At 37.7% G+C, this 71,733-nt stretch overlaps 6 protein-coding genes across 8 annotated transcripts; 2 read left to right on the top strand and 4 right to left on the bottom strand.

The window, feature by feature from the left end:
• Window positions 1-30,035: 30,035 nt before the first annotated feature.
• LOC104228250 (E3 ubiquitin-protein ligase MPSR1-like) lies at window positions 30,036-30,431 on the bottom strand. The gene has a single exon (XM_009780689.1). The coding sequence runs from the start codon at window positions 30,429-30,431 to the stop codon at window positions 30,036-30,038; it is 396 nt and encodes a 131-aa protein (XP_009778991.1).
• A 4,349-nt stretch (window positions 30,432-34,780) lies between these two features.
• Window positions 34,781-35,149, top strand: LOC138882325 (uncharacterized mitochondrial protein AtMg00810-like). The gene has a single exon (XM_070162954.1). It carries the CDS (start codon window positions 34,781-34,783, stop codon window positions 35,147-35,149), a length of 369 nt encoding a protein of 122 aa, XP_070019055.1.
• Window positions 35,150-39,551: 4,402 nt separating this feature from the next.
• Window positions 39,552-40,007, bottom strand: LOC104228243 (E3 ubiquitin-protein ligase SIRP1-like). Its single transcript, XM_009780681.2, has one exon. It carries the CDS (start codon window positions 40,005-40,007, stop codon window positions 39,552-39,554), a length of 456 nt encoding a protein of 151 aa, XP_009778983.1.
• A 2,436-nt stretch (window positions 40,008-42,443) lies between these two features.
• LOC104228244 (defective in cullin neddylation protein AAR3) lies at window positions 42,444-48,993 on the top strand. 2 transcript variants are annotated; one of them, XM_009780682.2, is made up of 10 exons: window positions 42,444-42,771; window positions 43,103-43,220; window positions 44,072-44,123; window positions 44,415-44,490; window positions 44,605-44,687; window positions 45,675-45,771; window positions 47,206-47,251; window positions 47,836-47,918; window positions 48,001-48,317; window positions 48,596-48,993. In XM_009780682.2, the coding sequence occupies exons 1-9, from the start codon at window positions 42,714-42,716 to the stop codon at window positions 48,315-48,317; spliced, it is 930 nt and encodes a 309-aa protein (XP_009778984.1). In that variant the 5' UTR covers window positions 42,444-42,713; the 3' UTR covers window positions 48,596-48,993. The 2 variants fall into 2 exon arrangements, with proteins under 2 accessions (XP_009778984.1, XP_070023767.1); XM_070167666.1 differs by having other exon boundaries at window positions 43,103-43,231; window positions 44,056-44,123; window positions 48,596-48,726.
• Window positions 48,994-49,615: 622 nt separating this feature from the next.
• Window positions 49,616-56,945, bottom strand: LOC104228246 (granule-bound starch synthase 2, chloroplastic/amyloplastic). The gene is made up of 8 exons (XM_009780684.2): window positions 56,429-56,945; window positions 55,191-55,848; window positions 53,618-53,682; window positions 53,182-53,259; window positions 52,970-53,080; window positions 52,461-52,505; window positions 51,970-52,143; window positions 49,616-50,928 (listed from the first exon to the last, which is right to left on the bottom strand). The coding sequence occupies exons 1-8, from the start codon at window positions 56,726-56,728 to the stop codon at window positions 49,972-49,974; spliced, it is 2,388 nt and encodes a 795-aa protein (XP_009778986.1). The 5' UTR covers window positions 56,729-56,945; the 3' UTR covers window positions 49,616-49,971.
• Window positions 56,946-58,554: 1,609 nt separating this feature from the next.
• Window positions 58,555-66,596, bottom strand: LOC104228247 (uncharacterized). Of its 2 annotated transcripts, none has more exons than XM_009780685.2 (4): window positions 65,583-66,596; window positions 64,788-65,177; window positions 59,750-59,970; window positions 58,555-59,080 (listed from the first exon to the last, which is right to left on the bottom strand). In XM_009780685.2, the coding sequence occupies exons 1-4, from the start codon at window positions 66,535-66,537 to the stop codon at window positions 58,817-58,819; spliced, it is 1,830 nt and encodes a 609-aa protein (XP_009778987.1). In that variant the 5' UTR covers window positions 66,538-66,596; the 3' UTR covers window positions 58,555-58,816. The 2 variants fall into 2 exon arrangements, with proteins under 2 accessions (XP_009778987.1, XP_009778988.1); XM_009780686.2 differs by having other exon boundaries at window positions 64,788-65,114.
• Between the last annotated feature and the right edge of the window lie 5,137 nt (window positions 66,597-71,733).

Here is a 71,733-nt window from a genome sequence, read left to right as displayed (position 1 = left end):
AAATCACCCAATGCATCTTGTAATAACCCGATCAGTTGTTTTGAGAATTTGCACTTTGCTCCGTAGATTACGGGCATGAGTAGCTCCGTATGATGTATTATGACTTATATGAATCGTCGATTTTGGTTTTCAGGTTATTCGGAATTGATTTTGGAAGAATGGTTCTCAATTAAGAAGCTTTAAATTTGAAAGAATTGTAAGTTTGACTTTTTAATAGTTGACCTCTAATTGGATTTTTGATGGTTCCTTTAGCTCCGTTGGGTGATTTTTGACTTAAGAGCGTGTCCGGATTATGATTGGAGGTCCGTAGTAGAATTAGGCTTGAAATGACAAAAGTTGAAATTTTGAAAAGTTTGATCGGGTGTGGACTTTTTGATATCGGGGTCGGATTCTGATTTTGGAAGTTGGAGCAGGTCCATAATGGAAAATGTGACTTGTTTGCAAAATTTGAGGTCAATCGGACGTGATTTGATAGGTTTCGGCATCGGTTGTAGAAGTTTCAAGTTTCAAAGTTCATTCATTTCGAGTTGAGGTGTGATTCGTCGTTTCTATGTTGTTATATATGTTTTGAGGCCTCGAGTAGGTTCGTATTATGTCATGGGACTTGTTGGGATGTTTGGATGTGGTCCCGAGGGTCTTGGCGTGTTTCGAGTTGATTTTGGGCTATTTTTTCCTTCATTTTTCACTGTTATGTTCAGCTGATATCTGGTGTCACATTTCTTCATCGCGTTCGCGTGGCAAGTGTTGCTAACACGTATGTATTTTGATGACATCAGCAATCATTCTTCGTGATCAAGTCTCGTATTCGTGAAGAGTTGGGGCAAGATCTTTTTTGCGTTTGCACAATGAGGCTGTGTTCGCATCGTGTTGAGCTGGGCAGCTGGGAATTTGGAATTTGTTATACGCTTTCGCGAAGCTTGGTCGCCTGTGTGCTTCGCGTTTGCATGAGTACGTTCGCGATCGCATAGAGTCGTTTGGAGGTAGTGTATTTTTGTTCATCTCGAACGCGATGGCTTTCCCGCGTTCGCATAAGAGGATGCTTGGGCAGATTATAAAGTACTCTATTTCGAGGGTTTTAGTTATTTTTACATTTTTGGAGCTAGAGAGCTCGGATTGAGGCGATTCTTGAAACAATTTTCATCATATGAATTGGGGTAAGTATTCTCTACTCGTTTTTGGTTATATTTCATGAATTATCTTCTATTTTAGCTTTTGGTTGATGAATTTTAAAGAGGAAATTGAGGGTTTGGTCCTAAAGTTTCATAATATGAATTTTTGAGTTTTGAACACCGATTTGGAGTCGGATTTGAGTGAAACTAGTATGGTTGGACTCGTAATTGAATGAGTTGTCGTATTTTCTTAGTTTTGTTGCGTTCCGAGGTGCGAGCCTAGATGTGATTTTTGGCTGGTTTTGGGTTTTGATTAAGGATTCGATCTTTATCATTTGGAATTATTTTCTTGCACTTTATTTGATATATTTGAGTTGCTTTTGGCTAGTTTTGATCCGCTCGGAGATCTCTACGCGCATGATGATATATTTGGAGCATAACTTGGCTTGCTCGGTAATGGAATTGGCTTGTTCGAGGTAAGTAACTCTTCTAAACTTAGCGCTGAGGGTATGAAACCCCGAATTACATGTTGTATGATTGGTATTGAGGTGACACACATGCTAGGTGACGAGCGTGTGGGCGTGCACCCTGTGAATTGTGACTCCATTGTTTCCATGGCACTATATAGTGGTCCTATTATGTTTAGGCTTTATGCAGATATTGTTGGGACCCATAATGATCGTTTCTTGCTGTCATCTCACTGATTTCATTGATATTTCGTACTCAGTCATATTCATACATCATATCATATCTCAGTACTCAGTTGTTATTTATCGATACATCATATCATTATTGTAGGGCTAGTTTCATGACATTGTGAGCTCATGAATGAGACTTGAGAGATTGATGACTGAGTGAGCCGAGAGCCTGATTATGAGTGATAGTTATGGGATCAGGTTGCACGCGACAACTGTTATATTGATTTTTATGATAGCATTTGGGCTGTAAGAGCCCCTCCGGAGTCTGTACACACCCCCAATGAGCGCGATTAATTATATTGAGGGATGAATCTTCCCTGTACATGGATCTTGTTCGAAGCATTATATACCTGGAGATGGATCTTCTTCAAGGGCTGGATCGGCCCTACTCAGTACTAAGTGACTGTTGGTCAATTGATGTATATATTTCGAGATGGATCTTCCCTGGGCCGGAATGTCCATATACGGTACTGAGTGATTGGGCACGATGAGAAAAAAGTGTGAGACAGTGAGATTGAGTACTCTAAGAGTGTGAGTACATGATTCATCTCTAAGATACATGGAATGGACATGCACACATGACATACATGCATAGAGATACATTTTTTCTCATGCTATATGGTATCACGTCATTCATGACTTCTCACACATATTAAAATATGAGCACAAAGAGATATTTTACACTTGCTATCTAGAAAGAAAAAAAATGAAACATCTTATTCATTGTTGAAAAGATTTTTGGGAAAAATCATAGTTTTCAAACTTACTTGTATTTCGATGATTTTGGTAAAGGATTTGAGTTTTTCACTGATATACTTGAAAAGCGAAACTATCTTTCGGAAAAACTATGAGAAAGTTGAGTATTTTATCTCTGAGTTGCTTCTTTAATTACTTGATTTACGTTGTATGAATTGTTGTTAGCTATTTGTGGTGGAACTGACCTTTGTTCCAACTCATCACTACTTTCAACCTAAGGTTAAATTTGTTACTATTTAGTATATGGGGTCAGTTGTACTCATACTTGCGTGCAAATGTTGACCGATGATATTGTTGTTATCCACGGGAGTTGGGATTGAAGATGTACCTGCGTTCCGATTGTAGCTGCCTCTTGTTTAGGGTAGCCTTAGATTTATAAAACTCCATTTATGTACTTTTCAAACAGATGATGTATTTACTTCATTTCAGCTTTGTAACCTCTATTCTTAGAAGCTCATGATTTGTTCTACCAGTCCTTGGGGAATGCATAAGATTCAGATAATTTCTTTTGTTTAATTGTCTTATTAAAGATTATTGGAATTGGATAGTTATTAGTTGGCTACCTAGCGGGTTGGGTTAGGTGCCATCACGACTAGTGGATTTTGGGTCGTGACACATCTTCCCCAGCCACAATACTTGCGATGTTTTGAATATTCTGCCTACACAACTCCAATTGTGCCCACAGTTACAGCCCACTCATGAAGTTGTGCAATTTGTCTTCTTCTGACATATTGCTTATAATCGGCATCAAAGAAATGAACTCTTTGACATATGCTCTCACTAATCCGGTTTGTCTCAACTTTTTCAATTTGTCCTTAGCAATCCAATACGTATTGCTAGGGAGGAATTGATCCTTCAACTTCTTTTTAAGCTACTCCCATGACTCAATCTTTGGCTTGCCCAGACTTTCATCTTCAACCACACAAGTGCCCCACCACAATTTAGCACTTTCACTCAAATACATGCTAGTCAAGATTACTTTTCCTTCTAGTCTTGCACATGAATATTATGAAAGTACTGCTTCATATCCCAAAAAAAATTCTCCAATTCACGTTCACTCCTTGCACCATCAAATGCCTTAGGTTCAGGAATTTTTACCTTGAGATGATCAGCACCACGTTGAGGGGCATCCTCGCCCACAGCATGTCGCAGTACCACTGTCTCACTTTTCAAATCCGCATTATCTTGGCTTAGCCTTGCCAATTCTACCTCAAGGTAGGCAAGCCTTATCATGAGGGTCTGAAATTCGTCACCTTTACGGACATTTCCAATCAATGCATCCAGTTTCGTTAGCCTTTCTCGCAGTTCGTTGGTACCACCAACCATGTTCTCGAACAAGACCACGAAATCAGCTACTACTCATCGTGTCTCCGTTATGAACCTACTTCGCTCTTATACCAGTTGTCACGGGGCAAATTTTTGTCCGTCAAAACCTTCCTGTGCGGTAGCCAAGCCTCACACCCAACTTCAACCTTCTCACAACACTTAGCCAAAATTACGACAACTTTGAACTTAGAATATTTTTATGCAGCTTTCAACGTAGTAAGTTTAGAAATAATTTAGGTAACGAATTGAAGTGAAGGCAATAGAGAACAAGAAGAGAAGGCACAATATTTAGGAAACTCTTTTCCCAACTTTGTATTTAATTCGAGCATACAAAGAAACTCAAACTCAAAGTACAATGCTGTGTACAAGAAGATCACTCTTGACCCTCATATTTTCTCACAAGATTGCTCTTAGCCTTTGGCGTTTTCACTCTTCAAAACAGACTTAGGAACTCTTTCCTAACTCAAACATGCACCCCACACGTATTTCTGTCTATCACAAGCATAAGGGTGTTGCACATTTATAAAACATGTGACAACCCTTTGCCTTTACACTTGTCACACTTAGGCTTAGTCGCTTGTCCTATACAACCCACCATGTTAACCTAGTTTAGTTGACATCCTCCAACTACTAGAATCATGTAGATCATGCTAATATAATGGAAACATGGTTACAAAAATGTTCTAGCAATTGCCTGCCAAATTTGAACAAAGCCAACTATTGCCCATGTGCACAGCATATGCCTTGTAACCGCCATTTACTTGGTCATACTAAAGCTTGTTACCCATGTGCGTGCCTTGTATTGAATCAGGCGCCAATGCCTTACTCTCAGTTGCATTGCAGCCGCATTTAGCCCATGTCACGAGGAAAATATTTTCCAAAACATTTAAGTTAACCAAACATGAGAAAGATTGGAACTTCTTACCAAACAAACCCAAAAAGTAAAAAGACACTTGGCGTGTATGACGTGTGTTACTTCATGAACCATAAACCATTCATGTGAAAGAACTTTAATACTCAAAACTCCAAATTTTTGCCATTTCCATAATCAATTCTCAGCTACATAACTTTCAATCTTCTAACTTAATCTGATTGAATTCTACATATTGGACAATCAAGAACCAAATCGACTGCCCCTCCAAATTCCAATAGCCACTGACAGTTTCTAATCTCTTTATTGAATTTAAGAAGATGGGTCGATCTGAATTTCTCAATCTTTATTAACCTGGTTTTAATTTTCATTAAATATTTAGTCTTTTTATATTCCCAGTTACAGTCTTGAATTTTCAACCGAAATGGTCTGTTTACATAGCTTAATTCCTCCAGCAGACACAAAATTAACCAGGGCTAAATTCAAGAATTCAACTGTCCCTTTTTTAAATTGAGGCGAATGAATCAGTTGCACAGGAGAAAGAACAACATGCCACCAAGTGATTGTCAACAGTCTCACTCTGCTATCATTGATGTAGTGATTTCAATTGCTGTAGTTGTTGCATGTAGGGTTTTATTATATCCTTACATAAATCTTTTGGTACATAAATAGTTGAATTTTATGGAGCATTCACTTATGTGGTGAAAGATGAAATTTTTAGAGCTCCAATGGTGTTTATTTGTCTAGGACTTAGCATTTTATTTGCAGCAATAGCTCTTTTAGCAATTACAGTATGTACAACAAGTAGAGGATGTGGGAAACCAGGTTGTCGTAGGCTTAAGAAAGCTGCTGAATTTGATATATAGTTAGACACAGGAGATTGTCTTAAGTCAAATTTTGCTTCAGCAAAAAAAGGTGTTAATAAGAAGGGAATGATCAAGTTACCTAGAGATCATTATCTAGAATTGGAAGCTGAACTTAAAAGAATGGCTCCACCTAATGGAAGAGCTATTCTTAATTTTGAGGCAGGTGCGGTTGCTCTGTAGGTACAATGGAAGTTCTTGGACCAACGAAGACTGGAAAGTTTAAGAAACAATGATAGGAAATATATTTTGGATACTGTAATAGTAATAGGAAATATCTTGCGAACTTATGTTTGTTGTTACTATTGTGTTCTCTTTGCTTGCAAATCAGGTTTAAAGAAATAGTGAGAAGTTTAGCAATCAGACTTCAGTGTGTAGTGTACTTTCTGAAGTTGTTTCAAAATTTTCATTGGATACTATTTGTCATCTCAGATGATCATAAATACTGCTGAAGTTACTTGGATCTGCTAGGTCCCTCAACTGATACAATTAGAGGTCGTTTGGTAGCTGGTTAGAAGAAAGGTTATTCATGTATAAGGGGTAACATAACTTAAACCATGTTTAGTTGACATTTTTCAATTATGCATAAATAATACATGTATAAGTTATGACTCAATCTGTGTATTATTTTATGCGGGGTAGAAGATGGAGTAACTAATACATGTATTAGTAATACATGAATAAAATACTGAAATGACAAATTTACCCCGATCACTTTACACATAAGGTTTCCTTAGATATATCAATCTGTATCAAACTTTTGGATAGCAAGAATGGACCTCACTGCTAGGCTCTTCCCCTTCTCAATCTATTAAGAGACAAAATCAGTAAATTGACATATATTTCTCTGATCTAGCGCCTACAGATTGTTCTCTCATTTAGGTAAGAAGTTTTTGAAACCCTAAACTTTTCTTTTCTTATTTCTTCTCCTTTTATTTTTTCCTCTTGTGAATCTGCTGAGAGACGAATTTCTGGAAGAAACTTTAATTTTTTCAATATTTTCTAGTAAAGTTTAAGTTTTGAGTACACCCAAATTTGATACGGGTTCTGTTTGTTTGTTAAAAGCAAAAAAAAATTCTTTCCAATAAAAGGGGGTTCTTGTATAATCAGTTTCTTTAGCTTCAGAAATTGCAAGATGAGAGCAACCTTGACTTTGTGTTTGAAGTATTGTTATTTCTTTGAAGATTTAGAAACATCGAAGGTCTAAAACATGATGATTAATTAAATAACAAAAAAATGATACTCTAATAAGGCTACTTTTGGTTGATAAGACTCCAGAAACATTTGTTTTTGTGTAGCAATTGTGAAATTTATATGTTTAGGAGAAGAAAATAAGAACTTGAAAAAAGTTTCTTTCATATACAATGTATGTTTCACTATATATGCTCAGTTTAACAATGATTTTGCATCTTTTAGTGCAAATAGGTGTTTATGGATCCTCAACAATTATGCGATGTCGAATGCTTTATCATCCTTGAGGAGATTGTGGTGCAATCTTATATTGTCCTTATTTGTCTTTTTATGGCTATTTACAGCATGTTCTTAAGAACACAAAGTAGAAATAAACGGGTTAGATATTGCATGAGCGCTAGAATTCCTAAAATCCTGTCTCATCTAAATTTTATTATCCGTGACAATGATACTGTATGTATTGATAAGCTTAGGATGGATAGAAGTGCCTTTCACATATTAGCTACCTTAGCCAAGGACGTTGGAGGGTTGACGGATAGTACAAATATGTCCAGTAGTGAAAAGTTAGCAATGTTTTTAAATATTTTGGCTCATCACAAGAAGAACAAGTCTATCAAGGTTGATTATATTAGATCAGGGTGGAGTGTAAGTCAAGCCTTCAATGAATGTTTAAGAGCTATTCTCAAACTAATTCCATTGTTAATTGTTAAACCTAAGCCGGTGCTAGAAGATGAGACTGATGACCGATGAAGATGGTTTAAGGTTGGTAAATTTCAGTCTAGCATTTGATTAACTATAGAAAGATTTAAATATTATTACTAAAGTATTTTATTGATAACTCTATTTTAGTATTTAGACTAATTTATTTTATAGGGTTGTCTAGGTGCGTTGGATGATACTTACATTCCCATTAGAGTTCCATCTCTACATAAATCAAGATACAGGACCCGGAAAAGAGATATAGCAACTAATGTATTGGGGGTTTGTGATAAAAATCTCAATTTTATCTATGTACTGCCTGGTTGGGAGGGATCGACTGCTGATGGTCGTGTACTGCGAGATGCAGTTGTACGAAGGAATGGTTTGAAAGTACCTAAGGGTATGCTATATACACACACCTATCTATTCCAATTAAGAAAATAGATTAATATTTCTAAGTAATTATATCCTTTTTTATACTTTTTAGGTAATCATTATTTATGCGACGGAGGATATACAAATGGAAATGATTTTCTTTCACCCTACCGAGGATATAGATACTGGCTAAAGGATTGGCAAGGTGACAATCCACCATCTCGATGCCGAGAGGATCTCTTTAATATGAAGCATGTTAGAACGCGTAATGTTATTGAAAGAGCATTTGGTATATTGAAAGGACGTTGGGGAAATCTTAGAAGTCCTTCATGGTACTCAGTTAATGTCCATAATAGAATTATTATTGCTTGTTGTTTGATACACAATTTCATTCGAAGAGAGATGAATGTCGACCCCTTAGACGTGGAAATGGAAAACCATATGGAGCATCAACATGAAAATGAAAATATTAATATTGTTGAACCATCTGATGAGTGGACCACTTGGAGGGATGCGTTAGCTAAATCTATGTGGAATGAAAGATCTGGAAATTAATCCTTGTAATTCTTAGATTACCTTTGTAAATAGTAGTAGCTTCATTATTCTGTGAAGAAAAATAGTGAATCTTTTTGTATGTCCCACATTATTGTTTGTGGAGACAAATAGTGAATCTTAATGTATCTTTGACAACATCTTTTTGAAGACAAGTAGTAAGTCATTATGTATGCCTCACATTATTTTTTGGCAAATAGTAAATCTTTATGTATTTTTATAGATTGAAATGACTAGTTTCACATCAACACCATCTAATGAAGCTTCAAAAAGGACAAGAAAAATAACACCTAAGCCTCGAAGGGTATGGACTCTAGAAGAGGAACTCACTTTTGTAGATTCATTAAAAGAATTGTGTACTAATGGTTGGAGAGGAGATAATGAAACTTTTAAGAACGGACATTTAATGGAGTTGGAACGCTACATGCATGCTCGTCATCCTAATTCCGGATTGAAATCTCAACATCGATTCTAAAAATAGAGCATGGAAGATGAGTTATTCAAGCATATCGTTACTAAAGAGTCGAAGTGGCTTTGGATTCCAATATAGCGATGGAACTATCTTAGTTGACTATCCAAAAGCTTGAGATGCCTTTATAAAGGTGAATTACATCTTTTTAAATCATGAGTGAAATATTGCTAGTTACTTATGCTTTTTCTTGGTAAATATGATCTATATATTTGGAATATTGCTAATTATTCTTGTATTTCTTTTTGTTTCATCAGATTGATCCACTTGCAAAGTCAATGAACTCGAAGAAATGGCCATTGTTTGCTGATTGGAAAGAGATATTTGGCAAGGATAGAGCAACTGGAGAGTTTGCTGAGGGTCCAGAAGATGCCTTTGAAGAAATAGAAAGAACTGAAGCTCAGAAAACTCCTAATGACATGTGTTAGGGATTTCCTCTCGTTGTGGTTGATAAAGATGATGATGGGGATGCTCCAGCCACAGGAGGAGATCAACCTGCTCAAGAGGAACCCAATATACCAACTGGAGCAGCACAAAGTCCATTTACTGATCAAGAGGAACCTAATATATCAACTGGAGCAGCACAAAGTTCATTCACCGGAACAACTCAGAGTGGTGAAACCCAACAAACTCAGAAACAAGGTAATAATTCTAAGGCATCATCTTCTAATGCTAATGAAAAAGGTAAATGCAAAAGAAGAAGAAGAACAATTGAGGATGAGAATGAGACTGTTCTTAAAGTTCTAGTGGATGTGATGAAACAATTTACTGAAAGTCATGATAAAAGAATGGGTGCTTTAATTGACAAGTTAGGGGAGCGTGACTTATCTGATATTTGTGGTAAGATCTTCTCTATCCTTGGATCCCCAACATTTGAGTTATACAACTCGGATCATCGAGTCAGGGCAACAATGGAAATTACTCAAGATGTAAAAAGAATGGAATTCTTTTTAAGCGTGGGTGAACTTGATCGTCAGACCATGGTGTGGATGATTATTAATGACAAGCTTTAAAGATTTCGATGGTTTTTTTTTTTGCTACTTTGTGATATCTAAATGTTGTATTTTGTTACCTCGTCAATATCCACAAATGTAAATATATGTGGATGTTCTAGCCTTAAAGTAGGTTATTTTTGTATAACAAATGCACATAGAAATTTGCTATATTTTGACGTTAGTGTTTTGTGAAGTAGCCAATAGTAATTTGGTATTATTTTCAGCTGGTGTTTACTTTGGTGGACAGAGTAGTTCTCCTTTGGGTTCTTTTTGTTGAATATATCTTTTATTAATTTGCTTATTGTTTGTCTTGGTTTTGGATGTTTGTCAAACTACAGGACATCAAACAGTAATATGATATAGTAATGGTGACAAAAAGTGCAATCCATTTTAAATTTTAATGTTGTTCAGTTGTAAAAGAAAAATTCTTCGGTAGCTGAGTGATTTAGATTTCTTATGTTTCTTTCTGAAGAGGGGATTAAAGTTCTACTGTCAACCTTGTTAGTTGGTGCATGATAATTATTGATTGTTTCTTGTTTATTCTTTGTTCTTCCAAATTGTGTTGTGATTTATAGGATTTTGTTTCTACATCCTACCTCCTTGCTATAACTGTATATGTAGGGGTAGAGCCATAAGGTGAGGTTCAGGTTCGGCCAAACAGAGGAACTTTAGTCCAAATCGAGTAAGTTCAGTCTGAGTTGGTTCACTTTGGTAGTCACTCTACTATGTGCCCAGTTTCATTAATTTAACGATATGGATTGTGTAAGTTGCGAATATAAATAATAGAATACTAGTCTTGTCTAAATTGTTGCATCATATGACTTTTGATAGTGTAAATTGCATTTTACGGATTTAATTCCATTGCTTTCACTTGCCAACTATATACCTTGTCTTGTCTCCTTTTTAAAGAACAAACTACCAAAATCAAACTAGAGAAGCCACTAGAAAATGAAAATACCAAAACTAAGAAGTGAAAATCAAATATGTCTAAACTTCACATAGTTCAGTAGTATGACGAAAAAGTGAAAGTAACAACCAAAGTTCCTAACTAAATTGTTGCCTAAATGAATGGAAAGAGAGAAAAAACAATGCAAAAGAAGGCCAGGGGTATAGTTGTAAACAAGCATTTTACTTTAAAATTTATATAAAGTATATCAATTTCTAATACAACAAACCAAACATTCAGAAAAATAATCTCTGCATAACTAATACCCGCATAACTAATCCTTGCATTACTTATCCCTGCATAACTAATCCCTGCATAACTAATACCTGCATAACTAATACGTGTATAACTAATACCTGCATAACTCTAACCGTCAACCAAACGACCTCTTAGGGAATGAGGGAAATTTTCTATGCGTACATAATTGATGATCTTTCGTTGAAGTCCTAATTTCTCATAGTGGAAGTTTAGCTCAATTGTTTCAACATATCTAGTACAGTTGATTGTGTCGTGAAAATTCTATTAAAGCTTGGAAAACAAACTGTTTACCTTGAAAATGGTAACTGCAATTATATTTGATTTTATGGTTCTAAAAATACGTGATTTATCTTGACGCTAGTTGTTAGGCAATAGATGTTAAGTGTGAGTAAAGAAAATAAGAAATACAAACCAATAGGATTCCAAGGCTGGACCTCGAGCTAGCTGGAACAGGGCCTCGAGGTCTAGACGAGGCTAATAGCTATGAACGATCGATGAAGATCAATGACAATGATGACCTTTTATGACTAATAATGAGCAATAAACGAAGAACAATAAATGAACAATGAAAGAATAAGCAATAAATGTAGAGAACAATAATATTAGTAAAGAGAGCAGAGAGTGTTGTATTTTATTCAATGTGTTGCGTAATAAAAAATCGTCCCCCCATTTTACAAGGTGATAAGGATCCCCCTTATATAGGAGGGGAGATCCTTATATAGTACATGTCTAATCATGATGGGAAAATTCTATTGGTACAACTATATAACGGTTCAATGTGGATCTAGTACTATTCTTTGCAGACTCTGTCAGTCCTCATCATGTGCCCTCAGGGGTCTTCCGTCTTTTCCTAACGGTCGTCGATTTCCACGATGCCTTAAGGTGCGTCATAACGAGTCTTCGATGTGACCTGCCGAGGTGAGTGCTTTGAGGATGAGCCTTGGGTTGTGTGTTGATCCTACCGAGGCCGGGCTTTAAGACACCGTGGAAACCGTAAAATCGGCCTTCCCCGATTTTAACCGCATACAGATAGTCCCCACGTTCCTTGAAATAAAATAACAAGGAACTATTTGAATTTTTCAATTCTTTAATGCATCCATCAATATGTTAGTTACACTACGTGATCGGTTGATGTGACAAAAAGAGACGTTCAAAAGCCACGTTCACATGGTTCCCGAAAAGCCTCGAACTGATTACGACGGTTGGCCGCCCGTTAGGTTTCCCCAGTGCGCAATACTGGTCTTTATAAATACCTCAATCGTTTACTCATTTTTCTTTATCATACCTTTGAACTTTCAACAGCTTTCCTCACTTCTTTCATGCGCTTGTTTGTTGCCTAGTTTTTCTATTTTCCTTTGAAATCTTTCAGTAGAGATGGCGAAGACCTCTAGAACTGTCCCTCAAGGTGATGAAGCTTCTTCATCTTCACGCTCATCTAAGGTCAAAATCATAACGCCCCTAGTCTTGAAGAATGCACGCTTGGATTTTGTTAGACATCCTCCGATTTTTCAGTTGACAAGCCTTCTTCAAAATCGGAGCGGTGCGAACCCATATCCCGACTGATCACTGATATTGGGAGGGTGAAAACTAACTACCGCTGGGGAGAGGCGGTGCAAGTGGAGGTGCCCTATCAGAAGGAAGATATAACTACACACAAACCTGGTTTCCTTAGTGTATATACATATCCTTTTACCTTGGGTCCGATAGAACTATCCTCGTCATCGATAGAGCCCGTAATCCTTGATTTCTATGGAAAATACTGGGTGATGCTCGGCCAAATTCATCCATAATTTTGGCGTGTTGTCTACATGATTAGGCATTTTATAAACATGGCCGAGGGGATACCTTTTACCCTTGATTATCTGGTTAGAATGTATAACCCCCGGCTGTATCGAGGCGGCTTGATTAAGCTTCAACGTCAGGCTCCGAAGGCTTTCTTCGCCTATACCGACGAAGGTAAAGATAAATGATGGATGAGTCCTTTTGTCCGAGTTAGGACTTTGGATCTAATTCCTGTTGAAAGGATGCCATTCCCCAAGGAATGGAACATGAACCATGCGTGAATACTTCGATTAGGTACTTTTTCTTTTCTTTGGACCGTTTTCCCTCTAGAACTAACTTCCTTTATTGCTACAGCTGCAGAGTGGTACCCTGGTGCAGTGAAGGATCTTTCGGGCTTGGTTCGCTAGCTCGATTCGACTTACGCATATGTTAAGCGCATATGGCGTGATCTGGCCAAGGGCCGATGGGAAGCTAAAAACCACGGTGAGGTTTCTCCTCGGCCGTACTTGAAATCGTCTTAGAAGGTACTCCTTAACCGTATTCTTAACTTTCGTAACTGCATTTCGCATTTTTGCAGGCCTGGGAGAGGCTTCTTTGATGAAGGAAGGTTCCTCCGGGGAGGCGAATATTTCAAGTCTTGCCAAGGAGAAGAAGAGAAAAAGAAAATCGCCAACTAAATCCACGAAATCGAAGAAGGCAAAAGTTCAAAAGCCCGAGGTTGATTTAGCGGCCATAACTTTGGAAGCAGCAGAGAGCCCCCGAGTTGAGGGCGGAGAGAAAGATGACTCCATGCTAGCGCCCAGGGAAGGAGAAAGCATGAGCGCTTCGGATCTTTCTGAGCCAATGACTATTGAGGCGTCGACAGATAAATTAAAAGTTGCAGATGTTATCCCATCTGGATCCGATAAGGCTCTCGAGGATGGGTCAGACGATGTTCCTGGGTCGTTTGATGGTCAAAATATTTCTCGAGCTGAGGGGCATTTGGTAGATGAGTAAAGGGAGCCTAGCTCTAAAGTTCCCCGGAGGCAAGGGAAAGCCACGATCGATCCAGCTGGATTTATCAATGTTGGTGACTCCCCACCGGGCCCGACACTCCCTCTGAGAGGGATTCGAGACGCCGACAATAAAGAAATTTCCGATGCATGGGCATCCCTCGGGGGAAATAACTTGTTTGAAGGACTCTATACTGGGGTCGGAGAAAGCCCCGATCTTAACGCCTTGCTCATTTTTTAGGAAGATGAGAGGCTCTGCAAACAGGTAATCATTCGTCGACTATGCTCTGAGCTCTGACCTCGTCTTCCTAATTTTGTTCTTTTATGCTTTCAGGTGATAGTGTTTTACAATCAGGCCTTTGCTAAGTCCCAGGCCGAGCTGGCCCACCATGAGGAAGAGTGCAGGAGGCTCTCATCAGAGGTTGACAAGTTCAGAGCTCTTTCTACCAATAAGGAGGAAGAACTTTGCGACATTCGGGCTCGTTTGGAGATGATGTCTCAAGAGCGGACCGATCTTGCCAAGTAGGTAATACAGTCTTCGCATGTCTCTATTTTTGCACTTCCCCAACTTTAGCGTTTAACACCTAAGGTGGATTTTTGTAGCTTGAGAAGAAATATGCCCTGATGGAAGAGGGGCTCAGAGCCAAGGATGCTGAGATTCTCGATCTTAGGCAGCATGTGGATGAGATGGACTCCGAGAGAGATACCCTCTAAGTATACGGATCTCCATGCTGAATCGGTTGCTGCGCTATCCTCAGCCAAGTGTGGGGCCGAAGCGCTCATGGCCACGTACCAGAAACATGTCGCTGCTGCAAATGCTCGGGCTAGGAAGGTTTTTGAGGATGCCGAGTTTGAACTGGCTCGAGCTTGGAAGCGTGCCCGGTAAGAGTCTCAGAAGCAAGCTCTCGAGGATATATATGCAGGGGACATTGATTTTGCTGCTGAGATCGAGAAGGTGAAGGCCTTAATGGAAGAGTTGGCGGCCTCACTTACTTCTGATGAGGATTCAACTAGTGGCTCGGAGAGTGGCAGAGATGAAGGAGAAGTCCCCGAGGGGGAAGAAGCCATTGATGACCAGGGTGCTGAGGGTCGAGCAGTTAAGGACATAGCTCTTGAGGGAACTCCATTCGACCAAGTGACTCTGGCCGAGAATTAGGCTTTCTTTTTGCTCTTGTGTATGGTTCCCTCGTGGGCTTTGTAAACATCTTTCTTCAATATAAGAATTTCTTAATTTTGCCTTCGATTTGTGCTGAGCCCCATTCTGCCTTCTTTTGCAAAGACTCCTAATGTATGACTCTAACGATTAGTCCGAACACTAGGCCCGGAACAACACAAACCCTTAGGTTATTAATTGATTGATACGATGCTTCTTAAAGTCCTTTATTACCTTTCTGGCTAAGCTTGGATCGATTAGATGTGAGCTTAGGTCATTGGGACATTTGAGTCCGAATTGGGTGGGAGATGGATCTCGTTGATAGTTCTTGATTAAGAGTTTTCTCGAAATATCCTTTGGGCTTCACTGCCGGGGGTGTTCATTTGATCATGTAAAAATAAGGATAGCCTTTAGGCTTTCACAAATAGTCCCCGAGCAGGGACTTACTCGAACTCGGGCAACCTTAGGGCTTAATAGTCGAGCAAGCGTTCGCTCGTACTTGAATAAGGATATCCCCAGGGCATTATGAATAGTCCCCGGGTGAGAACTGGCTCAAATTCTGGTAGCCATTGGGCTCAATAGTCGAGAGAGGGTTCGCTCGAACTCGAAGTAAAGGTAGCCTTGGGGCTTTATAAATAGTCCCTGAGTGAGAACTAGCTCAAATGCGAGTAGACCATGGGCTTAATAGTCGAGTGAGCGTTTGTTTGAACTCGAAGTAAAGATAGCCTTGAGGCTTTATGAGTAGTCCCTGAGTGAAAACTGGCTCAAACTCAGGTAGCCCTTGGGCATTAATAAACGAGCAAGCGTTCGCTCGAACTCGAAGTAAAGATAGCCTTGAGTCTTTATGAGTAGTCCCTGAGTGAGAACTGGCTCGAACTCGAGTATCTCTTAGGCTTTAATAGTCGAGCGAGCGTTCGCTCGAACTCGAAGTAAAGATAGCCTGGAGGCTTTATAGGCTGGCCCTTAGACGCTTTTTAGATTGGGTCAATGCGACCTCTGATATGGCTATAGTTTTCCCCATTTCGGCTGAAGTTTTGATTATGACTTGGCATGTTTTTGTTTGTCCGATTCTTCGACGGCTCAAATAAGAACCTCGATTATGAATCGATATATGACGATAATTAAGTACCTCGAGAGGTTCCCATGAAGGCTGATTTTTCGAAGCCTTTTGTTGAAGGCTAATTGTCTCGAAGCCTTGTCATTGTTTGGAGCTGATATGATCGAAGCTCTTTTGCTTATGCAAGGGTAGCCTGATTAACCAGTTCTTTTCGAAGTATTTTTGAAGTATTTAGATTCCTTCAGTTTTACGGCGACAGTCGGACGTCTCCGAGCCGCGTTAGTTTGGCTGGAGCCTTTTGATATGGCCATAGTCGATAGTCCCCGGGTGAGATAACAACGACATCTATATCGAGGGTATGCCTTTTTAGGCGTCTTATAAATTCGATATATAGCCTTGGTCTTAATATCAGGGTTATGCCTTTTTAAGGTCTTATAAGTTTGGTATGCCTTGCTGAGGTCTTACAAATTTAGGGTTGCCTTAATGAGGGCTTACGAGCTTGAAGTTGCTTGATCGAGGTCTTACGAATTCGAGTTTTTGATGGCTCGATAAGCTAACTACTGATGACAGTCCCCAAGTGTTTGAGAATTTTTTGGCGTGTGAGCCGTTTTGGGTGAAAGTATTGAATTTCTTTGAGTGTTTTGATAAGCAAAAGAGGCTTCCTCAATTATTTGATGTATGCGTACACGTTTTTTGCCTTTGGAGGCCCGGTTGTTCTACATGGACACGGTTCATTTGACCGTTTGTCCTACTACATCATTCGCCTATCGAGGTCCTCCTAGGCGTAGTTTGAGTTCTTTGAAAAGGCGACCTCCCGGGGTGATGCCCCCTAGTATTTGAGGTTGATCGAAGAGAAGCCTCGAGTACTTGATGAGTTATCCTTGAGTAGCATATGGATGTTGCCTCATTAAAAACCTCTCCGGTAAAACCCGTTCGGGACAAAATCCAGTTTAAGGAAAAAAGAGCGTAGTGCATGCTTTAAAAACCCAAGTTTTTCGAGCCGAAGGATTCTTCGGCGTCTTTTGTAGAACACTTGTAAGAAATTGGTGTGAGTCATAGAGTGAAAAAAGGGAAGGGGATTATACCTTAGAAATAATAGCGTTTGAGCATTGATATATTCCAATTGCTTGGGAGTTATACTCCTTCCATGGTACCAAGTTTGTAGGACCCCTTGCCCACAATACCGAGGACGCGGTAAGGTCCTTCCCAGCTTAGGCCTAACTTCCCTTCATTTGGGTTTCGAGTGTTGAGGGTGACTTTCCTTAGGACTAAGTCACCGACCCCGAAGTATCAAAGGTTTGTTCTCCTGTTATAATATCTCTCGATCCTCTGTTTTTGGGCGTCCATTGGGACTAGTGCAGCCTCTCGCCTTTCATCTAGTAGTTCGAGGGCTATAGTCATGGCCTCGTTGTTTGAGTCCTTAGTGGCATGCCGAAATCTAGCACTTGGCTCTCTGACCTCGACCGGTATCAGAGCCTCGGACCTGTATACCAAAGAGAAAGGTGTTTCTCCTATGCTGAACTTTGAGGTTGTTCGGTACGCCCATAGCACTTTGGGCAATACCTCTTTCCATTTTCCTTTCGCATTCTCTAGCTTATTTTTTAAGTTTTGGATGATGGTCTTGTTTGTGGAATCGGCCTGTACATTCGCACACAGGTGATAGGGCGTTGACAGGATTCTCTTGATCTTATGATCCTCGAGTTCCGTCACCTTGTTGCCTATGAATTGCTTCCCATTATCACATGCAATCTCGGAAAGGATCCCGAATCGGCATATGATGTGATCCCAGATGAAGTTGATGACTTCTTTTTCTCTTGTTTTCTCAAAGGCCTGTGCTTCCACCCATTTCTAGAAATAGTTAGTCATAAATAGAATAAATCTGGCTTTACCTGGTGCCGTTGGTAAGGGGCCGACGATGTCCATTCCCCATTTCATGAACGGCCATAGTGATAAGACTGAATGTAGCTGTTCACCAGGTTGGTGAATCAATGTCGCAAACCTTTAGCATTTGTCACATCTTCGAACGAATTCTTTGATGTCCCTCTCCATGTTGTCCCAATAGTAGCCTGCCCTGATCACCTTTCAAACAAAAGAATCGGTGCCGAAATGATTCCTACAAGTGCCCTCGTGGATTTCTTGAAGCACATAATCGGTACCTCCCGGCCCCAAACATACTGCTAGAGGTCCGTCGAAGGTCCTTCTATATAGTGTCCCACTCTCTTCGAGTGAAAATCGAGCTGCTTTGGTTCGGAGGGCCCTCGACTCTTTTGGATCTGTGGGCAACTTCCCGCTTTTCAAATAGTCGATATATTTATTCCTCCAATCCCATGTTAGACTTGTTGAGTTGATCTCGGCATGGCCTTCTTCGATCACTGATTTGGACAATTGAACAACAACCCCTGGGAGTACGTCATCTTCTTCAACGGACGAACCCAGGTTCGCGAGTGCATCGACCTCACTGTTTTGATCTCGGGGAATGTGTATCAGAGTACACTCTTTGAAACAATGCAATATGACCTGATGTTTGTCTAGGTATCTCTGCATCCTTTATTCTCGAACCTCGAAGCTCCCATTCACTTGGTTAACCACTAAGAGGGAGTCACATTTTGCTTTGATGACTTATGCTCCTAGGCTCTTTTCCAGCTCGAGACCTGCAATCATAGCCTCATATTTGGCCTCGTTGTTAGTGAATTTTAGAGTTTTTATAGATTGTCTAATCATGCCGCCAATAGGAGGTTTCAGAATGATGTCGAGCCCGGACCTTTTTACGTTCGAGGCACCGTCGGTAAAGAGGGTCCACACCCCCGATGATGTGCCCGTTTCTAGCAAAAGTTCCTTTTGTACCTCGGGTACGAGGGCGGGCATAAAATTAGCCACGAAGTCCGCCAAAATTTGGGACCTTAAAATCAACCATCCCCGATTTTGACCGCATACACTCACATTTAGCATCTATTACCTAATCACTAGCATCAAGATAAATCACGTATTTTTAGAGCCATAAAATCAAATATATTTGTAGTTACCATTTTCCTGGTAAATAGTTTGGTGCCCACCGTGGGGCTAAAAATAATAGTGATTGTTTTGGTGCTGGTTTTCTGAAAACACAAGTTACTCTTCACTCTTTTCTTGTCCAAGGATCTTTGATTTCAGACCAAAATGCCAAACTCAACAAATGCACATGAAAATAACGGTGTTGGGCTTCATGTAAAGAACGGACCAGAAGAACCTTAACACATTATTCACATGATCATTGGAGGAACCGATATCCCACAGGGACCCATGTCTAAACGGGCTAGAGTGTCCATCGTAGCAGAAAGACAAACTCGGAGCTGTATACCTGAGGACGCCCTTATATTTAGAGAAGAAGACATCAAGGCGTTACCACAACCACATGATGATGCGTTGATAATCTCTTTTATTTGGAATAACGTTCAAATCAAATGTGTGCTCGTGGATCTAGGTAGCTCGGCCAACATAATCAGATCGAAGGTGGTGGAACAGCTAGGATTGCTCGACCAAATCGCGCCCACCTCTCGAATCCTCAATGGATTCAACATGGTAAGCGAGACAACGAAAGGGGAAGTCACCCTCCTAGTCACCGTGCCCGGTACAGTTCAGGACACCAAGTTTCATATCATCGAAGGTGACATGGGGTGGAAGATCGTGGATACACAAATGAGGGCGGTACCATCAACTCTTCACCATATGATGAAATTGCCAACGAAAGATGGTATAAAATAGTGTACGGAGAACAACGTACAGTAAAGGAGATGTTTGCGGTAAACGACATGGCACCCATATCGACTCTCCCCATCCAGGACGAGTCAGGAAGCGAGCCGACCCCCGAGGAACAGGTAGTTTATGAGCATTCAAAAAAAGACAACAAAGAAGAATTTCTCACTCCTCGGACTTTCATTGCCCCCGAAGAATCGGATGCAACGAAATCAACGGTCAAATAACTCGAACAAGCCATCTTAGTCAAGCATCTTCCAGATCGAAAGGTATACTTGGGAACGGGATTGACCCCCGAACTCAGAAAAAACTCATCCAATTCCTTGTTGACAATGTTGATTGCTTTGCTTGGTCCCATCTAGACATGATAGGGATCCCGTCGGAAATAGCCACCTATCGACTAAGATTGATCCCAGGTTCAAACTAGTGAAGCAAAAAAGGAGGACCACAATCCGAGATAAAACACGCATTCATCAAAGACGAAGTAACAAAACTCCTCAAAATAGGATCGATTAGGGAGGTAAAATACCCCAAATGGTTGGCTAATGAAGTAGTGGTCCCCAAAAAAGGAAATAAATTAAGAATGTGCATAGATTATAAAGACCTGAATAAAGCGTGCGTCAAAGACTCATTCCATTTCCCAACATCGATCGCTTGATTGATGCCATGGCCGGCCACGAGATCCTCACTTTTCTCGATGCCTATTCCGGGTATAATCAAATTCAAATGAACCCGGAAGACATGGAAAAGACTTCGTTCATCACGAAGTATGGTACATACTACTATAACTAAATGCCCTTCAGACTAAAAAATGCAGGAGCTACGTACCAACGCCTAGTTAATAAGATTTTCGGGCATCAAATAGGCCAATTTATAGAAGTTTACATTTATGACATGCTAGTTAAGTCCTTGCACACAGATGACCATTTTACTCATTTGCAGGAAACGTTCGATATCCTTAGGAGTTACAACATGAAGCTCAACCCCGAGAAATGTGCCTTCAGAGTAGGATCGGGCAAATTTTTAGGCTTCATGGTGTCGAATAGGGGGATCGAAATTAACCCTGACAAGATTAAGGCCATTAAAGAAATCACAATGGTGTACAATGTAAAGGTCGTACATCAATTAACCGATCGAATAGAGGCCTTAAGTCGATTCATCTCAAGGTCATCAGATCGGAGTCATCATTTTTTCTCCTTGCTCAAAAAGAAAAGCAACTTTGAATGGACTCCGGAGTGCTAGCATGTTTTAGAGGAGCTAAAGCGTTATCTCTCGAGCCCGTCTTTGCTCCACACCCCAAAATAAGTTAAAACGTTGTACTTATATCTAGCCGTATCTCAAGTAGCGATAAGCAGTGTGTTGGTTTAGGAAGAGCAAGGTATGCAATTCCCATTTTATTACGTAAGTCAGACTTTGAGAGATACTAAAACCCGGTATCCCCACTTAGAAAAATTAGCTCTTGCATTAATAAGTGCATCTCGAAAATTAAAACCTTACTTTCAATGTCATCGTATATGTGTTTTAACGACATAACCTCTTCGAAACATCTTGCACAAGCCTGAACTATCGGGCAGATTGGCCAAATGGGCCATCGAGCTCGGACGATATGATATCGAGTATCAACCTCGAACAGCTATCAAGTCCTAAATTTTAGCGGACTTCGTGGCTAATTTTACGCCCGCCCTCGTGCCCGAGGTAGAAAAGGAACTTTTGCTAGAAATGGGCACATCATCAGGGGTATGGACCCTCTTCACCGATGGTGCCTCGAATGTAAAAAGGTCCGGGCTCGGCATCGTTCTGAAACCTCCTGCTGGCGGCATGATTAGACAATCTATAAAAACTCCGAAATTCACTAACAACGAGGCCGAGTATGAGGCTATGATTGCAGGTCTCGAGCTGGCCAAGAGCCTAGGAGTAGAAGTAATTGAAACAAAATGCGACTCCCTCCTGGTAGTTAACCAAGTGAATGGGAGATTTAAGGTTCGAGAAGACAGGATGCACAGATACCTAGACAAACTTCAGGTCATATTGCATCGTTTCAAAGAGTGGACTCTGATCCATATTTCCCAAGATCAGAACAGTGAGGCCGATGCACTCCCGAACCTGGGGTCGTCCATCGAAGAATATGACGTACTCCAGGGGCTGTTGTTCAATTGTCCAAATCAGTGATCGAAGAAGGCCATGCCGAGATAAACTCAACAAGTCCAACATGAGATTGGAGGAATAAATATATTGACTATTTGAAAAGCGAGAAGTTGCCCATAGATCCAAAAGAGTCGAGGGCCCTTCGAGCCAATGCAGCTTGATTTTCACTCGATGAGAATGGAACACTATATAGAAGGACCTTCGACGGACCTCTATCAGTATGCTTGGGGCCGGGAGATACCGATTATGTGCTTCGAGAAATCTACGAGGGCACTTGTGGGAATAATTCCGGTGCCGATTCTTTAGTTTGAAAGGTGATCAGGGCAAGCTACTACTGGGACAGCATGAAGAAGGACATCAAAGAATTCGTTCGAAGATGTGACAAATGCCAAAGGTTTGTGCCAATGATTCACCAACCTAGTGAATAGCTACATTCAGTCTTATCACCATGGCCGTTCATGACATCGTCGATCCCTTACCAAAGGCGCCAGGTAAAGCTAGATTATTCTATTTATGACTGACTATTCTCGAAATGGATGGACGCACATGCCTTTGAGAAGATAAGAGAAAAAAAGTCATCAACTTCATCTGGGATCACATCATATGCCGATTGGGGATCCCTTCCGAGATTGCATGTGATAATGGGAAGCAGTTCATAGGCAACAAGGTGACAGACTTCCTCGAGGATCATAAGATCAAGAGAATCCTGTCAACGCCCTATCACCCGAGTGCGAATGGACAGGCCGAGTCCACAAACAAAACCAACATCCAAAACTTGAAAAAGAAGTTAGAGAATGTAAAGGGAAAATGGAGAGAGGTATTACCCGAAATGCTATGGGCGTACCAAACAACCTTGAAGTCGAGAATAGGAGAAACACCGTTCTCTTTGGTATACAGGTCCGAGGCTCTAATACTTGTCGAGGTCGGAGAGCCGAGTGCCAGATTTCAGCATGCCACTAAGGACTCGAACAACGAGGGCATGACTATAGCCCTCGAACTACTATATGAAAGGCGAGAGGCCGCACTAGTCCGAATGGCCGCCCAAAAATAGAGGATCGAGAGATATTATAACAGGAGAACAGTCCTCCGATACTTCGGGGTCGGTGACTTAGTCCTAAGGAAAGTCACCCTCAATACTCAAAACCCAAATGAAGGGAAGCTAGGCCCGAGCTGAGAAGGACCTTACCGCATCCTCGGTGTAGTGGGCAAGAGGTACTACAAACTTGGCACCATGGAAGGCGTACAACTCCCAAGCAATTGGAATATATCAATGCTCAAACGCTATTATTGCTAAGGTATAATACCCTCCCCTTTTTCCACTCTATGACTCACACCGATTTCTTACAAGTGTTCGACGAAAGACGCCAAAGCATCCTTCGGCTCGAAGACCTTGGGTTTTTAAAGCATGCGCTGCGCTCTTTTTCCCTTAGACCGTATTTTGCCTTTTCAACGAACTCAATCTACGCCTAGGACCCCGATAGGAGAATGATGTAGTGGGTCAAACGGTCAAATAAACCGTGTCCATATAGATAATCGGGCCTCCGAAAGCAAAAAAACATGTAAGCATACATCAAATAATGGAGGAAGCCTTTTTTGCTTATCAAAACACTCGAAGAAAATCAATGCTTTCATGCAAACGGGGTCTGTCATCAGCAGTCCGCTCATCGAGCCATCGAAAAATCGAATTCATAAGACCTCGATCAGGCAACTTCGAGCTCGTAATCCCTCAGTGAGGCAACCCCAAATCTGTAAAACCTCAGCAAGGCATGCCAAACTTATAAGACCTTAAAAGGGCATAACACCAATATTAAGACCAAGGCTATATATCGAACTTGTAAGACCCTTAAAAAGGCATACCCTCGATATAGACGTCGAGGTTATCTCACCCGGGGAGTATCGACTGCGGTCATATCAAAAGGCTCTAGCCAAACTAACGCTGCTCGAAGACGTCCAACTGCCGCCGTAAAACTAAAGGCCTCTAAATACTTCGAAAAGAACTGGTTAATCAGGCTACCCCCGGCATAAGCAAAAGAGCTTCGATCATATCAGCTCCAAACAATGACAAGGCTTCGAGACAATCAACCTTCAGCAAAAGGCTTCAAAAAATCAGCCTTCATGAGAACCTCCCGAGGTACTCGATTATCATCGCATATCGATTCATAATCGAGGTTCTTATTTGAGCCGTCGAAGAATCGGACGAACAAAAAAGATGCCAAGGCATAATCAAAACTTCAGCCGAAATGGGGAAAACTATAGCCATATCAGAGGTTGCATCTGCCCAATCAAAAAAATACCTAAAGGCCAATGCGTAAAAGCCTAAGGGCCAGACTAAAAAGCTTCAGAGCTATCTTTACTTCAAGTTCGAGCGAATGCTCGCTCGACTATTAAGCCCAAGGTCTATGCGAGTTCAAGTCAGTTCTCACTCAGGCACTATTCATAAAGCCTCAAGGCTATCTTTACTTCGAGTTCGAGCGAACGCTCACTCGACTATTAAGACCAAGGGCTACCCGAGTTCGAGCCAGTTCTCACTCGGGGGCTATTCATAAAACCTCAGGGCTATCTTTACTTCGAGTTCGAGCGAACGCTCGCTCGACTATTAAGACCAAGGGCTACCCGAGTTCGAGCCAGTTCTCACTCGGGGACTATTCATAAAGCCTCAAGGCTATCTTTACTTCGAGTTCGAGCGAACGCTCGCTCGACTATTAAGCCCAAGGGCTACCCGAGTTTGAGCCAGTTCTCACTCGGGGACTATTCATAATGCCTCAAAGTTGTCTTTACTTCGAGTTCGAGCGAATGCTCGCTCGACTATTAAGCCCAAGGGCTACCCGAGTTCGAGCTAGTTCTCACTCGGGGACTATTCTAAAGCCTCAAGGCTATCTTTACTTCGAGTTCGAGCGAACGCTCGCTCGACTATTAAGCCCAAGGGCTACTCGAGCTCAATCCAATTCTCACTATGGGACTATTCATAATGCTTTAGGGCTATCCTTATTTCAACTACGAGCGAACACTCGCTGGACTATTAAGCCCAAAGGCTGCCCGAGTTCGAGGAAATCCCCGCTCGGGGAGTATTTGTGAAAGCCTATAGGCTATCCTCTTTTTCAGATGATCAAACAAACACCCCGGTAGCTAAGTCCAAGTTAGTTCAAGAAAACTTGTAATCAAGAGCCATCAACGAGATCTAGCTCCCACCCAATTCGGACTCAGAAATCCCAATGACCTAAGCTCACATCAAATCGGTCCAAGCTTAACCAAAAACGTAATAAAGGACTTTAAGAAGCATCGTATCAATCAACTAATAACCTAAGGGTTTGTGATGTTTCGGGCCCAGTGTTCGGACTAATCGTTAGAGTCAAACATTTGAAGTCTTCGCAAATGAAGGCAACATGGGGCCCTTACACAAGAGCAAAAAGAAAGCTTAATCCTCGGCCGGAGTCACTTGGTCGGATGGAGTTCCCTCAAGAGCTGCATCCTTGACAGCTCAACCCTCAGCACCCTGGTCATCAATGGTTTCTTCCCCCTCGGGGACTCCTCTTTCATCTCTACTGCTCTCTGAGCCACTAGTTGAATCCTCATCAGAAGTAAGCGAGGCCGCCGATTCTTCCATTAAGGCATTCACCTTCTCGATATCAGCATCCAAATCAATGCCCTCTACATATACATCCTCGAGAGACTACCTCCGAGACTCTAACCAAGCACGCTCCCGGACTCGGGCCAGTTCAAACTCGGCATCCACAAAAACCTTCCTGGCCCGAGCATTTGCAGTAGTGGCATCTTTTTGGTATGAGGCCATGAGTGCTTCGGCCCCAGACTTGGCTACAAATAGCATTGCAATCGATTCAGCATGGAGATCCTTATACTTACCACTATCCGCTATCGCCTCCTGAAGGCAGTGCTCAACCGAAGTCAACTTCCCTATGAGGGTCTCTCTCGGAGGCCATTTCATCCACACGCTGCCTAAGTTCGAGAATCTCAGCATCCCTGGATCTGAACCCCTCTTCCATCAGGGCATCTTTCTTCTCAAGTTACAAAAATACACCAAACGTGTTAAACACTAAAGTCGGGGAAGCGCGAAAATAGAGACATACGAAGACCGTATTACCTGCTCGACAAGATCGGTCCGCTCTCGAGACATCGTCTCTAAACGAGCCCGAAGGTTGCAAAATTCTTCCTTCTTCTTGGTAGAAAGAGCTCTGAACTCGTCAGTCTCTGATGAGAGCCTCCTGCACTCTTCCTTATAGTGGGCCAGCTCGGCTTAGGACTTAGCAAAGGCCTGATTGTAAAGCACTATCACCTGAAAGCATAAAAGAACAAGATTAGAAAGACGAGGATCAAAGCTCAGAGCATAGTCAATGAATGATTACCTGTTTGCGGAGCCTCTTGGCTTCCTCAAAAATGATCAAGGTGTTAAGATCGGGGCTTTCTCCGACCCTAGTAAGGAGTCCTTCAAACAAGTCATTTCCCCCGAGGAATTCCCCTGCATCGGAAATTTCTTTATTATCGGCGTCTCGAATCCTCCTCAGAGGGAGTGTCGGGCCCGGTGGAGAGTCACCGACATCAATAACTCTGGCTAGATCGATCGGGGCTTTTCCTAGCCTCCGGGGAACTTTAGGTCTAGGCTCCCTTGACTCATCTACCAAACGTCCCTCGGCTCGAGAAATGTTTTGACCATCGAACGACCCAGGAACATCATCTGAACCATCCTCGAGAGCCTCCTCGGCTCGAGATGGGACATTTGCAACTTCTAATTTATCTACCGATGGCTCAATAACTATCGGCTCAACAATATCCGAAGCGCTCACGTTTCCACCTTCCCCGGGCTCTAGCAGAGAGTCATCTTTTTCTCTTCCCTCGACTTGGGGGCCCTCCACTGCTCCCGAAGTTATGGCCGCTGAATCAACCACAGGCTTTTGAACTTTCGTTTTCTTAGGTTTCGAGGATTTAGTCAGTGATTTTCTTTTTCTCTTCTTCTCCTTGGCAAGACTTGAAGTATCCGCCTCCCCAGAGGAACCTTCCCTCATCGAAGAAGCCTCTCCCAGGCCTGCACAAACGCAAAAAATAGTTACAAAAGTTAAGAATACAGTTAAGGAGTACCTCCTAAAACGAGTTCAAGTACGGTCGAGGAGAAACCTCACCGTGGTTTTTTGCTTCCCATTGGCCTTTGGCCAGATCGCGCCATACGCGCTTAACATATGGGTAAGTCGAATCGAGCTGGCGAACCCAACCCGAAAGATCCTTCACCGCACCAGGGTACCAATTAGCAGCTGTAGCAACGAAGGAAGTTAGTTCAAGAGGGAAAACGATCCAAAGAAAAGAAAAAGTACCTAATCGACATATTCACTCACGGTTCATGTTCCATTCCTCGGGGAATAGCATCCTTTCAACAAGAATTAGATCCGAAGTCCTAATTCGGACAAAGTGACTCATCCATCCCCTATCCTTGCCTTCATCAGTACAGGCGAAGAAAGCCTTCGGAGCTCGACGCTGAAGCTTAATCAAGCCGCCTCGATACAATCGGGGGTTGTACATTCTAATCAGATAATCAAGGGTAGAAAGTACCCCCTCGACCATGTTTACAAAATGCCTAATCATATAGACAACACGCCAAAACGATGGATGAATTTGGCCGAGCGTCACCCAGCATTGTCCATAGAAATCAAGGACTATGGGGTCTATCGACGGCGAGGATGGTTCTACCGGACCCAAGGTAAAAGGATATGCATATACACTAAGGAAACCGGATTTGTGCGTCGTTATATCTTCCTCCCGAGAGGGAACATCCACTTGCACCGCCTCTCCCCAGCGGCAGTCAGTTTTCACCTTCCCAATATTAGTGATTAGACTAATGTATAGGGACATGGGTTCGCACCGCCCCGATTTCGAAGAAGGCTTGTCAACTGAAAAATTAGAAGATGTCTCACAGAATCCGGGCATGCATTATTCAAGACTAAGGGGCATTATAATTTTGCCCTTAGATAAGCGAGAAGACGAGAGGCTTAATCACCTTGAGGGACAGTTTTAAAGGTCTTCGCCATTTCTACTAAAAGATTTCAGAGGAAAAGAGAAAAACTGGGCGAGAAACAAGTGCAGGAAAGAAGTAAGGAAAGTTGTTGAAAGGTCGGAGGTATGATAGAGAATAAAGAGTAAAGGGTTGAGGTATTTATAAAGACCAGTAGTGCGCATTGGGGAAACCCAACGGGCGGCCAACCGTCATAATCAGTTCGAGGCTTTTCAAGAACTGTGCGAACGTGACTTTTGAACGTCCCTTTTTGTCACATCAACCGATAACGTGGTGTAACTGACATAATGATGGATGTATTAAAGAGTTGAAAATTTCAAATCGTTCCTTGTTATTTCATTCCAAAGAACGCGGGGACTATCTATATGCAGTCAAAATCGGGGAAGACTGCTTTTAAGGTTTCCATGGTATTGTATGTGGTTAAAATCGGGAAAGGCCGATTTTAAGGTTTCCATGGCGTCTTCGAGCCCGACCTCAATAGGATCAACACACAACCCAAGGCTCGCCCTCGAAGCACTCACCTCGGCAGGGCATACCAAAGACTCGTTGTGATGCGCCTAGAGTCATCGTGGATATCGACGGCCGTTATGAAAACGCGAAAGACCCCCGAGGGCACGTGATGAGGACTGACAAAGTCTGTAAAGAATAGTACAGATCCACATTGAACCGTTGTACAACTGTACCAATAGAATTTCCCCATCATGATTAGACATATACTATGTAAGGTTCCCCCTCCCTATATAAAGGGGACCCTTATCACCTTGTAAACTCTCTCGCTGGCTCGGACAATTTTTTATTACATAACGCATTGAATACAATACAACACTTTCTGCTATCTTTATTAACATTGTTGTTCTTTACATTCATTGTTTATTCTTTCATTGTTCATTTATTGTTCTCCATTTATTGCTCATCATTAGTCATAAAAGGCCATATTTAAGGCCCTGATTATCATTGATTCTTCATCGATCGTTCATAGCTATTAGCCCCATCTAGACCTCGAGGCCCTGCTCCAGGTAGCTCGAGGCCCAGCCTTGGAACCCTATTGGTTTGCATTTCTTATTCTCTTTACTCACATTTAGCATCTATTACCTAACCACTAGCATCAAAATAAATCATGTATTTTTAGAACCGCAAAATCAAATATAATTGTAGTTACCTTTTTCCTGGTAAACAGTGAGTAAAGAAAATAAGAAATGCAAACCTATAGGGTTCTAACGCTGGGCCTCGAGCTAGCTGGAACAGGGCCTTAAGGTCTAGACGGGGCTAAAAGCTATGAACGATCAATGAAGAATTAATGATAATGAGGGTCTTTTATGACTAATAATGAGCAATAAACGAAGAACAATAAATGAACAATGAAAGAATATGCAATAAATGTAGAGAGCAATAATGTTAGTAAAGAGAGCAGAGAGTGCTGTATTGTATTCAATATATTGTATAATCAAAAATTGTCCCCCCTTTTACAAGGTGATAAGGGTGCCCTTTATACAGGAGAAAGATCCTTACATAATACATGTCTAATCATGATGGGAAAATGATATTGGTACAACTGTATAACAGTTCAATGTGGATCTGTATTATTCTTTACAGACTCTGTCAGTCCTCATTATGTGCCTTCGGGGGTCTTCCGTCTTTTCATAGCGGTCGTCGATTTCCATGATGCCTTGAGGTGCATCAGCCTTGGATTGTGTGTTGATCCTATCGAGGCCGGGCTTGAAGACGCCGTGGAAACCTTAAAATCGGCCTCCCCATTTTAACCGCATACAGAAACTTAATTAAAGAGAAATTCATAGCTGTCTTTCGCAGAGAAGCAAGTTTTGCTAAACTATTAATTAACGTCCTTGAAATTGAAAGAAAAGAGTATTTGAGTTAAAGCTGAAAGATATCGGTGCAAATCATACATAGTACTACTAATTTGGATCATGCAGCTCGAAGACCTCCGTTGAACTACAATCGGATTCAAAACAAGATGAACTTAAAACTCAAATTCATAAGTACTAAGTTAATAGTAAGAGTTATTCTAGTAATCCACAGGTTCCTAATCAGATTAATTATAATCAGAAAAGAAGCTGTCAATTTCCATTTCTCTGGGTAATTCATCCCAGCCAGATTCAAAAGAATACCGATCAATCGTACGGCCAACTAATTTCGGTCTCTCCACAGGCATCTTATACCTACAAACTGGACAGGATCCATGCACCCGCAACCACGGATCAATACAATTGGGGTGATAACGATGCTTACATGGCATCTCTTTAGCTTTTCCACCGACTTGAAATTCCAGCAAACAGATAGCACATTCAGTCCTCTTTTCTTCTTCTTCTCGTACAATTTCAACAATTGGCAGTGCCTCTATCGCAGCCTTTGTTGCCGGCGGTGAAGGCCCCTGCAGATTCTGAACAGTAATACTCGTGATTGATTCCCTGCTACTTCTGGAATCCATGAAAACTTCGATCACGTACGATCTCCGATGCAACAGCAGTTGAAATTAAAGGCGGCGCTGGCTGTACGGATGATTCCGAAGATCTTCTCGTATGGAGTAAAATATTTGATGAATCAGTTCCCGGATCTACAACTACAAGGGCAAAGTTAAGACAAGAGTCCTTGTTGGAGTATACTAATATATATCTGGAACCTAGTTTTGGTTGGATTTTGGACTAATAAAATTAATGATGTAAGTTTTACTTTTATTTATATTTTTTTGTTTTATATGTACTTTACGTTATATTTTGACGGTGCAAATAATTGTTTTATATTAGCGGTGTATTTTGATCTTTTATACTGAAAAAGATATGACCTTTTATAGAATTTCTTTTTCCTTTTTTATGATTATTGATTAATGTTTGTATAAAAAATTATCTGCAATTGCCTTTGAGTAAATAATTTTTTACAGCAGAGGAATTAACTTCTTTTTTTCAAAGTTGTCTTTGGAGTAAAGAGTCTAAGGGTAGTTTGCTATATTTTGCAATGAGCAAGTTAAGATTAATATGGTCAATTTCATTATTAATTAATGATTAAAGGTGAATTTTTTAATATATATGAAAAAGTCAAAAAATCACTTAAAGTGGACCGGAGGGAACACTATCAATTATTGTTTGCATATTGAATTACCCTGCAATTATCTTTTAGGTAATTTGATAGTCCTTTTTTTTTTGGCGTTATTGCATGAAGGGGAGCCTTGGGTAAAGTTGTTGTTAGTATTTTAGCATTTTAATATTAAAATAATATAAGCCATAACTCTCACTACTCCATGATGTAGAAAATGGCCATAACTCTTTTGTAACTCTTCTCTCATGTTCTATCACTAATTATCACATGTTCTCCATGATTTCATAATTTATTACCCCACTTTCGTCCAATTTAATTCAAGGAAGAATTCCTACACCTATAAATAGGAGTCTTTCTTCCATAATGTGGTGTGTAAAAAATAATTGAGAGTGTTTTAATAAAGTAAGGTTAAAGTTGTGAAAAAGAAGAAGAGAGTTTTTACTTTTGTTGAGGGAAAGTGTTCATCTTGGTGGAGTTTTGGACTCAACAACTTGTCCAGAGTTTGTTCGAGTCACACGACGTGATCGGACTGTTGTATCCTGGGGGAGACAAGTCAAGAGGATTACTGTTGGACTAGTGAAGACTTTGCTGCAATGGGCTTGAATCTCCTTAAAGAGAGCGAGATATCTGCGCCTCATCCTGAAGATATTTTATTTTCTTCATTTTATTTTTCAATTGTAATTGTATTTTCACCAACAATTTTAAGGAGATTCAAATGGCTACAGTTGAAAGATCCGCGGATACCAAGGTGGGAGATTTTAACAAGCAATTATGTTTCAATGGTACTCATTTCAAGAGATGGAAGGGTAAAGTAATTTTTTATTTGAGTCTTCTCAATGTATATTACGTTTTACGTGAGAAGAATCGAAGCAAAGTAGACAACTCCTCTATGAATGATGATGAGCTAATTTCCCTTCAAGAAAAAATTTAAAAATATAAAGATGATTCATACAAGTGTCGGTATTGTCTTCTTAATTGTCTATCTGATAATTTTTATGATTATTATGATAGAACTTACTCTACTGCAAAGAAAATTTGGAAAGCATTGCAGAGTAAGTATGATACCGAGGAGGCAGGCGCGAAAAAATATGCTGCTAGCAAATTTTTTCGTTTTCAAATGGTGGACAATAAATCTGTAGTAGACCAAGCTCAAGACTTCATAATGATCGTTGGAGAGCTCAGATCCGAGGATATTAAAATTGCAGACAATCTTATTATTTGTGGCATAATAGATAAATTTCCACCTTCATGGAAGGAATTTCAAAAAACTATGCGTCACAAACAAAAGAAAACTTCACTTGAGACGTTGATAATGCGGATTCGCATGGAAGAAGAGGCAAGAGGCTAAGATGTACTTATGCAATCGGAAGAGAGAACTCTACAACCCGTCATTACAAAGGTAAATTTAATTACTTCAAATAATATTACTCCTGAAACTCACAAAAATACTTCTTTGAAGCCGAAAAAGAAGACTTTTAAGAAAAATTATGGTAGACCTCCCAAGAAGAAGAATGGTGTAAACAACCAAGCACAAAATCAACAAGTTCAAATTGCAAAATCATGCTTTGTCTGTGGCAAGAGTGGGCATATTGCTCGATTTTGTAAATTTCAAAACGTGGTCCTACACCACAGGCAAATGTTACCGAAGAGCCACTTGTGGCGGTGATAAGAGACATTAACATGGTAGAGAATGTTAATGGATAATGGGCTGACTCTGGAGCAAACCGTCATGTTTGCTATGATAGAGATTGGTTTAAAGTATACACTCCATTTGAGGAGCCCAAAACCATCATGCTTGGTGATTCTCACACAATACATGTGCTTGGAAAGGGAGAGGTCGAGTTGAAGTTTACTTCAGGAAGAGTATTAATGTTGAAAGACGTACTTTATACTCTTTTAATGAGAAAAACTTTGATGTCTAGTTTTCTTCTTATCAAGGCAGGCTTCAAACAAATTATTGAGAGTGGTCATTATGTAATAGTGAAAAGGGTAATTTTTATGGGTAAGCGGTATGCATGTGATGGGATGTTCAAGTTGAATGTTGAGATGAATAAAACTTCTTCTAGTTCTATTTATATGCTTTCTTCCACTAATTTTTGGCATGTTTGTTTGTGTCATATTAATAATCGTTACGTGGGAATCATGAGTAGTTTAGGATTAATCCCAATGATTAAAAAAAAATTAAAAAATGTGAGGCTTGTAGTAAAGCTAAAATAACTAAAAGGCCTTATTTCCAAGTTGAAAAAAAAACTGAATTGTTAGAATCAGTTCACACTGATATTTGTGAACTTGGAGGAATTTTAACTCGTGGAGGAAATAGATATTTTATCACTTTTATTGATGATTTCTCTAAGTACACATATATTTACTTGATGAAAAATAAAAGTGATGCGTTTGAAAATTTTGAAAATTATCTCCATGAGGTTGAAAATCAATTGGATAGAAAAGTAAAAAGAATTAGAAGTGATAGATGTCGTGAATATGAGTCTAATGAATCTAATTCTTTTGTGAGATCATTAGGAATAATTCATGAAACTGCTCCATCTTATTCTCCTGCATCAAATGGTGTGGCTAAAAGAAAAAATAGAACTTTGGTAGAGTTATCTAATGCTATGCTTATTGAGTCAAATGCACCTTTAAATTTGTGGGCTGAAGTTATTTTAACTGCATGATATATGTTGAATAGGGTGCCTCATAAGAAAACAAAATTGACACTATTTGAGTTGTAGAAAAATGACAAGCCAAATTTGGGTTATCTTAGAGTTTGGGGTTGTTTAGCCTATGTTAGGCTAACGAATCCTAAAATTACAAAATTGGGTAAAAAAGTTACCACTTGTGCTTTTTTGGTTATGCTTCTAATAGTAGAGCCTATATATTTTTAAATCTTGAAGATAATATAATTATAGAATCAGGTGATGTTATTTTTCATGAAAATAAATTTTTATTTGAGTCAAAAAATAGTGAGGGTCAAAGAGATAAAAATAATTTTTTATCTATGCCTAGTTCTTCTACTTCTATTGTGCAAAATGAAGAAAATGATGCTTTTGAATTAAGAAGAAGTACAAGAGCTAGAATTGAAAAAGATTTTGGTCCTAATTTTTATATTTTTAATATTGAAAATGACCTTCTTACTTTACAAGAAGTTTTATTATCACCTGATGCTATTTTTTGGAAAGAGGCTGTAAATAATTAAATGGAATCACTAATTTCTAATAAAACTTGGAAGTTGGTTGATTTACCACCAGGTTGTAAAATAATTGGGTGCAAATGGGTCCTAAGAAAAAAGTTAAAACCGGATGGCTCCATTGATAAGTATAAAGCTAGGTTTGTTGCTAAAGGTTTTAAGCAACTAGAAGGCCTAGAATTTTTTGATACTTTTTCTCCGATAACTAGAATTACATCCATCAGACTTTTAATTGTTATTGCTACAATTTTTGATTTGCATATTCATCAAATGGATGTAAAAACTATTTTTTTAAATGAGGACCTAAATGAAGAAATTTATATGGATCAACCTGAGGATTTTATAGAAGCAGACCAAGAAAGTAAAGTGTGTAAACTTACTAAATCCCTATATGGCTTGAAACAAGCACCTAAGCAATAGCATGAAAAGTTTGATTACTGCATGATTGAAAATGGTTTTAAATCAAACGAGTGTGATAAGTGCATCTATCATAAGTCTTGGAATAATTCACATGTAATTGTTTGCCTCTATGTTGATGATTTTTAATATTTGGCTCTAACATGAATGTTATTGGAGAAACGAAAAGCATGCTTAGTAGCCATTTTGACATGAAAGATTTGGATGAGGCATATTTCATTCTTGGAATGAAAATTACTAGAACATGTGATGGAATTTTCCTTGACCAATCACATTATGTTGAGAAAATTTTGATAAAATATAGTTTTATTGATTGCAAGCATGTTCTAACCCCTTTTGATTCAAGTATTCACTTATTTCCTGTACAAAGTAACAATGATGTGATAAATCAAAAGGAATATGCTAGCTTAATCGGGAGCTTGAGACATGTGACTGATTGTACTCGGTTTGATATTGCATACACAGTAGAAGTACTTAGCAGGTTTACAATTAAGCCAGATAATGAATATTGACATGCCATAACAAGAGTTATGATGTGTTTACTTGGTACAAAAACCTATGACTTATTTTATAAAAAAATATCTTGCTGTACTCGAAGGTTTTTCTGATGCAGATTGGAACACTTTATCTGATGATTCCTGTTCTATTACAGGTTATATTTTTACTTTGGAAGGTGGTGCTATTTGTTGGAAATCAAAAAAGCAAATAATAGTTGCTAACTCTACCATGAAGACTGGGCTAATTGCTTTAGCTTCAACTAGTGAGGAAGCGAATTGGTTGAGAGATTTATTATTTCAAATTCTTGTTTTAAAAAACCAATTCCTCCTATTCTAATTCATTGTGATAGCAACGGTGCAATTGATAGAGTACAAAACCATTATTACAACGGTAAATCCAGACCTATAAGGAGAAAACACAGCACTATGAGATCACATTTGACAAGTGGTATCATTAGTGTTAATTATGTTAAATCTTGTGATAATCTTGCAGATCCATTGACTGAGGCGTTAGCAAGAAAAAGGGTCTGGAGCACGTCGAGGGAGATGAGATTGAAGCCCATAAACTCATAAGTCATATATGAGGAAACCAACCTGGATACTAGAGATCCTATAACCAAGTTCAACACGAAGAACGAATCATATGATGACTTGGTTTGAAATGCACTTCCGTCCCTATGGTGTGAGTGCATTTATTCTGTAATGATTTGCGAGATTGAGTTTTATTGACTCTTAATAAAAATCTGTAGCTCGTATGATTGGGGTGTTAGAATTACAGGAGCACCCTTGACAGATTTCACATATGTGGGTGTGGAAGTATGCCGCTTCCTATGAGAATTGGGCTTGTACTAAAAAACACTCATAAAAACCGGGATATCACAATCCCGTAATGTGTTGGCTAATAAAGCTCATGTCAGCATCTCGATTATTATGTGTAAGCAGTGATAATTTATTTCCCTAAAACAGTCATAGTTCAAGCCTGAGACCACTAGTGATTCTGGAGTAAAGATCGATGTTTTGCTAAGTGGAGGTTCAATGCAGAGCACACCTTCATTATGCATAATAGTCTCCCTTCACTGGTAAACTCTTTTATATATTTTAATATTAAAATGAGCGGGGGAATGTTAGTATTTTAGCATTTTAATATTAAAATAAAATAAGCCATAACTCCCACCACTCTATAATGTAGAAAATGACTATAACTCTCACTACTCCATGATGTAGAAAATGTCCATAACTTTTTTGTAACTCTTCTCCCATGTTCTACCACTAATTATCACAGGTTCTCCATGATTTCATAACTTATTACCCCACTTTCTTCCAATTTAATTCAAGGAAGAATTCCTACACCTATGAATAGGAGTCTTTCTTCCATAATGTGGTGTGTGAAAAATAATTGAGAGTGTTTCAATAAAGTGAGGTTAAAGTTGTGAAAAAAGAAGAAGAAAGTTTTTACTTTTGTTGAAGGAAGGTGTTCATCTTGGTGGAGTTTTGAGCTCAACAACTTGTCCAGAATTTGTTCGAGTCATAAGACGTGATCGGGTTGTTGTATCCTGGGGGAGACAAGTCAAGAGGATTAATACTGCTGGATCAGTGAAGACTTTGCTGTAATGGACTTGAATCTCCTTAAAGAGAGCGAGATATCCGCGCCTCAACCTGAAGATATTTTATTTTCTTCATTTTATTTTTCAATTATAATTGTATTTTCACCAACAGTTGCTGCCATGTGACCAAGAGGTCATGGTTTCGAGCCGTGGAAAAAGTTTCTTGCAGAAATGTAGGCTAAGACTGCGTACAATAGAGTCTTGTGGTCCTGCTTTTCCCCGATTTCCGCGCATAACGGGAGCTTAGTGTACCAGACTGCCTTTTTTTTTTTTGCGTTATTGCATAATGCATATTGTAACACTAATATTGTAGAAATAACAGTAAATTCTAAACTACCATGTTATTGACCTTTTTAAACACTCCGAATTCATGCAGTGCACCAGACTATTTTACTTTGGAAGGAAAACACTAAACTGTTTATGATTCTAGCAAATGAAAGTTAGTTGTATTTGTTTTTCTGTTCAAACTAGGAGCAGCAAAGACAGATATATATGAAATGATACTCACAATTGAAAACTGTGTTGTTTAACTTATTAGTTCTATTTCTTGTTCAAAATTTTGGGTCTTCCAATTCTAAAGTAGAGTCCCGAGCAAGAACGCTTAGAGTGGGGTGGAAAGTCCCACCAAAAGAACCGAAATACTGGTAAAAAATATAGCGCATGGTTAACATATTCGGAGCGAACAAACGTCACATAACAACTTTAAGTAAAATATACATAACTTGAAACCAAAAGGAAAGTTTAGGTTTCAAATGCGCTATATGTATAATTGTTCTTTTTTTTTTTTTTTTTGTGCTCAGTAAAATAGTTCTTTTCCGAATTCTGCACGCTACTTTGGTCCAGACTCTCCACAGTAGGGCTGACCAGCTTTAATTTGAAGTTGTTTAGGAGCCCGTTTAGACATAAGAATTTTTTCCCTTTCGTCGAAAAATTTTCATTTTCTTTTTGGAAATCAGCATTTGGTCATAAAATTTCCAATTTTCGCTTGAAAATGTATTTTGAAATTTTTCGAAAATTTGAAAAACTCTAAAAAACTGTTTTTCAAAATTTTCGCTTAGATCACTCACAAAACATAAAAAACAATCCAAAATTATATTTATGTCCAAACAAAACTCTAATTTTTAAATACCATTTTTACTTAATTTTTTTTTTTTTACTTTTTTTTTTTGGGAATTTTACAATTATTATGTCCAAAGGCCCACTAGATATAAGACCCACATCACAGGGTATAGAACAACATTAATTCTTCATTATATTACTAGATTATTACATATTAATATTTTTACTTTGGAAATAATTAAGAATTAGAGAAAAACTAACACGATTACGGTAGGATAAACAATAATGAGAAGAAAGATATTGAGTAGCTCGTCACATTGTGATCAGGGATCAGAATATCTTTTTAGTAGACTTCGAAGATATGCATTATTCTCTAAAGAATGTATAAAAAACTGAATACTGATGCTAATTTAAGATAAATTGCTGATGCATAAACTAAAATTTGATCTTATAAAGCAAGGAGGAGTTTGAAGTAGCTAATTCTTCTACTTGACAAATAGTCCAAGCGGATTGTCGCTACTGCTTCTTCTCCTTTTCTCATAGTCATGACAGCTCTATTTAAACCCTCATTGAATTGCTCTGCAGTGATCAACATACCAAGAAATTTATATCACTATAGGATTCTAAGCAGATGAATTAAAATCAGAAAATTAAGACGTCCATAATATTGTCCATATGTATCCGTACGTACTTCATCCATGTCAGGTTCTAAAGGATACTGATTAATGCTACTGCTAACTAATTCCAGTCTTTCCACAAGCATCTTATACCTACAAACTGGACATGATAACGATGTTTACATGGTATCTCTTTAGTTTTTTCCCCAACTTGAAATTCCAACAAACAAATAGCACATTCAGTCCTCTCTTCTTCTTCTTGTAAAATTTCAACAATTGGCCGTGCCTCTATCGAAGCCTTTGTCGCAAATACATCAACTTGCAAAAGTGCAAAACACTTACCACCAAAGGATGTGATGCAGTGTATGGAACTCCTCCTCCCTTAACTAGATGTCTCGGGTTCGAGCCCTAGTATGAAAAATCCTTTGGTAAAGAGCGCTTCCCCCCGAATGGGGCCCTACGCGGCGCGAATCCAAATATATTCGGGCTCCAACGAGGATACCGAATACCGGGCGGAAAACAAAAAAAAAAGTGCAAAACACTTGTTCTGACAAGCTCACATTTTAAAACATAAATATTTTGTTATGCATTTCATCAAATACTTTAAATTCATACTTTTAGAAGAAAATAGGTGTTACTATGTAGGGGCTTAGACAATATTTGGTTTAATTAAAAAAAAATATTTGAAGTTGAAATTGAAAAAAGAGTATTATTTCACTTGAAATATTCTTCAAATCAATTTTTCAAACTTTAAATTCACTATTTTAAGTGGAAATTGAACTAATAGACCAAATCAAAAAATAAACATTGATTTGCAAATCATACTAGTATTATTTATTCTGATCACACAGTTTGAAAAACTCTATTGAACTTCAATCCAATACAAAACAAGATGAACTTAAAACTCAAATCCATTGTGTACAAAGTAAATAAGAGCTTTTCTAATAATCCACAAGATTTAATCATAATCAAGGGCGGAGAAGCTAGAATTGTAGCTACAAGTTTGGTATAACCTAATAATTTTGGCCAAAATCCTATATTTGTGTTAACAAATTCACTTACTATGTCAAAATAATTTATTTAAAACCCACTAAGCTGTATCTTTTAGAATCCAAAGCACATAAACTCAAAATTCTGTCATTGAATACGATGAGCTAAGAGGGTGTCACTAAATTCTAAAGGATAGTGATTAATGCTACTGCTAACTAATTCCGGTCTCTCCACAGGCAACTTATACCTACAAACTGGACACGATCCATGTCTCTCCAACCACTTGTTAATACAATTCGAATGATAACGATGTTTACATGGCATCTCTTTAGTTTTTTCCCCGACTTGAAACTCCAACAAACAAATAGCACATTCTTCTTCATGTTCTACAATTTGAATAATTGGCAGTGCCTCTATTGATGCCTTGGTCGCTGGTAGTGAAGGCCCCTCATTCTGAGCGGCTCCGAAATTTGGCGGTGATGATCTTATCGGAACCACATCGATTATTCTAGTTCTGGTGAATCCATTCTGACGAAGCCGTTGATCTGATATACCCACACCTGATAAATCCGATCTGATGACTGTCACCGTCGGCGTCGCCATCGTCTATAGTTGTAGATACGTAATGAAGGGCAAAGGTAGTAAGTATATTGGAAGGCAACTTGAGAAGGTTGGCTGTTTGTGTATATATAATGTAATGCATAATATAATGAAGAACCTAGTTATGGTTGGATTTGGTATAAGTAATTCTAAACCAACGTTTTAATTGGAGAAACTTGGGGGATTTGCAACTATACCCGCTTTTTGGATCACGTTTTAACTTATACCTGCTTTGCAAATTTTTTTTGCAAGCATACCCACTTTTCGCGTAAACTTCAGGCATACGGGCCTGAAGCAGCAAAGACAATCATGCAAACTTCAGCATTCTAGTAGACGAGCCTGAAGTTGTTTGTAATTGCAGGACTTAAGCATTCTACTAGCTGAAATTTTGTTCTCTATTTGCTAAACTTCAGCATGTTTTAGCTGAAGTTTTGTCCTGGATTCAATAGTTTTGTTATAAAGCTTTTTCAAAAATTTAAGCAGAAGATGCTAAAGTTATTTAGTTCATTTGTAAAAACTTCATCACTAAATAAGCTGAAGTTTTGTCCTGGATTCATTAGTTTTGTCATAAAGCTTTTTTCAAAAACTTCAGCAGAAGATGCTGAAGTTATTTAGTTCATTTGTAAAAACTTCAGCACTAAATAAGCTGAAGTTTTGTCCTGAATTCATTAGTTTTGTCATAAAGCTTTTTCAAAAACTTCAGCATAAGATGCTGAAGTTATTTAGTTTATTTGTAAAACCTTCGGCGCTAAATAAACTAAAGTTTTTGTCCTACAGTCGTACTAGCTTAAGTTTCAAAGCTTCATCATAATAGTTCAACTTTCAAAGCTTAGTGTAAGAATTGTATCAATAAAGCCGCAATCAGCTTGCTATTTGATATTTCATTCCTGGATCAATCTGAATTCATTACAAATATAATAAATACAGATAATGAATTATAAAATAGATGAAGAAAAGTTCTAAAACGCTGTTTCAACAAAAAGGGCAGTCACTATGAGCAAATCAGCAGTAAAATATACTACAAATTACAAAAAATGAAGAATAGAATAAAGAATAGAAAAGAAAGGAGCGCACACATAGCAGGAAAAAGGAGGCGCCTGAAGTTGTAAAAATTAGGGTATAGGTTAAATAATTTTAAAAATATGGGTATAGATTAAGTGGGAATGAGTATAGATTAATGGGATGCCCCGTGCAATTTTTACGAGAAACTTTATATGGAATTCTAAACCAACGTTGTAATTGGAGAACCTTTTAAACACTCCGAATAACGTCTCTGTTTTCTTTATTTTTAGCAGAATGCTCTTTTTATTTCCTAGTACCTTTTAATGGAATTTTAATAAGTAGATACATAAGGGAGGATGGTCAAATCTTGTAAAATTCGAAATAGCACAATCTTAATGAAGCTCCAACTTGAGGAATAACTAGTCAAGTAGAGGGTTAAATTTGAACTATTTTCTCGAAGTATTTTGATACCTGAAATCCGTTTATCTCACACTGAAGTTCCATTAAATAATGATAGGACAAATACACAATGATTCGTAAACGACAAGGAATAATACGCTAAAGGTAATACTCCTCTCGAATGTTGTCAAAAAGCTTGCAGACTTGAATGGACCAGATATATATACTTCGGCTACCTATAAAGCGCTCTAGTAAGGGGCTTGGGCTCCAAAGCCGACCTTACTCAACAAGCACTTTTTTTAATAAGGTTGTTTGTTTTCACTCATTGAAGATTTTATCTACAAAAGAAGATCAATCGGAATACTCAAATTGCTTTTATTGACATCAAAGAATGTGAGGTCGTCTTTCTTTCCGGCCGCCATGCAGTTCGCTTTAAAGAGAAGGGGAGGAGCAGTTATTTATGTAATTACATTGTATTAAATTCAAAGAAAAATATTACAAGTTTGGCACTCTCTAAATGGGTTTTTTTTAAAACTTTTTTTTCATTGACGAATATTTAAACTTAGAGGGTGGTCCCCCTTGGACAAAAAATTTAATGGAGAATCAATTTGAGCAATTTTGAATAGTATAGGAATAAATTTGAACCTTTTCCATGTATATTGTTGGCCTACCATTGGAATGTTAAAACTTTCAATAAACTACCAGAGCTATTAAATGACTAATAATGATATCTTCAGTATAAATTTTGAAATATTCGTTCTAAAAATATGTCTTTTTTTCTTAAGTAATTTACCTTAACAATTAAAAACTAAAGTGAAAAAAACAATCCCTTAACTATAATTATAAGTGGTAAATATGTATGTACGAATCACATATCTTGCATGTATTAGTTTGACATTAATATTTCTTTTCTGAAAAAATCCAATTTAATTGAAATGCCATTTTTGACATAAAATGGCATTTGACATCCCGAGAGCGACAATAGTTTATGTTACTCCATTAAATAGAATGAATATCTTGTTGGGTTTAAATGTAAATAAACCCAAGGAAGCAAAGTTTTCATGGTGTCTCTTTTTGACTTCAACTTGAAGACGGAATGTGGCTGTAAAATTTTAATCTAAATTTCGTATCAGAATATTCGTATACCGTTAAACCTTGCAGCTAAGTTGCGTTTAATATACAAAAGAAGCAAAACTGAGAAAAAGGATAACACTATCACTACTGGAGAGAATCTCAGCTTGTGTTGCTCTCTTTAGATTAGGGTTCAGAGTCTCGAGCGAACCCCAAAACCAGTCTGTTGCTATAGTCATGGACTCCCCCGCTGTCAATCACTTGGATATCTTCGATATTTATCGCCGATATTGTGGTTAATTAACTTTCTCCTTTTTCTACTTTTAATTTTCATTTCGTAACTTTCTTGCTATTTATAGTTTGTCTAGTGCTATTAATAGACTGTGAGATGAATCTTATGAATGTCTGAATTTGGTAATATTTAAAGTCAGGATCGACTATAAGAATCCTTAATATCCATTCAGTTCAATTCGGTCCTATTTCATTCATGAAACTATGTAAAGCGCCATACTTTTGTCTTTGATCTGGATGTTAGGTTTAATTTATTAATATAGGTCAGGTTTATATAATTAATTGGTGTTTTTTAACTTAAGTTGCTCTTATTACTTCTGGGGTTTCCTTTGCAGAAATCATGTCTGGAACATATGCTGCTGGGAGCGGAGAAGACGACCTGCAGAAAGCGAGATTCTCAAGAGAGGCATTGAATCAGCTTATGAAGTTCGTGGAGTCAAGTTTGCACATAAGGCATGTATTCGGTAGGACATGTAACTACCAGCATTTTTTGGGTCTTCATTCAAGAATAGAAAAAAAAATACGGTTTTTCATTTGTTTTGTAAGTAAAAATAGATTTATTCACTATCGGCAAAAAAAGATTTTTTTTTTATGAATAACTGCAGCACGAAGGAGAGTTTGCTGGACTTGGATCCTTTATGTATGTAACGAATCCAAGAAGTCCATTACTATACAAGAATTGTACCAATATGCATTTCAACTTAACATGAGAAATTTTCTGTTTTCCCTTGAAATCACCTGCCCGTGAAAGTTTCAAAGGCTTGACTAATATCAAAGAATAGTTGGGACTTCTCTAGATGCGATGCATTTGAAAGTATAAAACTTTTAGGGCAAAATATATTGCATAGATACTATCCTTCAACCTTCTTTTGCTGATATAGATTTATATATATTGGGTAGTAGGTAATTGCAATTACAGATAAGTGAAGACAGTAGGTGACAATTGCGGTTTCTGGCTTGCGAAAACAAAGGTTCCAAGGCTGAATGGTTGAGAGAATAACATTAATAAACAAATCAAATTTGTGGTTCATAAAAAAAAAGATCAAATTGTTTGAACGGGGCAGATTTGTGGTTGAATCTATTAGTAATGATACTTTGGCCGTCAGTAAGAAATTCCCATATCACTTCTCTTTTGAGTAGGAATATATGTGTGATTTTATATTGGAAAGCCAAATACGTTTACCAAATATGTGATCATGTTGCTTAGTTGTGTTAGTTTTAAATCACCTTTCATTATGTGGGGGGTAGATAGATTGGTCATATGAGGTTGATAATATTGAGAAATCAGTTTTCATCCATGGCAGGCCGGCTATCTTTGAAGAAGTGTACAAGCTTATGTTGCGGTTAAATTTGGAGGTTTGTTGATTAGATGATGTTATGATGACTGAATTTGTTTCATTTGAAACTATCTTATATTGTTAATTAATATGGGAGCTTTTGTTGGGAAGGGGGATTTCTTTTCCTGCTTTTCTACTTCTTTTCCTCTTCTTTTGTGTGCACTGAGTTGGGGGGAGGTGAACATTATGGGCTCTGTTCCATATTCATGATTCATCCACGTCCATCTCCTTTACTGTTAGCCTTAAAACATTATTAAAAAAAAATTCCAATCATCAAAAAAGGAACTTACATTGCATTTCCTTTTTGTAGGCTGACTTCTCCGAGTTCTCCCGTTTCTATGATTTTGTTTTCTTCATTTGCAGAGAAAATGGACAAAAGAACATCAGTAAGTTGACTACTTGTAAATGATCTTGCAAGCGAGCTTGCTCATGCTTCATAAAGCATTTACAGTGCATTTAGCTCCATGTCAATCTTATTTTGCATTCAAAAATATTTTCAGCCATAAGCAAAGCTGTTACTGCCTGGAAATTAGTTTTAGCTAGAAGGTTTCGGCTACTTGACCACTGGTGCAACTTTGTTGAGGTAAGTGTCAGTGCTGCTAATGGATCTCATATCATGTGTTCGAATTGCATTGTTCATCTGTTTGTATGCCTTAAAATTGTAGAATTCTAAGAATTATTAAAAATTCATCAATTACATAGGTATGTGCTTGCTCGAATCTTGGCTTCTCTTAGATTAACTGAGTAGAGAATTAGTCTGCTTTGTAAAGTTTGTCTTAAATGTCAATGTAATACAAACAAAAGGTCTTGTCATCTGATGAAGAGAAGTCGCGGATCGTGGATGTCGCACCATTAGCACTCGTGTGGGTCGTATGGAAGGAGAGAAAAAGGAGCCCTTTTGAAGGGATAGAGAATGTCTACTTATATTTGAGGACAACCTATCATTCCTAGTTCTTTATGGACCCATGAAATTCCTGTTTGTGTGTAACGTTAAATGTCGTTAGTAGAGAATCATATTATGTTATAAATTCTCTACCTTTTTTTTTCCGGCTTGTATTCATAAGATTTTCCAAACAACAACAACACCACCTCTGTGCCAAACATGTGAGGGTTTTTCGTAAGATTGACTAGTTATAAGCTGGCTGCTCGTCTACCGCAATCATCCTCCTTTATTCGGGCTTGGGACGGGCAATATGAGCAAACTCACACCAGGCGGAGTTATAGATGAGATTTTCCCATTATTAGTACAATTATATACCTTGCAAAAGAAAAAAAAAACTTTGCCATCTGATAGAGGATTTGTTCTTTTTGTCTTTCCTCATTATTGTGCTCATTTTCTTATCTGTGTTTTTGGTTGGGGCATTGGGATTTTTCTATAGTAGTGGGATTGGCAGTCAATTCCTGGAAATTTTATGCATGTCTTAACTTGTCTTTGTCAACTTCAAGGAGCTTCCAGGGTGGTGCTTAACTTCCCAAAGAATGATATTCTACTTTATGGTTGGGTGACTCCAGAATGTTGTGAACTGCTAAATTTCCTATATAGTGACTTGTTTACTGTCTCGATTCACAGAAAAATCAGCGATACAATATATCCGAGGATACTTGGCAGCAAGTTTTGGCCTTTAGCCGTTCTGTGCATGAAAATCTTGAAGGGTATGATCGGGGAGGTATTAATTTTTTGCAGTTGCAGCTTTTCAATTATCACCATCCAGAACCTGTCAATGTGACCCTTATTCATTCTTAATAGAGACGTATTGCTTAGTTTGTTCCTGAAGATCCTATGTTTTTCTCGCATAATATGTGCTGATGCTTAATACCTGAAAATAAATATCGCCAGTAAAAAGATGTTTATCGACTCTATATTAACTGAACTTCCAATCAATTTGTGGTTTTTGGTTACGATCTTAATCATGTTATTTGACATTTTTACTTCTTGCTGATGCAAATTTGCAGACTATTCTCTATACACCTGTCTGCTTCTGTCCTTTTGGAGGATTTAGGTGATATATTTCTAAAGAAGTCAAGCGGGAATATATGCACCAGATAAATTTGTACGGGATATGCTTCATAAAAGCTTCCTGTAAACTTTGAGTCATGTTGTCGTTTGATTAAGAAGCTTCCTGTATATATGGTGGTGAAATGTGATAGAAAGTCCTGCATATTTAGCAGAGAAATCTGGAAATGACCTCCATCGTTCTGTGATCTAGTAATCCACCTGTCGTTTACTTTCTAATGAGTAATAATCATAAGCTGTTACTGAAGATGCTGAAGAAACAGAGTGAGCTTAAGCCTATAGTAACATGAAATCTTATTTAGGCTGGAAGACCAAGAAGCATAATTAATTGGAGTCTTATGTATCAAATTTAAAGCTTCCATTGAGGGGGTCCTATCATATGTTGCTGGTGCAGTGCATCTGTGAGATCTGGGAATACTGCATATGCAAGAGTTATTCTCTAGCTATAGGAGATTAGAAACACAAAAGAGTTATGGATTGGCAATTCCAGTGGTCTGTTAGATAAAATGAGAGCGTATGAAGGACGCCATGTCCTCCAGTGGACAAAAGCCGGGTTACTTGCTGAGCTTATCTCAAGTCTTCATACCACTCGAAGAAATTCCACTAATTTGGCATTATGGGTGTTTCCTATTACCAAATCACCCTTATAGTTCGATGTGGTATTTATAAGAACTTAAGAAGTATTTTTTAAAGTTCAATGTCGTACTTATAAGTTTTGTTGCTTATAAGTTTAATATGATATCTCAATCAATGTACAATCTCTCAAACAAATTAGTTGACTATCATATAAACTGGGTACGAAGGAGAAACATTTTTACCTTCCAAAAGTAGAAGGTTAATTTTCTTCCCACTGCCTCAGTCATTTCCTCACTTGTCTTGTCTTTCTTTTCTGTTGAGTAATTATGTCCTTTACGATATACAGTATGGAGTGAATTTGGACTTCTTTGATATTATGGAACGATGATGATGTTTAGAATACCAGTTTCCTTTTTTGTGTATTTGTTCTTCGATCTTACTCCTTGCTCCTCCCTCCCCTTCCTAAACTAAAAAGATCCACTCTATTTAATGTTTGGGTTATTCTCTGCAGGAGCTTGGCCAGTTTTGATTGATGACTTTGTGGAGCACATGTACAGGTTGGCCATTAACCAATTTCCTTGTGCAAGTCAGAATTCTCATCTGCTGCTGCTTCTGTTATCTAGATTAAATTGGTCTTATTCATATCCTCTTTTCTTCATTTTTGGGGCACAAAGAGGTTATTCCATGGATGACATGTGTGTATCTTAGAGATGCAATTACCCCCTATTGCTTATGCTTAGAGAGTATAAGCTTGGTATTATATGACTCAGGAGATTGATCTTTATCAATCACATGTATCATTAAAATATTCATCTTATAGACAAGGTATCAAGAAATTCTAACTGAGATGATTGATTGTATAGAACTTCATGGACTTGGTATTGTTCTTGGACCATCATGGTTGGTAGTTCATGGTTACACAACTTGTGGTTGGTTCCTTCCCATGGATAATTTCATTGCATGATCTATTTTCTCTTTCACTGAGGATATGTCTAGATTTAGGTTCAGACCGCAGCATAAACTGATAGAGAAACCTTGGCCTTGCTTTTGCATTCTGTACCGACCCAATGTACTTTCTGAGGTCATTAGCAGTTTGTACTTCATTTTTCACTAGATTTGACGAGTCAGCTTTGCTATGCAGGATTGGAGGAGTCGATACTATTTCTAACTCATTCTGTAGCTGTGGTGATTCAGGAGCCCAGTCATTTGAGGATTCTTTCCCTGGTAATTGCTGCTGAAAAAACTTTCTTGGATACCACTGAATTATCTTTTAGATTATTCCATGTTTCTGTTGTTTTTGGTGCAGGACTGAAAGCTTTTCCTGGTTTGAAGAGGAAGTCTTGTGGCAATTTGCAAAGAGAAGAAGAATCATATGATGGGTATCCTGTCATGGATGTGATTGTCAATTCCAAGAGGAGGCACATTAAATTTGGCAACCAAAGTTTTCACTGGACTGACAACCAATCACATGGTTGCTTGGAAACGGTTAAACCAAACTACCCCTTAAATCATTCTGCATCTCCATGCGCTGTTGAAGGTTGCCTGTCCAAGAGTCTTGCCGGACTCTTCTCAAGTCCTTCGCGTTTGCAGTTTGATGAAGAAAGGAGAGTTTCCTATACATAGGTATGTGATCTGACAGGTACTTGGGGTATCATGTTTTGTTCTTTTTTGGGTGTGTAATTGTTCATTACTGCAAGCTTAAATGGAGCGACATAAATAATGACGATTCATATAGCCGACCCCACGTGCTTGGGATTGAGGTCTAGTAGTAATTATTATAACTTGTTCATTACAGCAATATGACATAAAGCAGTGTGGTCTAACATTTTGTTCTTGTTCAATTAGTTTTGGACGTGTTAATATCTGTTCTCTGGTATCTAATTATGTGCTTTTCATAGCAGAATTTGTGGTGATCTGGAAGGGGTCTGTTAATGGTCATCGGAGTCATCTCCCTGAGTTCTATTTCACACGGCTGATCAGCGGATATGATTGCAAGTATGCGGACAAGCATGCGAGTAGCTGCAAGTATTAGCTTGAAGTGAAGTAGAACCAGGGATCTATCAGTTTGTTATCTAGGGTTAGCAGCAGAGGAGAGTCAGAAACCAGCATCCTTGGACTTGCACCCATAGATCGATTACCGGCATTAGACAGTGTCATTAAGGGAAGTGCGACATGCGGATTAGATATCTGAACTTCACTATTATTATTATTATTGTTCTCCCGGTATTGCTCGGGAGAAGCGCTGGTGTCAATTACAGCTATGTTCTTAGTGCAAGGCTTTGTGCTTTCTTTCAAGTGATTCACTGATGCTGCTTCTAATTCTCTTTTTGGTTGTGTGCTCGTGTCCGAACATTTGATGTCTCTGGTCAGCAAATCTAAGGAGTTCTATCTGGTCTTTAAATCTGAATCACTAGACACCCAATTAAACAGATAACTGCTTGACAAGAGATCGACCGTGTATATCATCATTGCTGCAAGTTTCGACAAAACAACTTTGGTGGCTGATAGCCAGATGATCACAAAATCAATACGCCAAAAGTAAAATTTTAATCTATTTTCAGTCCTTGCTATCGTCCTCTCTCAATTGCCAATCCTTTCAAGAAGAGAGGGAGTCCCTTACAGTAGATTCCGACACCTATGATGGACCTCCTTGAGAGCAGTATCAAATGGTGAAGAAACTTGTCGAAAATACTTGAAATGCCGTTATGACTAATGAGCTTACTATAGCAGCATATGTATTGAATGTCTCGGTTCAATTCAAAATATTACTTCTTATGTAGCATGAATTCAATTAAATTGATGTTGAAACCCTCGAGCATCATGCTCATATACTAGAAAACCGGTTAAGTGGAATGTTATGAGCCTAATTTACTCGCTTCAGAAAAAATTGGGGTCACTGGTCACTGATTTTATGCTTGATATTTGACACTAGCTGATTCCTTAAAACTTTCAACAAAAAAGAGTAGAGATTGGCTACATACAACAAAATCTTGGTAACTGTAAAGAATATATACATGATGATATATATGACCAAGTATGACCACCATACGTGAAGTAGCCAACATGTTGCATCCTCTCGTTTCATGACCAGAAATAGGGCTTTCAATCACTTGAGAAAGACAAGGGTTTTGAACTTATCTTGGGTAAGCACATTTGGAGCAATGCGATATACCCAGCAAAACTCGATATTTGGACCCTTTAGAGTTTAGGGAAGAGCTGAAACACCTTTTCATTGTATGGCCACAAGTTGTTGACATTTACAGACGCGTAATGAGCCTCACCACTGATACTTCGCAGCAACAAGAACTTCCTCATAGTTATGAGCAGCATTATCCCAACTTAGGTCTTGTGTCATACCGCGTCTCTGAAGCCCCTCCCAACTCTCTTTGTACTCGCGGTAAGTCAGTAAGCAATTTCCTAATGCGTGGATCAGCTGGTTAGCCTCAGCCCTACTGAAGGTCCATCCTAATCCTGACTCGTTAAAAGGATCAAAAGGCTGCACAGTATCTCTAAGTCCTCCTACAGCATGAACAACAGGAATAGTCCCATATTTCATCGCATAAAGCTGGTTAAGTCCACAAGGCTCAAATCTAGAAGGCATGAGCAGAATGTCTGCACCAGCAGTTATACGATGAGCAGTCTTCACGGAGAAACCAACCCATCCTCTAATTTTATCATTGTATTGGCACTCAAATTGCCTTAGCATCTGTTCAAGGTCAGGCCTGCCCGTCCCCAACATGACCAGTTGTACATCCTGACCCATCATCCAAGGCACTGCCTCGGCTATCAGATCAACGCCTTTTTGGGGGTCAAGCCTCCCGATGAAACCGATCAGTGGGACATCGTCGCGAATTGGTAAACCAAGTTCCTTCTGCAATGCAGATTTACATTGAGCCTTGCCAGTCTGCAGTGTGTCCAGGGAATAGTTTATGTAACCATCTGACTTTAAGTGAACGTCCAACTCAGGGTTCCACTCTTTTGTATCAATCCCATTTACAATACCCCGTAATTTCCAATCATTCTCATTAATTATCTCGTGCAATCCCCAGCCACCTTCGGAAGTTTTTAGTTCCCATGAATATCCATGACTAACTGTAACTACACGATCTGCTGTCTTTAGACCAGCTGCAAAAATGTTGAAATGCTCACCTCCTACTGGGTCATACAACCTGAAAATGTCCATGTAGTGTGGTGGAAGATCTACGTATGAAAAATCATCCAAAGGGCCACGACCCTGCACGCAACGGAATAAAATAGAGATGAAAAAAAATAGCCGGCTAAGATTGATATAACCCTTATTTACTTTACTGAAAGAAAAAAATAAATTACTCAAATCAGGAAATACTAACAATTGCAGAATTTGGGAAGAGAGTACTCCAACTACTCTACTCTTTTACATTTCAAACCTTTATTTTACTCTCTTCACATCAAACTTAAAGTAATAATCTACCAAAAATTGTAAAACAATTGCACAGGTCAAAGTAGTCATATTTAAATTGGACGAACAGAGTATTTCTAGTTCTCTGCTGCTTACATGCGTAAAATCTTGCTTACTCCATAAACCCTCCTCTGTCTCTTTCATGCAGCAAATTCTTTATCACATGAAAGTTTATCCAAATACACATCATATGAGGCAAGAAAAATAAAGAAAAAGATGATAACTAGTAGCAGAAGCAAAATTCGTCATTGTGCTTAATCATAGCACATGGGAAAAAGGTAGAATCTTACTTTGTTAATATAAAACATCAAGTATGACATATAATTTGGAAACTTCTTTAAGAAATTTCTAATTGTTCTGCGTTGGGTTGATCTCATATTGTTATAGATCATTATGAATGAAGCTTAATTCAGACTCCTTCCCCTGTATCAAATTTTAGTGCTCCTCTTTCTGTATCAATTAGCATAATCCAGACTCCAACAAAAGCATCAATTGTCTTGGTAATGCCCAGAGCAAAACCTTTGAACGAATTTCACATATCAGGCAACACTGCTATACAAGTCTAAGGTATGGTCTTTGCATGAGAAAAATGCAGCTGTAATAAATTCACTGGGTATGGTACTCCTGGTGGTACTAAGATAATGGAACTTGGTGACACAAAAATAATAATTATGTCCCAGGAGCACCTAGTATATGTACAATATTAAAGTAGTCATTTATATTATTTATTTATTGATAACTGAGAAATCCCGGAGAGCTAGCTGGTGCAAAGTTCGAAACTCGGTGGATAATGCACGGATGGACTAGAAAACTGCTATAGATGCTAATGAAACTGACCTGGTGAGCGATGTTATGAATGACCAGGAGAGATCTTGTATATTTCATCATTCCATTGTCACGATAATAAGCTTTCAGATAAACTGGCAATAAAGCAGTATGCCAATCATTAGCAATAAACACTAAATTTCCATCTCCATAGCAAACCCCACCACACGGCACATGCCAAGGAACCTGAAATTGCAAATCAGCCATGTTAGAATATCATCAAAAAAACGTATTTTAAAATCATAGGAACACTACAACAAAAACAACAACCCAATGTAATCCCTCAAAGTGGGGTCTAGGAGGGGTAGAGTGTACGCAGACCTTACCCCTACCTTGTGAAGGTAGAGAGGTAAAATCACAGGAACACTAATAGGCCAAAATATTATGGCAGAAGGGGGCAGGGGGTGTAAACATGGATAAATAGTGCTCAAACAGCATGGCTAAGTTTATTTTGAATGTCAGCAACAAAGGTGGAAGCAGTGTCTTTTTTCTGGCATTCATACCTCAATAGCTGCTTTGCAAAATAAAACCATGCGCTTTAAAATATCCTGCAACAGGAAGGGAAAAATAAGACGTTAAAAGATAGCCAGATAGGTATGAACCAAAACTATATATGAAAAAGGTAATTTGTAATAAACATATATCAAGATTCAAGATTGCTACATCAATAAAGTGAAGTACAATGCAAAGAAGGTAGCTGAAAGTCAAGATCGGTGCTCAGCAAACCGATCCTTATCAGAATCTCTGAGTTCGTACAGAACATAATATTAAACCACATTAAAAAACCACTCCCTCTTGAACTTCCCCACCCAGAAAGAGAAAGGAAAGGTGAAGACACAACCATCTAAGACATCTCAATCCCATAAGGCCCAAATTTTGGTGACTAGGGAAAACATTATGTCGGCCAATCATTTAGAGGACTCAATAATAGAGACTTCACTGCAAATCTAGGAGTCAGAAATTCGGGGATTAGCATGAAATTAGTGGAAAAGTGGGGGCAGGGGGGGTATACCACACGGTTCCCTCCGTAAATGTTGTTCTCCATGTGCCTAAACATGTGACTGTCAATGAAAACAAAATCCACACCATCAATAAAGGCTTGGAAGTAAGTCACTTCTACATCCTGCACAGTTTAAAAATTAAATCCTTAGAAATGGATAGTCATGGCGATAAAATCACAAGCAAAAGTTAAAAGCTATGTCTTATTAATGCAGTCAAACATACCTGACCATCAACTTTATAAATTTTTCTTACACCAGAATCTTGAGGTTCAGCATAGTTGCCATAACGAGGTGCCACAACCTAAGTTTCAGGGGAATGGGCAGAAAAAGGAAACTCCATCATCAAATACATTACATCCTATGCATCTTGGAATGAAAAGGCAAAATTGGAAGAACTAAACAATCTATAGCTTTGTTGGCTAGATAATCCGGATAGACAGCATATGTTTTGGAAACATTGTGAATTTATATCACAGACTAACTTGTCCAGTGGTTGGGAAGATGATGGATAGAGAATATAACACCTCGTGCAGAATATTCGGAGACTTTTTTGTGAAACAGTCTGATACTTCCTAACAGAATTTTTCTGTGTATATTCTGCTTGAAACACGGTTCTTCATGCACACGGAAATTAAAACGTGAAGAATTAAACTAGTTACCATAACTCTGTGGCCACGTCGAGCCAAAGCCTTGGGTAATGCTCCCGCTACATCTCCAAGCCCACCTAAAAAACTCTTCACAAGTAAAAGATATGCTTGCACTGATATGTATATAGATGCATAAATACAATAAAAATCATGCACATCAAAGTGCAAAAAATGTGTACAAATCATGAATATTTGTACGTGCACAAGACTAATAGCATGTTTGGCCAAGCTATAAAAATCAGCTTATCTTAAGAAGTGCTTTTTGAACAAATACTTTGGAGAAAAGCATTTTGTATTTGGCTAATCAATTTGAAAAGTACTTTTGAGCAACAATTTGTGCTTGACCAAGCTTTTCAAAAAGTGCTTTTAAGTATCAAATTACGAATGACACGAAGAGATTTACTTAATAGTTAATATTATATAAGTAGATAAATAATCACAATATTTATTATTAACGACTATACAACAACAACAACAACAACAACAACAACAACAACAACAACAACAACAACAACAACAACAACAACAACAACAACCACCCAGTATAATCCCACTTAGTGGGATCTGGGGAGTGGGATCTGGGGAGGGTAGTGTGTCGCAGACTTTACCCAGGGTAAGAGAGACTGTTTCCAAATAGACCCCGGCATCCTTAACGACTATAATTAATTAATTTTTTTATTTATATAAATGTAAAAATAAAATTGAAAAGCAATTTATTCTTTCAAGATAACAACAACAACATACCCAATAATATCCACACTGTGGGGCTTTATTCTTTCAAGATAATTTAAATATATCAAAAAATCATTCAACAAATATGAAAGTTCACCCCAAAAGTCATTATTTATTATTTAATAATTTAAATTAAGGGGTATTTTGGTATATACAATATTTTGCTAAGAGTATTTTTGGTAGGAAGAAAATATTCTGCTTATGGGAGAAGCTCCTTTTTTTTATTTCTTAAAAAATGCTTAAGCTTCTACCCAATAGCACTTTTTCTCCCCCAAAAAGCTTGGCCAAACACACCTTTTTGAGAAACAAGCACTTTTGACTCTGGGAGAAGCTTGGCCAAACAGGCTACAAGACTGGAGGATGTACAAGTTAGACGAACCAACAAATCATCCATCCTCAACCATCCAGAAGCGGACAAAACAACAATAGTGGAAAAGGCAAAATAAATATAGATTCCTTTTCATTTGACATTCACCTTACCATCTCACCTTGGCCGATCAGTGATGGTTTTTCATTTCATTATGTCTCATTTCATGTGACTAAGAATATGTCAAATAATTATTTTGATAGGTATGAGAATATGTTAATTCTTATATTAATTAGTTATCCAGTTTATTCTAGAGATGATGGAATACTGGAAACTTCATTAACACTATAAGTTGGTGAAAAGAAACAACAAGCACTTCATTATGAATATCTTAATGCTAGTCTTACTCTTTTGCAGGTCCTATGAAATTGAAGTATCATAAACTGAACTAGAATATGAGCTTTCATAGGAACTTCAAGTGTGGGTAATGCACCAACTTACACATTTGTTCCTGGACAGAAGACACATATTTATTGTAAAAGATACCTGTTTTAGACCATGGAGCGCATTCTGCAGCAACCAAAATAACGTTCATAACATTCGTTCCTGCCAATGGAGGGGGTTTCTCATCTACATTCTCAGGGTCTTCAGCCTCTATGTTTGCCTTCTCAGCACTTGATCCTTCAAAATTTTCACTCTTCTGTTCCATGTATGATTGTGCTGAGGATTCTTTAAATAATGAAGGCACATCAGACTGGATCTTTTTTCCAGGAATGTCGACAAAAAATTTGCCTGTCTCTTGACTGAACTTTGGAGTTTCTGGAGGGACATATAATGTTCTTTTGGCAGAACTTACGGCAGAGGAAGTCTGATGACTGGGTGTGACGGATGATCTTGACAGTGGGGTAGCCCTTTCATCGGATTGAGCTGTCTTCAGAGCACCGGGTTTCGACTGCCTTTCCTGATCCAGGTCCCTTTTAACTTCTCTTTTACTTTCAACAAAATCTTGGCTTCTAGCTGCCGGTGTGTTTTTCAGGTCATCAACAATTGGCGGAGTAGCAGTACTAGTTAAAGTACTATTATAGTCTTTATCCATTCCACGGACATCAACATTTGATAAGCTACCATTTCCGTTGTCATAACTATCTTTGGCATCTTCAAAGCTGCTTTTTATTGAAGAGACTACTTTTCTTCTTTCTGCAATCTGATATATAAGGAATTTAAGGAAGAGGACATTCCAAGAATGAAGATAGTTTTTCTTAACACACTATAATACAGTACAAGCCAAAAACAATACCATGCACAGGAAAACAAGTAAACCAAAAAAGCCATATTAAATAACAAATTATTCTACAGACAAACTTCCTTTTTAAAATCACAATTTGGTTCCTATCTTTATCCACAACATCCTGAATAGTACTCACAGCCAGACCCCCAGATCCTTAAGATACTTAATCATGGATTTATTTTCAAAATTGACATACTTCAAACTAAGAGATGGTTAATTCATTTACAGAAGAATGAAACATGTCCAACATCCTAAAACAGAATTTGTATTATTCATTAGCATATGGCTGGCAATTGCTGAATGGTTGATTTTTCTCTCTGCTGTGACATACTATATCATATTTATGCCCATTTGAAAAGAAAAAAAAAGTAAAAGGCATTGGATCACTAGGGCCAACGGCCCTAAAACAATTATCTTTCACTTCTCCTTTATCTTTTAAATTTAAAAAAGAAGAAGCAATTTTTCACTTTATGATTGAATACTAAAGAATTACTACCTGTTGAAGTAGGTCCTTTTGCATGGCTAACACCTTTTTGCTCTTTTCAATTGTAGCCTGTAAAGCCTCATCCGATTCATCATCTGCATTTGCAGCTTCCCCAGAGCTTTTGCCTGTGGCTTTAATTCTCCACATTTGCTCTCTGCTGGAGCCATGAGCTACAGATAACTTGACTATATCTTCACCCAAAACACTTGAACACCCAGCTACAAAAAAAGGAAACTTTTTGGGCTTAAGTGCAAAAAAGGGAAACTTGGGCTGGAATTGATTTCCACTATGAAGAAGAGTGCAATTTTCCATTACAGTGAAGGGAAATCAATCCAAGATTTCAAGAACCAGAGTGATCTAGTGGAAATATGAGTCGACCCAGTTGAGATAATTGATAAATACAGAAACCCAATTGAGATAAATGATTAGTACAGAGAAATCAGACAATGGAAGTCACTATTTGAAAGATTAGGTGTATATATGGGACCCAACAAAGCAAAAATCATGAGGGGATTTGTGTGAGGTTCAGATTCAGTGAGAATCGCAAGCTCAGAGTAGAATTGAATTTATGGTATTGGGAATATCACGTGTAAATTATGGCTTTGTCACTAGCCTACCACTAGCTATTCAGTACGTTTTTGTATCCCTTTTGAGAAAACAACATTGACGGTCCAATATCCAGCGGCCAGCATCCAATAGAGATCGATTGCCAATTTTTCTTTTCATCCGTTGATTGCCATTCACATTCCAAATTTCTTGAGTTACAGCTTGTTTGGGTGGTTGTTACCTGTTGTATTGTATTATATTGTTATTCAAATATAATATTTGTTTTAATTATTACTTAAATTTTATTATATTGTATTGTATCGTTAAATTCGTTGTCATATAATGACAAAATGTATCGCTTTATGGAATGACCGATTTGCTATGGTCGCGTCGTTTCCTTATTTGTTTCTCTCATCTTGCCTTTCCATATTCTTAAATAATCCTATTTATCATTTACCCTACCTTTTTATATAATAATTTTACCTTGTACCTTACTTTTTATTTATAATATTGCAAGTTTATTCTTCATATTATTGGTGCATGACATCATGAAACAATGAAAAACAATACAATCTATCTAAACATCGTATACATCAAAACGATACAATACAATACTATACGATACATTGTGAAACGATATATAATAACCATCCAAACAAGCTGTTAAATGATTGTAAAGGCTTATTTGGCTTATACTCAGCTAATAGATGTATGATATATATTTATATTTTTATTTTATCATTTAGTTATGATCAACTATGTATATCCTTAGCTTATCAAATTACTTAGTCAGAGTAAATTGATATTGATTTTATGTAAATACTAGTATGAATAAGCTTTTATCAATTTTCAATTATTTGTATCTTTGTTATAAATGATCATATACAGTTTCGAGATTTTCATCGATCGATTACAGAGGTTTCTACCACTGAACTTGCTTATGCTCCCTTTAATCGAGTGTTATTTCTATAAAGAAGATTGACTAGGAAAATGTTGAATTGGATATTGCCTCGGCTTCTTAGCCACATGAAGAAGCCCTGGACTTATTTTTTCTTCGAAATAAAAAAAGAAAGAAAGTGGAGTGCACTTTTCTTCGAAATAAAAAGTTAATTTGTTGAATTGGGAGGAAAAATAGAACTTTTTGAGTCCCACTTTTTGTTAAGCTATGATTGTGCTTGACCTTTTTTCCAATGATCGATTTATCCATTTGGTCTTCGGATAGTGATTACATTGTGGGCAAACTTTTTGCTTTACTCCCTCAAATTTAGTGAAGGATAACGTTTTCTCATATGTGTACTTTTCATAGGGTCTTTTCCCAAATAAATTCTTTTATTTAGTTAAGGGTCGAAAACCTTGATAGCACATAATTATATAATGGTTCCACAACTATATATCGCTAAAAAGAAACATAACTATAGCACTTGGGAACTGTTTGTGTAAATTGTGTTTCAGAAGAGTGTAGTTCTAGATTATAAAAAGCTAAAGTATTCAGATCCCTACCCCCACCCCCACCCCCACCCCCACCCCAAAACAAAAAACAAAAAGAAGCGTATAGTATAATATATTATTATATTTACATGCCATTCTTGGTAGGAGAACAACAACCTAACCATATGCTTCAATATTCACATGCTAAAAAAAAGGCAACCAGGTGCACAGAGTATCCTGTATTCATGCAGAGTCCGGGGAAGGATCGCACCCTAAGATAGTGTGATGTAGGCAGCCTACCTTAATGCAAGCATCAATGACTGATTCTACGGCTCGAACTTATAGATCACGCGGAGGCAACTTGACCATTGTTCCAAGGCTCCCTTTCAATATTCACAAACTAGTGGGAGAAATTAAATTCTCTGATCAAGTGGATGGAAACAGCAGGCTAGTGGGGGTCCTTAAAATCTGACCATCTTTGAACTCTATATTATTGAGCTTGTGTTGGCACCATTTCAGATGAGAGGTGGAAATGATGGACATATGTAGAACCCTTGACACCAGCTTCATGTCTATCAATGTAAACATATACTCTATCTTGGTGCAATATTCTCCTAATTGCTGAGGCTTTATTGCTCTTCTCAGCCAGCATCTTCTCTTACCTTTCACGTCCTTCAACCATAACTCTTTCTTCAGGATAAATGCAAATTAAAAATCATTTCGAGTCAGTTCTTGCTCAACATCTCAACTCATTTTTCACTAAGATTATAAATTACTATGTTGCTCAGACTCTCCAAAAATATCGTCGGGTGCGTGTCGGATTCTAGTGTATTTTTGGAGAATCCGACACGGGTGCGGCAGTATTTTGGATAGTCCGCGCAACATAGATAAATTAAAATGTACTTGAGGTGTGTTTGGTATGAATTATATTGTTTTCTGAAAAAATGACTTATTTTCTAGAAAATATTTTTTGATACTTGATTGGATCAGAGGAAACTATTTTCGGAGAAAAATAAGTAAGAGTAATAATTAGCAAGACAATTTTTTGATGAGATATTTGACTATTATATTAAGGATTGACATTAATGTGCACTAAGTATTTGATCATAAATGTATATAAAGTTAAGGGTTGCGAAAATTGTGAATGAAAATGTCTTCTACACCAAAGTTAAAGCAGTGATCGATACGAAATTGTTTTTCCTCTTTCTGTTGAAAATATTTTTCATGACAGTAAACACCAGGAAATAACGAACTTTTAAAAATTTATTTTCCAAAATATTGTCCATTGTCCATTGGGTAGGGGTAAGGTCTGCGTATATATTACCTGTACCAAAACAGACGCAAGAGTGAGAGGCTTACCATTTGAAGTTTCTTAGTCAAGTCATGTAGTAGCCATATGTCTCTGGGATCTTCTACACACGAATGACTCCTCAAAAAGTTGTTTCTTTTCCATGATAAGGTCTTCTTGCTATCTGTTCTTAGATAAAACCAGAAAGCATTTACGCATTTTTCTATGGCCTTTAGCACTTCTACTGCCTTGTTTTTTTCTCCATTCAGTCTTTCATTTGATTCTACATATCCTGCGATGGCATTAGAAAAAAGAAACTCTTAAAATACTAGGAGATGTTTATTAATTATTTCTTGGGTGACAAGGCAACGGACAAATAAACTTTTTAGGTATTAGGTGGGAGTGAGTTTAATTAATCATTTATTAAACGAAGATTATAGTCAATGATCAGTCAGCTCATTGAATGTCATTAATCCCCTTTTAGCAGCAGGACAAAACCAATGGCGACTCATGAAATCTCCTTAATACTAATTATAATATCTACTTAAAGTGCATGTACAGAGAAAATAAAATACTAAGTATATGCTCGTATAAAAAAAGAGTTTAGGTGATACACTTTTAGGGTAAGAAAACTTTTTACACCACCGGGTCATCTTTATCTGTTATAGCAGGTGACTTTTTTTAATTTCAACATTACATATCCCATATAATTTTTTTGGTTGACAACATAGTGTAACAAAAAAATTTATACTAAAATGATGTATATAACTTGAACGAATAAAAAATTGTACTAGCTAACAGCCAACTGCAAACGGGTCTATTCAACTTGATAATAAAGTTTCACAATATATAATGTGGCAATATTTTAAATCTTTATTGACAAATGTCTTAGAAGACCATGTGGAAGCCAGGGAAGAGATAAATGGCAAGATGCATTTCGGTGTCATTTCCCTACAATCTAAGAAACTATGGCAAGTAATACTATTGTGAAAATTTTTTATGGTGCTACCAATTTTGGTGTTGTCTCTACTGCTACTGTTCCAGCTGTCCTGCCAGATATCCATGGTGTTGCAAATACGTTATTGCATCCACAACTTTGGCAGATACTAATGTCCAAACACAGGTATGTGAATAGACATGGTTACATATCCAATGATAATATTAAAACCTTCAAGAAAAATGCACCTCAATGTAAGAGAAGAGTTGGGATAAATGATAATCTCGCTAAGTCAAAATTAAATTTGACTAAAGCGGATGATATAATTGTTGCGGTTATTTTTCAAATAAATAATGTGGCCAATGTGAGAGATTGGGTGATAGACTCTGGTGCTACTAAGCACATTTGTGCAAACAAAAATAAATTTTTGTCTTACACCCAAATTGAGGAAGAAGAAGAATTTATTTATCTTGGTGACTCAAGAACAACTCGCGTTCTTGGGAAAGGAAAAATTCTTCTCAAACTCACATCTGGTAAAATTCTAGCATTGAGTGATGTACTGCATGTTCCTAATATCCAAACCAATTTGGTTTCTGTGAGGTTATTAGGAAGAGTAGGAGTAAAGGTTTCATTTGAAAATAATGAGGTCGTATTGACCAAAAATAAAATTTTTCTGGGCAATGGATATTGTAACCATGGTTTATTTGTGCTTAATATTTCCGATACTAACAATAAAAATGAATCTTCTTCTGCTTATATGGTTGAGTCTATTTCTTTGTGGTATGCTAGACTAGGACATGTTAATGTCGCGTATATAAAGAAAACATTATGCGCTTTAAAATATAAAGAATATATTTATCCATTATCTGATAAAATTTCTCATACACCTATTGAAACAAATAATGAAATTACCTCTAATGAGGAACTGAGAAGGAGCAAAAGGCCTAGGAAAGAATATTTTACTTATGGAAATGATTTTCAAACTTTTTGTCGATAATGAACCATCAAATTATTTTGAAGCTATATCTTCTTCAGATGCTAAATATTGGAAAGAGGCAATAAAAGTTGAAATTGATTCCATTATGAAAAATAATACATGGATTTTAACTGACTTACCTCCCGGTGCAAAGCCTATTGGTTTTAAATGGATTTTCTAAAGGAAATTTAATCCTGATGGATCTTTAGATAAATATAAAGCTCGGTTAGTAGCAAAAGGTTTTTCTCAAAAACAAAATATAGGTTATTTTGATACATTTGCACCAGTGGCTAGAATTTCTTCTATTCGAATTTTAATTGCCTTAACTTCAATCCGTAAGCTTTTTATCCACCAAATGGATGCGAAAACTGCTTTTCTAAATGGTAATTTAGAAGAAGAGATCTATATGGTTCAACCTGAAGGCTGTGTCATTCTTGGACAAGAAAATAAAGTTTGTAAATTAATTAAATTTCTTTATGGCCTTAAACAAGTTCCTAAGCAGTGGTATGAGAAATTTGAACAAGTCTTACTGAGAGGCGATTTTTTTTCAGTTGAGGTGGATAAATGTGTTTATACTAAAGTGGTAGACAATGATTATGTGATAATATCTCTATATGTTGATGGCATGCTTATATTTGGTACAAATTTAAATATTGTGCAAAGTACAAAATTATTTCTGTCTGCTAATTTTGATATGAAAGATCTGAGTGAAGTTAATAGAATATTGGGAGAAAGTTATAAGAAGTGAAAATGTAATAATGTTGTCACAAGACATTATATTGAGAGACTTCTTAATAAGTTTGAATATTTTAATGTCACAATGTGAGCACTCCTTTTGATGCTAACTCTAAGTTGAAAAAGAATAATGGTGACCCAGTTGCTTCGTCTAAATATGCTCAGATTATTGGGAGTCTGATGCATTTAATGAATTTTACAAGGCCTGATATAGCCTATGCTGTGTGTAAACTGAATAGATATACTCATAATCCCAACAAAGAGCATTGGTCTGCATTAGATAGACTAATGGAATATTTGAGAGGAACCATGAATTATGGTATCCTATATAGTGGATTTCCTTCTATCTTAGAAGGGTACAATGATGCAAATTGGATCTCTCTGATTCAGATGAGACAAAATTCACTAGTGGTTATGTATTCACCTTTGGTGGTGGTGCAATATCATGGAAATCACCTAAACAGACGATCATTGCTAGATCGACTATAGAATCATAGTTTGTAGCTCTGGAGTTAGCTGGTTCAGAGGCTGAGTGGCTAAGAAACTTCTTAGCTAATATCCCTTTAATAAATGACGTATTGCCTCCTGTGGCTATGCATTGTGATTGTCAAGCGGAAATAGCTATTTCAAATAATAAATCTTATAATTGTAAAAGTAGACACATAAAATTGAGACATGATGTCATAAAACAACTGTTGAGAGATGGAATAATTTCCATTGACTATGTGAAGTCAGAGATAAATTTGGCCGATCATCTCACTAAACCCGTGGGAAGAAAATTAATTCTTCAAACCTCAAAAGAGATGGGATTAAGGCCGACATGTTGTCAATAGAGATGGTAACCCAACCTATGTGATTGGAGATCCCATGAAGTAGGTTCATATGGGTAACAACAAGTCAATATTGGCACTGATACACTAAAAGAGTGCTTGACTGCTACTAATTGAGAGACTGAGTTATAACTCTTAATGAAATTCATAGTCCTTATGAGTGGTGTATTTAAAAGCAGTATACACTTGATGAATTCACCTATAGGAGAGTGGAGTGGGTCGCTCCTATGAGATTTTGGCCTAGTCTCTAGAGCTCTCATGAATAACCAGGCACACGCATGGCCTATTGGGCGCAAAACCGTGTTGAATAGCAAAATTACCGGGGGTCAAAATGTGATTGATAAAATCTCTGACTTACAATAAGAATTATTGGTTCATAGAAATATTATATTTCACCAGTAATTCTGTGAGTTAAATTTTATTGGTCTAAGTTCGGTTCATAGTCCAGAAGATACCAAACTTATTACATTTGGACCATGCAAATCCAGCAAGTCTATTTCAAAAAGTCTTTAAAATAGTGGGGGACTGTGGCAATATTTTAAACCTTTGTTGACAAATGTCCTAAGAAGATCATGTGGAAACCTTCTAGAAAGGAAGAGATAAATGGCAAGATGCATGCAAGAGAATTGACAAATGGCAAGAAAAGCCTTAAGCTTTTTTGCCTATAAAATGGTCTTCCCTTAAGCCAATTTCAATTATCAGACATCCTTCTCATACGTCTCTCTCTTCTTCCTTCTAATTCCTTTTCTATAATATTTAATTAACATTACACATTAGTTGTTCTTCCTTTTTTCCTACTAGCTGGATTTGTATAATATTTAATTTTACTGATTCCTGTATCCTCCCTAATAGAAGTAGGCTTGTTTAATCCCGGAGAGACATTTCACACTGCTGAAATAGTTTTTAGGACAGTGCCCAGCACAACTCAAGCCAATTAATGTATTTTCGCTCACAAATAATATTATTGCAGTATTCTTATTATTATTATTATTTTCCTGTTTCATTTCCCTACATATAAACAGTCATTATTTAATGTAGTAGTTCTATCAGTGTTGATTAATTCTCCAAGAAAAAACGAAAATTAAGCCGTTACACGTAGGAAATAGATAAGCGTTCGTACTAATGAATCTCAACTTGCCATGTAAGTCTAAATTAGCGGATACATATACCGATCGCTGACAATCGAAGGCCGGCTATTCTTCTTCAACATTCTCGATATATATTAATTCTCTTGCTAATAAAGGCCATTAAGAAAAGGTTTAAACAAATTATTTACCTAATATATACCGTCACACTACGTATATATTTTAACATGTTATGTTAAGTAACTTGCGTTATTTTTAGATTACTAACTATTTCGTTCGATCCATAATAATTGACTTTTTTACCTTTTTATTTTGGTCCAAAATAAGTGATTTTTTACATAATCAAGAAGAAATTAATTTTGTTTTGCCAAACTTTGCCCTTGTTTACAAATCTCAATATATAAATCGGAGGAAGTATATTTTTATGAATATTTAATATAATTATCTTTTAACTAAACATGATAGTGTAAAGATTCTTTATGAACAATGCGTGTATATAGAAGTTAAACTCTTTAAAAAATGTGAAGCATAGCAAAGATTAATTACCAGAAACCTCGGGAACTTGGAGGAGATTCTTTTGGGAAAATCTTCTGTGAACATAATTGAAATGCCTTTTGCCTCCACAGCTATCATCTTCCACAAATCTCTCTAGCAATACTTGAAATTTCTGAAATCTAGCCGCTATATTACCATAAAATACACCATTTTCCGAAGCTGAACAAGAAAGAGCCTCTATTTTTCTGTACTGATGAAGAAGTGCTTCCCATGACAAGCATGACTGTGCCACATAAACTAACTCTAAGTCACTCTCTAAACTTTTCAGAAGTCTTTTTCTCGCCACTTTGCTCCATGAAATATATTGGACTGGCAAACCTGTAGGCTCCATTTCGTACAAAAATGAATTAGCACTTGACAACTGCTTTCTTAGTACTGTACCTAAACAACCAACAATCACATTGTTAATTAAGTATATATACTTAAGCACAAAAACTATATACATAAAGGGTCTTACAGTCTGAAGAAAACTACGTATATAATTTTTTTTTAAAGGATAAAGAAAAATATATGCGCACCCAATGGTGGGGCCTAATTAACAATCAATAAAGCAGGACGAAATCCACGGTAGACAAGGGTTCAATCCCAGCATAGACAAAGAATACTAAGTCATTTCTTTTCATCTGCTGAAAGTATTATATAGTATCTTATATGCTAGTGGAAGATAACGGATATCCAGTCAAAATAATCAAGGTGTGTAACTGGCTTGGACACCACTAATAATATAAAAAAATGAAGAAGAAAATATTTGTATTTTGAAGTTATTGAGCAAAAGGAAAAACTCACTTATGGCAGATAATCTGTCATGATTGAGAATATCAAACCAGCTCATGCTTTCAGCATACTTCTGGTACAGTAAATCTTCTTCTTCTGCACAATTTTTGCGAATTGCCAGCTGCTGATCCATTGCCATCGTATTGTTATAGCTACTAAGTGACGGAGAATTTTGGTTCGACGTACCATAATCCGCCGGAGACGAATTAGAGCTAATAGGAGATGGAAAATATTCGTTCCGCCTCGGATTAATACCTGCTGGAGAACTGGAAACAGAACTCGATGGAGATAACTCCAGTTCTAGCTCTGTATCAGATAAAATTAGACCATTCGTTGGAGATAAAGCGACGGTTTTATAATTATCAACTATATTCATTTCTTCATCAATAGAATAAATGACTGAATAATCTTCAACCAATTCTTCACTAGGATATTCCTCTTCATGTTCTTCAAGATCCATGGACTCACTGTTTGGTTCAAGTAATGAACTGATATTGTGATTATTAGCGAACATTTGAGAAACTCTAGTTTGAAAATCATATACATAGATCATGTCCGGCGATTTATTTCTCACGTTCAAAGGGACTGTGCCATTCGGTTTACTTCTCATGTTCAAACTCCTACAAAGGACTATTTCGTTTTGGTTTTCTGGGTGTGGTATGTCATAGTACTCCTCATCCTCTTCTATGGGGACTGGATTTCTATTTGATATGATGAAGTACTTCTTGAAGAAGAGGACACAGCATTTCAGCAATGTTAGAACGTAAGAAATCAAGAAGCAAGAGATCCTATAGACAAAAAGGATGAGGTTTAATAGAAATTTGAGCAAAACTATGATCCAAAGGAAAAGTTGGCAGAGAGCAAGAAGAAAAGGGTGGATATAGAGGCTCAGATAAAACCACTTTAGAAATCCATTTGGGATCACGAATAGTTCGATTAAAAGCCAACAGATCGAGAGCGGTGTCATTTCAGAAATTCTCAGACTCCCATAAACTCTAAGTTCTCGTTATTTAAGGAGGTTTAGCGTTTTTCATGACCAAGACTTTTTTCTTAATGTTTGAGTTATTTAAGTACAATATATATTTTCGGACTATTTTTTTTTTTACTTGGAGAAATGCGTGCATGGTAGTTATCCAATTGAAGCAGCTTGCTTCCGTTGACTAAAGTATATACTTTACAATAGTTGTTAGTGGGTCATTGTATTCGACTTAATGAAAATCTACAAATTAATTTTAGAATCTCATGCTTTTGATTAATTAAACTTGTCGTGTCTGGAATTGGATTACTTGTAGACCGTAGCATAACTTCTAGCGAGTAGGAAGTCCTAGTGTCAATGTCTCAATGCTGAAAATTGATGTTTCGTTTTTTTTTTATTTTCTATTGTTCTCTTAATCTTACTCCCAATGGAATATAAAATTTTAATACCGTATATAATTGGAAATTCTCCTTTGGCTAATATTATATCACCACCACGTTGTACTGTAGAACCATGCCGCACCAAGAAGTATGAGTTGACGTTTATCTTATTTAAAATTAATGCCCCATACCGACGAGGAGAAAGCTATAGCATGTGTCATTGAATGATCAACTGAATAACTTTGTTCTTTTTGGTTATTTGCTAGAATCTTGGCGATTGAAGGGAAGGTTGAAAGAATCATAGTGAAAACTGTCACGAAACTTCTCTATGATAAGATGAGCCAATATATCCATTAAAAACTGGATTAGGTAATACTGAAAACTATAATCAATATTTTCATTTTAAGGCAGAAATGAGAATTGTCCTTTGGAGAGGCAAACGGTTAAGGTTAGGGGCAAAACGATATACACGAGTCCGTTCCATCAAATACTCAATCTGCTTCAACGGCACTAGATTTGGCATGCTTCAAACTAGCTATGGCTTGACCTAATGATATTTAGCCATGGCAAGATATATATATATATATATATATATATATATATATATATATATATATATATATATATATATATTCCTCGCATTTTACTCATGTTTCGTAAATTTCGTGGCATTTTAATGTGTAGGAGTCATCCGGAGGTAATGTGGGACGAAAGTGCACGAGTTTGTTAATTCTATGGATCGAGCTATGTAAACCCTAGCTGAGAAGAAAAGGAAGAGAAGAAGGGAATGAGCTAAAGTAGAAATGCAGAAACTAATTTTGCTAAAAACTGAAATTACACTGTACAAACGACCCCTATTTATAGAAATGACTAACCAATTTTGGACACCTAACTATCTAATGTTAAAAAGACTAAACTACCCTTAGTTTGTTATACATTAAGTCACTGTCACTCCTCTCACAACACTCCCCTTCAAGCTAGGTGGTGTAAACACATCAAACACACCTAGTTTGGAACTCAAGTACTCATGCTGAATTCTGTTTAATCCCTTTGTCAACAAATCAACCTGTTGTTCTCTTGTTCCAACATACTTGGTCGCAACTAGTCCTTCCAATATCTTTTCCCTTATAAAATGACTATCTATATCAATATGTTTTTTCCATTCATAAAATACTGGATTTGCCACAATCTGTATTGTTGCCTTGCTGTCACAATGAATGTTCACAGGCAATTGAACCTCAACTCCTATCTCCTTTATCAACCCCACTAGCCAAACCAATTCAGCAACTGTGGCTGCCAAACTCCTGTATTCTGCTTAAGCAGGACTTCTAGATACTATTGTCTCCTTCTTAGACTTCCAGGACACTAACGAACCACCTAGCTTGATCAAGAAACCTGTTACAAATCTTCTAGAATGTTGACGTGCAGCCCAATCTACATCACAAAATGCCTCCAATGTGCCTGTGGTTTTGTTGGACATCAATATGCCCTGCCCGGGATGGTTCTTGACATATTTAACAACTCTCATCGCTGCCTCCATATGTGAACTCTTTGGTTGCTGGAGAAACTGACTTAGCATTTGCACACTGAATGCCAAGTCAGGCCTTGTCACAGTCAAATATAGCAGCTTGCCTATTAATCTTTGATAGACACCTGGATCTGGTGGTAGCTTATCTATAACATTACTTGAAGTACCAAGGTGATCGTCATGCTCTTGGTAGTCAACTTTGCATTCACTTCTAGTAGAGTAGCTACAGGCTTTGTTGCTCCAAGTCCAAGTTTAGAGATAATCTCTAAAGCATATGTTCTCTAATGCATAGGAATCCCATTTGCAGATCTGGCAAACTCTATTCCTAGAAAGTATTTCAACTCTCCCAAATCTTTTATTTTGAATGTCTGTTGTAGTGTTGTCTTTGTCTCTTCGATTAGATGTAGAGAGGTACCAGTGACTAGCATGTCATCTACATACACCGGCACTATTACTATATCTTCATTAGTCTGCTTGACGAACAAAGAGTAATCATATTGGCTCTGAACAAAGCCAAATTGATATAGAGCTTTTGTGAGTTTCTCATTCCACTGTTTAGGAGCATGTTTTAGGCCATATAAGGATTTATGAAACTTGCACACTGGTTGAGACTCCCTCTGGCTTCTGAATCTTGGTGGTATTGCATATAAATCTCATCAAAGAGATCACCCTGAAGAAATGCATTATACACATCCATCTAATGAATGTGCCACTTCTGAGATGCAGTATTGATAGAACAATCCTCACAGCCACCATTTTCATTACAAGTGAACAAGTTTCTTAATGATCAATCCCCTCCTTTTGACTGTACCCTTTAGCTACCAACCTAGCCTTGAATCTCTCCACATCACCTGATACCTTGTATTTGACCTTATATACCCATTTACAACCAATTGGAACCTTGCTTTCAGGAAGTGAGACAATGTCCCAAGTGTGGTTGCTTTCTAGTGCTTCAATCTCTATCTTCATAGCATCTATCCACCTAGGATCTTGACCGGCTTCAGCATATGTAGCAGGTTCTACAATAGAGGATAAGGCTACATAGTAAGCTTGGTAATGAGGAGACAAGCCACTATATGAGATATAGTTTGCAATTGCATATGGTACAGACTCATGTACATTCAGTGACACAAAGTCCTTCATCCAAATATGGGGATTCTTTGGTCTAGAGGATCTTCTAACTTCTTCTTTTTCTTCTACATCTAAGGGGATAACTTGCAGTTGTTGAGTAGATGGAACCTGCACTTGACCCTGATCAGAACTTTCTCCAGTTGGATGAGCCAAGCCTGATTCTCCTTCACTCTCACCTGTATTATCATTATCATGAACATCCTTATTTGCATCATTGGGAACATCTCCTATATCTGAATGTGTCAACTCAGTGTCATGCTCACTGTTGTGTCCCATATTAGAAATTGTTAGGAACCCTGACAGTTGCGTATAGTCTGCAGGAACATCTGACTGTAGGAAGATTAGTAGATATATATTTCTTATCTGTCTAAAAGGAAAGACAAACTCTTTGAAAACAACATCCATGTTAACAAAGAAAGAATGATTAGTTACGTTTAAAAGCACATAGCCTTTCTGAGTTGCAGCATATCCCATCAATACTGCTGGTATAGCTCTTAACATGAACTTGTCCTTCTTTTGAACTTCTTTGGCATAACATAGGTATCCTAGTACTCTTATATGTTGTAGTGAAGGTTTTCTATTGTGCAACTTCTAGAAGGGTGACACTCCATTAGTAACTGAAAAATGCATCCTATTGATTATGTGTATTGCAGCTAGTACACAGTGTCCCCAATATTTTAGAGGTATATGAGCTTGAAATCTCAGTGCTCTAGCAACCTCTAAAATATGTATGCGCTTCCTCTCAGCTACATCATTTTGCTGAAGAGTATATACACAGGTTCTCTGATGAATCATTCCAAAATTGCTAAATAGATCACTGTAAGTTGAATTCATAAATTCCAATCCATTGTCTGTCCTGATAATCTTAACACACTTGTTATGCTATATTTTTACATAACACAAGAAGAACTTCAAGACCATACATACATCTGACTTATACTTCAGCAAAAATAACCATGTTATTCTAGAGAAGGCATCCACCAAAGTTAGGAAATATTTATCTCCATCAAATGTAGGCACTCTATAAGGACCCCATATATCCGCATGTATCAAATCAAACATTCTGTGCTTTTAATACTACTACTAGGAAATAAAGTCTAGTATGTTTAGCTAATGGACATACATGAAAATTGTATACAGTTGTGACACAATTCTGAGTTTTAATAGAAAATTTAATACTACAGAAGATACATGTCCTAGACTCGATGCCCCAAGTCAATATCCTGCTTCTCCGTAGGTTCTGTAGTGTCCTTGACTATTGGTGTTATTTCTGGATTGCTCTTATTTGTGTGAGGGATCAACATATAGAGGCCATCATGTTCCTTAGCAATCTCTTTCACCTTCCACTGTAGAGATCCTGAAATAGGCAAAAATTCGGATAAAAAACAACACAACATTGTAAGTCTTTGGTTTCCGTGAATAGTGAGAGTAGATTATATCTGAATCGTAGGACATGTAGGACATTTTTAGTATATTTCTTGCTGAAATTGGGCTAGTACCCATGCGTGTAACATATACTACATCTCCATTTGGCTGATATACCTTCTTAGGATTACTAGGTTTGATCTCTTCTCATTAAGATAACAACTTTAAATCAGACACCATATGATTTGTAGCCCCTGTATCAATAATCCACTATGGGGGCTTATTACTCACTAAAAAGGCACAGCTAGTACCTGTTATGTGTGTCCTATGTTTGCTTAGGGAGCAGTTAGAGAACTTTTTTTCAGCATTTGTAGGATCTGTTCATATTGTTCCATTGTAAATGTACAGGCCACTGGCCGTCTTCCTGATGAGCTTTCTCTTTAGGTTGAGGGCTACCTCTGCATTTGTACAACAAACTGAGCTAAGGTCTGTATTTGTTGAGATTGATTCTGCACCTGCATGAATGGATGTACCTGAGTGTAGAAGGTCTGATTTGGATCTTCTATACAAACATTATAAGCTGTAGCTCCCCCTTTCTTCTTACACTTGAAACCTTGTGGATAACCAATGATCTTCCAGCAATTCTCCTTATTATGTCCCTTCTTCTTATAGAATTCACAATAGTCACTGTAGGTTCTCTTCTGCTTAGAGTAATTTCCAGTCTGCTAAGAGTTGTTTGGCTGAAAGCTGGATTGGAAACCACTAGATCTGGAGGAATATAGA

The sequence above is a fragment of the Nicotiana sylvestris genome, chromosome 2 (assembly GCF_000393655.2).
Source record: "Nicotiana sylvestris chromosome 2, ASM39365v2, whole genome shotgun sequence".
Lineage (NCBI taxonomy): Eukaryota > Viridiplantae > Streptophyta > Magnoliopsida > Solanales > Solanaceae > Nicotiana > Nicotiana sylvestris.
This window is presented reverse-complemented; position numbering and strand designations above follow the sequence as displayed.

Bases quoted from the DNA above. Each gene is read 5' to 3' on its own strand.
- LOC104228243 (XM_009780681.2), bottom strand. From the start codon at position 40,007: ATGGCGACGCCGACGGTGACAGTCATCAGATCGGATTTATCAGGTGTG.
- LOC104228247 (XM_009780685.2), bottom strand. From the start codon at position 66,537: ATGACACCGCTCTCGATCTGTTGGCTTTTAATCGAACTATTCGTGATC. The intron at 65,178-65,582 runs GTGAGTTTTTCC...TTGGTTGTTTAG, and splicing joins TGACAGATTATCTGCCATAA to GTACAGTACTAAGAAAGCAG. The intron at 59,081-59,749 runs GTAAGCCTCTCA...TTTATCCTGAAG, and splicing joins TGACTAAGAAACTTCAAATG to AAAGAGTTATGGTTGAAGGA.
- LOC104228250 (XM_009780689.1), bottom strand. From the start codon at position 30,431: ATGGATTCCAGAAGTAGCAGGGAATCAATCACGAGTATTACTGTTCAG.
- LOC138882325 (XM_070162954.1), top strand. From the start codon at position 34,781: ATGAATGTTATTGGAGAAACGAAAAGCATGCTTAGTAGCCATTTTGAC.
- LOC104228246 (XM_009780684.2), bottom strand. From the start codon at position 56,728: ATGGAAAATTGCACTCTTCTTCATAGTGGAAATCAATTCCAGCCCAAG. The intron at 52,144-52,460 runs GTATGAATGCCA...TTGCAATTTCAG, and splicing joins TTTGCAAAGCAGCTATTGAG to GTTCCTTGGCATGTGCCGTG. The intron at 50,929-51,969 runs GTCAGTTTCATT...CGTTGCGTGCAG, and splicing joins TTCATAACATCGCTCACCAG to GGTCGTGGCCCTTTGGATGA.
- LOC104228244 (XM_070167666.1), top strand. From the start codon at position 42,714: ATGGACTCCCCCGCTGTCAATCACTTGGATATCTTCGATATTTATCGC. The intron at 44,124-44,414 runs GTTTGTTGATTA...TCCTTTTTGTAG, and splicing joins TGTTGCGGTTAAATTTGGAG to GCTGACTTCTCCGAGTTCTC. The intron at 44,491-44,604 runs GTAAGTTGACTA...AAATATTTTCAG, and splicing joins AAATGGACAAAAGAACATCA to CCATAAGCAAAGCTGTTACT.